Source organism: Sarcophilus harrisii, chromosome 3 (assembly GCF_902635505.1).
Source record: "Sarcophilus harrisii chromosome 3, mSarHar1.11, whole genome shotgun sequence".
Classification (NCBI taxonomy): Eukaryota; Metazoa; Chordata; class Mammalia; order Dasyuromorphia; family Dasyuridae; genus Sarcophilus; species Sarcophilus harrisii.
This window is the reverse complement of record NC_045428.1, coordinates 312,314,917-312,387,005: the sequence shown is the minus strand read 5'-3', so window position 1 is coordinate 312,387,005 and position 72,089 is coordinate 312,314,917. Positions and strand designations below refer to the sequence as shown.

The window sequence follows — 72,089 nt, the reverse complement described above, 5'->3', positions numbered from 1 at the left end:
TTCTTATATTATATTGAAGTCTATCCCTGTCCTAGTCCTGTTTTTTTTTTTTTTTGTAAAAATCACAGAATAAGTCTTTACATGATGGCCTTTCAAATATTTGAATATTCTCCTTGAAGACTTCTTTTATTCTAGGCTAATCATTCCCAATTTATATAAATGTTCCTCAAATGACATCACTTCCAAATTGCTCATTGCTATGATTTCCCTCATTTCTACATCTACATTCAGTAGGATATCAGGGACAGCTTGAATTTGTATTCCAAGCACCTAGCACACAGTGCCTAACTCCTGGTAATGATTTAATGTATGTGTGTGTGTGTGTGTGTGTGTGTGTGTGTGTGTGTGTTTAAAAAGAATGCTCTTGTTTTAATATCATAAAAATCTGGCTAACAACTAAACATTTCAGACATTAACTTCTAATTTTATATCTATAAATTAATAATCATTAGTTAGACCCATACATCAGTCCTATGATAAGAAATGAATTTCCTCAATCTAAGGAGCTTACAGAGTGGTTAGGAAAAAAAAAGATAAGAAATCATGGAAGATTGCATATATAGATATATATATAGATATATATAGATATTTCTATATATCTATATATAATCTATATTGAATTGCTAACCATTTCAGAGGGGGGAAAAGAAAGACAGAAGAATCAAATTTAATACTCAAAATATATATTTTTTAAATATTGACAAATTTTTTTAACATGTAATTTGGGGAAAATAAAATATTATATATTACAAGACATCATGAAAGTGGAGGGAAGGGTTAGTAGGATCCTTACTTAGATCATCTAATCACCCAGATAAGATGAAACCTACCATCTCTAAGAAGAGGAAGGAGCCTCTTTATTCTTTTGTCATGTTACAATGTGTAATAGCTCTTATAAACTCACCCAGTTTCCCATTAGTCCATTAAATCAAAATTAATAGAAGACTTGATGAGGTACGAGAATTGAGGGTAAGAGATCCCCTCTAGTTGATGTTGCAGATCCCTTTTGAAAGAATTTTCAAACCGGAAGTCTGTGTGGTAATAGGGGATTTATTTGCACTAAGAAGAAGGTTTTCTTTGTGGGCAAAGAATCTTGACAGGATAGTTTTGCTAAGAAGACAACTTTCTTAGTGGGCAAGGTCTTGTCAGGACTATTGCAAAGATGGGTTTGTACTGAGAAGAAAATATTTTCACCAGTGGGCAAAATCCTGTTAGGATTTCTGCAAAGATTTGGGGTTCAGGGTTGTCTTTTATTAGCCTTCTGAGGTTTGGGGCTTTAATTCAATTCAAAATTGAATGAGATTATTTATTGAATTGAATGAACCACTCAGAAGGATGTTGACTATGCCCCAAGCTGAGATTTCCAGTTAAATGAGATTACTTATCTTGGGAAGAGTGTTGTCTGGGAAAAGCTGTGCCCTTCCCAGGGTTTAAGACTCAGAAATTTGGGGGATGCAGTTTATATCAGGGCCCCCCAAAGGTTCAAGGGGGACACACTTTACATCATTTTCCCCTCTCAAGCAGTTCCCTCAAATTCATTTGAGACAACAGGATGATGGTCTCATCTTCTGGAGCTGTTTCAAGCTGACAAGGGGTGTATAGCTGGCCCTACTCAATGGGGTCCTGATTGAAGAGGGGACATGAGTGAGTTGTAGGTGGGAGCAGCAGCATCCAGTGCTGAATGTCAGAATCAGATCTCAGGTGATGTCAGGTTGACCAAGTGATTGGAATTTCATGACTCAGAGTCTAGAAGAAGCAACTCTCACAAGTAGATTAAAATGCAATGCCTAAATATGAGTAAAAGAGAAAAAGAATAAACAAAAGTGTAGTTAATACGGAGGTTACTAGGGACAGGAACCAGAAACCCACCCAGAAGAAGGCTGGGGGCGGTGGAGGGTGGGGGGAAATGAGGCTACCATAAATGCCTCTCTCCAAAACAGCTTTCCTAGCATAGATACCAAAGAATGTTTTTCTCAAATTCCTGCTTTTGTTTCCTCAAAGGAATAGATGCAGTGGGTATAACATGTGCCCTTCAACAAGTGTGATCTCTCCCAGCAAAAATCCTAGAGCCTTACAAGGGAAGGTTTTCACCCAATAAGTATAGGTCTTAACAAAACCAAGCAGTTTGAAGTCCCTGCAAGGGGCACATGTGCAGGCCCTTTTCAGAATTTACTTGCCTGGGAGTTATATGAGGGAAGGCAGGAGTCAGGAGTTGGGGAATTAAAGTTGCCATAGTCAGGGGCAAACAATGAGTTACATGGGCAGCTGATCTATAAGCCTGCTTCCCTTCCTTTAAGAAACAGCCTCATGATTATGAATAACTGGGCCCCTAGAATGACATCAAGAAAAGCCAGGAAAGAAAATCTAGGAGCAAAGTTCTCATGGTGAGAAAGAAAGGAAGGAGATTATAGTAAGAAAAAGAAGGACGCAGACTATTTCACCCTTCTTCCCCAGAGTGCTCACAGGAGCACTGTGAAACATCTGAGGAGTAAAAGCTGGACTATCTGTCGCTCCACAAGGAGCTAGGCAGGCTTAGGCCAGTATCATCTTTTAGCAAGCGTCTTGATACCTCCTGAGCCTTCTCAGTCCTGCAGGGAAAAGCTTCTACCCAATTATGAATGATGTCTCCTGACTGTTTTCAAGGAGCAGGGTGGTAGGATTACACCTACCCAGATGCACCTAGAGAGTCAGGTCAGGTAGGAGACCCTGATATCTGTTAAGCCTCCAACCAAGCCACTGATAACTTAATAAGTTAGTTTTGAGCCTCTTCAATTAAAAAGGCCTCAGCAGCCACTGCTCTGAGGCAGGAGGGCCATCCTAGGGAAACTGAGTCCAGGTTCTTTGAGAAATAGGGGTAGGTCTGGGATCGACCAGGGACTGTAGATCAAGATAAAAAATGCAATTAAGCGGCTCCAAAAGTTTGTGCTTAAGAAATTTCTCAATCCTGACTAAGGCTGGAGCAGAGAAATCTATTTTCTCCCAGATTTCAGAGGAAATATGGGAGGGCTTTGGGAGCAGCACAAAAAGACCATCTGGAGGTCTGAAAAGAGAAAATTGGGTCCCCAATTTCACCATTAAATCACGCCTTAATAAGGGAGCAGGAGAGGAGAGAATAATAAGAAACGAGTGTTTAAATGGCAGGTCACCAAACTGGCAAGGCAGAGGAAAAGTCTCCAAACAAGTCTTAAATTCCCCTGCAATCTCCATTCCATGGGGGGAAGAGCAAGTGAGACCAGAATGCCAGAGCAAGGAGGAAGTCCCCATAGCAAAAAGAAATTCATTGGTTTTACCAGCCAAATCTGGGGATAGCCAGGGTTCCACTGTGGTGGTGGAGTGAGAGGGAGCTTGACCAAGCCCCAAACTCCTGCCAGAGGCAGGGGATTGGGGAGGCAGCTTGTCCCCTGTATGCAATCTCTCCTTCAGCACCCCTCAGGGCAAGGACTGGGGAGTTCCCTAGGACAGTTTGCTCGACACCTAGAGCACAAATCTCTATAATTCTCGGAAATGTAGGAACTGTTCTCCATTTCTCACTTTAATTCTGAGGTCTCTCTCCTCTGCTGCAGTTTGATCCCTATCATTGAAGACTCCAACAACTGTTTCAAGCAGCTGAGGGGAAGAAATCTGAGTGCCCCAAACTGGCTTCTGCAGCTTCCTCCGTATATCTGGGGCAGATTGTTTAATATTAACATCTCCTCAGGAAAGATCAGGGAGAACATTGTCCTTGGACCCTTCAAAAAGCTGGGTGGGGTCCTCAGAGTAATGGCCAGGTTTTCCTTAATTTGGGAGAGATTTGACATTGAAAAAGGCACCTCTGCTCTGAGTGTCTCTCACTGAGAGTGCTGCTTCTCCCAGGGGGCAGAGGGCAAAATCAGTATCCTGAGGATAAAAAGGGGTCCCACTCCCTGTATTAGAAGGATTGAGGAGTGGGGGCTGGGAAGTCTCAGGATCTGGTTCAGGTGAGGAGGATAGAGTTGGAGATATTACTGGACATAAGGGTCCTGTTCTGGAAGGGGTTCAGAAGCCTTCTGATAAGGACTATATAGGGATACAAAGGAGGGATTCTGTGTCCCTAGAGGAGTAGGAAGGAGGGAGTTTGATTTCCCTCTAGCAAATTCAAGCAGCATTCTACAGTGCTGTTTAAATCCCCTTTTGTCACACAGACTTCGGATTTTCGAATTCTTTCCCAAAGGATCTGCGACATCAACCAGAGGGAATCTCTTAACTTCAATTCTCGCACCTCATCAGTCTCAGGCACTGACCATAAAGGAACTTTAAACCTAGTTAGAAAGAGCAAACACATAAAAAGGCTTAAAAACAATTAGAAATTAAGCTGCATGATCTTGGGCAAATCACTTTAACATTCTGTGACTCAGTTCTTTCATCTGTAAAACTAAGAGGTTGAATCAGATTGGTGTGGAATATCTTCCCCTGTAAGGAAGAAGTCCATCTGACAATTATCACATATAACCAATTCCCAGACCATCCTATTTGTATAGAGTTTTGTGAGGAAGGAACTCTTTTGTCTATCCCTCTAGCCTCTGTGCTAGGTTAAATAGCCTCTGAGATATTGATTAGCATGTCTTTAGATTGGTCTGGGACCTGTTCTGCCAAGTGCATTCCATCTGGCTCCTTGATCCCTCCCTCCAAGTTCCCTCCTTTACTTCCCTGAGAAAACCCCAACACTGTATTTCCCTTATAAATGGTCTTCTTATGATGAAGATCTTTGCTAAATCCTTTTCAGGACTAAGCCCACTACACAGTTACTCTCTCTCTTCCCCTCATTGTGTCTTCCCTCTACTGATGTCTTTTTCTCACTCTAACTAACTCTGGTTAGTCTAACCTAGTAGTTCTCAAAGTATGGTCTAGAGAATCCTGGACATCTCTGAAACCCTTTTAGAAGGTCTACAAATTCAAAAAATAGTTTTTATTTCCAATATGGTAAATGTCTATAAACATAATCCAGATAAACAAAAAGGCTTTGGAGAGATCCTCAATAATTTTTAATAGGATAAAGATACTAAAAACAAAAGTTTGAGAATCACTGGAATCTAACCTGACAGTAACTGGCATACCCAGGCATCTTGAAGTATTTCCTTTCTACTGGCTAATTGTGAGTGCCACCAAGGATTTATTTGTCTTTCATATGTTCTCCTGTTCTATTTCATATTTGCCATTCCTGGTTTCTATTGTATCCCTTCATTTTGTCTGTAATCTATTTCCCTAAATAAATCTACCTTTTGCCAAAGAGAATGGCCATTGTGAATTTGTTGCATGTTTATTTCAGACTAGAAATTGCTTTCCTGACCTCATCAAGATGATTTCTGATGTCCTTTTCTATTGTTCTTTGACTTGAATAATAAGGGGGTCCTGAAGGATGTGCCAGTGCTATGCACTGAGAATACAAATACAGTGTAAGCAGAAAGATAGCCTGTCCCTGACTTCAAAGAGCTTGAATTCTGATGGAAGAAGACAACACATAAAAGGGTGTTAATAGAAGTGAGAAACAAGACAGCATTATAAAGCCCACTAAGAGAGGACAGTGCATCTTAAAGAGGAAAAAATTTTTCATTCAATCAAGAAATATTGACTGAGCACCTAATACCTAATTAGTAGAGTGCTAAGTTCTACTGGGGATTCCAAAGAAGTATAAAATACATCTCTCTTCATAAGGGATTTGCAATCTAGTTGGAGACATAATAAAAATATGAATGGAATTGATAATACAAGAACAGTGGGATACAATGGGAAGGGCAATACAATGGCCTCTGAGACAGGAGACTGGGATTCTAGTCCCAGTTTTTCCCCTAGGTTTTGTGGTACCCTTCAGTAAGTAACTTCCACTCAGAATCTCAACGTCCTTATATGAAATGAGGGCATTGTAATATTTAAGTAATTTGATTCTATAATATGTCATAAAGCAATATTTGACTGCTTTACTCTATAAGGAGTATTGCATGTTCAAAAAGATAATGAATTTAGTATATGCTCAGAAGGTATCCTGGAGAAAATGGACTTTGAGCTAAGAAAATTGAAGAATAAGTGGGTTTCAGATAGACTAAGGAAAACCTCCTACTATGGGGAAATGATTATGAACAGAAGTATATATATATATATATATATATATATATATATATATATATATGTATATGTACCATTCAAGAAGTAGAAAACTACACAAAGAATTATGTAAAAATTGTCCTATGAATGGTACAAACAAATAAGGGCTTTAGGTTTTCAGAGGACTATTCACAATCCCCCAATCTAGTGCAGTGTGATTGGTGTTAATAGTCAAAATTCAGGCTTGTAAGAAAATACTGGGTACTGACTTACTACCCAAAAGGACAATGAGTGCACAAACACACAAATCACTTGAGGTAAAGAACATTCTATTTTATAGATAGATGTCCTGAGGCAATGTATCTCAAACCAACAAATGGCTGGTTTTTCAATGGGACAAGCTGACAGCACCTAAAATCTCCTCTTTGGGACTTGGCAGTCTCTCAAGAAGACGAAGACAAGCTTCTGAACATTCAGAGATGTTCAGTAAAGAAGAATTTAGGATTGATTTCTGAAGGGAACAGGATCCAAAAGAAAAAGAGCAAAAACACACTAGCCTACATCCCATCCACATAACTTTGAATACAGGAAGATTAGGGAATCATAGAATACCTGACTCAAAATGTCCAAAATATAAACACCAAAGAGGGAACAGAATTACATTTATGTTAGTAGTTCAGACAGTTGGAAGAAGGCTGTGTTTGTCCCTATAGGAGAGATGGACGCTGATGAGCCAGTTCCCTCATTCTGCCCAACAGAACCATGGGACAAATTGATACATGGTTAGGACTGTGACAGTCAGGTTTATCTGTGGATATAAATGCAGCCTAAGAAAGCAGTCTCATGTCTTTAAACTGATGAGAAGTGATCAATTAAGATGACATGGTTTCATTTGATTAGGGGAAGAAATGTGTGTGATTAAAAGGTTAAAGAAAATAAATTGAAAAATGGAGCAGATACTGAAGAAATACTAGGGTTAAGTTCCTTTCTGTCTCTGTAAATAATATCTATCCTTCATGATATATAGGGATAGACTCGTAGATTTAGAGCTGAAAGGGATATTCATTTAGTCCATCTCCCTTATTTAACAAGAAACTGAGATCAAGATTAGTCCCTAATTATTGACAGTGCCAAGATAAAAAGTCAGGTCCTCAAGTTCCATATCCAGCACTTTTTTCCATTAAGTTGTGTAGATGTCACAAACCTTCTTTGACTTCAGTTTAACAATTCTTATATATTGTCCTATATTGTTCTATAGCTATATGAGGCTATTATCTTCCTAGTATACATCCCTAGAGTAGAGACTTGAACAAAAGAAATCCTTGAAACTCAAGAAATTCTTGAGGAATCATATTTTTTTAACTTTTTTTAAATCATGTAAACTGACTCTATTTCTTTAATATGATTTTTCCATTAAAGAAAGTCAATAATGAATGTTTGCTCTACTTTGGCCATTGAAGGGAAGGGCTAAATTCAGATGGATTGATTGGTCCTTTCATGATGCTTGACTGACAAGAAAATTATTAAACATTTCTCTTTATTTAATATTCCACGCATACATTGTACCCACATTGTGCCCACATATGGATTAAATAAGAATATGGTTGTACAGGATGACCAGTAGAATGATGATTGGTTCCAACCTTTAAGTGAACTGAAACAGATAATTGTTCTTGTTAGAAATCCTCAGTATGTCCAGAAAAATGGTACAGATACAATTTAGAAGTTTGTACATACAATACTTTATTTGAATGTTTGAGTATTAATGAGCTAACAGAAGAAGGAAGACTTGTTCAAATTTCTCTCCCAACTTTTCTGACCTTTCCATGTGAGCTTTTACTTCAGAGCACGATTAAACAAACAACACTAGCTTTGCTGTAACAGCTGTCTGTTTCCTCATGAAATTAAGTTTGCTGAAGATGCCATGAATTACTCGGGGATTAAAGCAGTGTTATTTTTCAGAACATAATTTCAGGCATGTATCTGATCACACAAAAAGAGAAATGTCACTAGTTTTGTAAGGTTACAAATTAAAATGACCCTCTGAGATACAGACTTACTGTGTCAGAGTCAATATAATCAAATAAAAGTATAAGCAAATAGGAGAAAATTAAGTGAAAGCTGATTGGACTTTTCTTTTTGTTAGATCTTTCTGGCTTCTAAATAGTTTCTCGTGTCTACTTATTCCACTAAATTAAAGAAGCCTTAAAGAGCAAAGCTAGAACTGCAATTTAGTCTTGGTTTCCTACATCTATAAAATGGATGTGATAATATCTGCTCTACTATTTCATGAGGTAATTTTGAGAAAGACACTTATAAAATATAAATTATATAACTGTACATACATACATGGATATCTGATATGCTTATATGTATTATAATGATATGGTTATAAACTTCCATGTGGCAATTATGTATGTAAGAATAAACTCCTCTATGCTTGGAGTATCAGCTCACTTATATTATCACATTAGTAAATATTCAGCCAAGGGGGTCAAATTAACAAAATCTAAATTACCTCCAAGGCAATGCTTTACCTGAGCTACCAGGTAAGACCTCTTTCAATTAATCCTTACATTTACCAAGACAGATTCTACCTTCCTGGATCCCTGCAAATGTGCACTGTGATCTCTCATGCTCTCCTGTCCCAGAAGGGGCAGTTTGACCTATTGCTTTCCTAGATCTCAATTTAAAGGATGAAATGAAATATTAAATCACAAAATGTAATTATATTTTAGTCATATTCCTCAATCCTTTGGGATAATTGACATTCAGAGATCTTGTACCTCAACACATATTTAGTATGTGATTCCCCCAGTTTATTGCACACAAAATAAAATAAAAAGGGAAATAGACAAAATATTTTTCTATCCTACTGAAGACAGTTATCTGTGTGTGTGAGAGACGGAGAGAGAGAGAGAGAGAGAGACAGAGAGAGAGAGAGACAGAGAGAGAGAGAGAGAGAGAGAGAGAGAGAGAGAGAGAGAGAGAGAGAAAGAGACAGAGAAAGAGACAGAGAGACAGAGAGAAAGAGAGACAGAGACAGAGACAGAGAGAGAGACAGAGAGAGACAGAGAGAAAGACAAAGAGAGAGAGAGAGACAGAGAGCGAGAGACAGAGAGAGACAGAGAGAGAGAGAAGAGAGAGAGAGAGAGAGAGAGAGAGAGAGAGAGAGAGAGAGAGAGACACAGAGACAGAGAGATCTGGGTTTCTCATAAGCTCCAGTACAGAAAAGAAAATCTTCTTGAGCACAAATAACTGCTGCTTGTTTTACCTAAAAAAATAAATAAAGATTGGGGGAAAAGTGTGTGTTCATTCATTTGACTCAGACTCATGAATTAATGAAAATTAGGGAAGATAATGTATTCTCCTAACTCACCAGTCTGCTCAAAGTCAAGATTTATAGTAAGTAATTCACTGCATGAATTATTATGGTTATTCTCATCTCTCAAGCAGAAATCTTGAGGAAAAGTAGAACATTAAAAAATGGTTCTCCTGTTCTAAGAAGAGATTAGCATGACCTCAAGGCAATCCAATTTCCAGTGTCCCTTCTCTCAGAGAAGTTACCAGTCAGCTCTCAGGAAGAGTGTCTCTGAAGTTGTTTTACTAAGTCTAGTCTGAATTATTAGAGGCCCAAAGACATAGCAGAATAAAGTAGAATTCTCAAAGATATTGGTAATAATGGTCTATAGTTTTAACTTTTTTCCCTCTTTGATTTGACTATTTATACCATATTTGCCTAAAAAATATACGTCTCTATTTTTAAAACAATTTATGTAATATCAGTTATTTATTCCTAAAATTTGATATAAATTAACAAATAAAAATTGATTTTATATAAATCTATATGAATCACTGTTGGTTTTTATTTTCATGTGGGGGTTTATATCACATTCATTATGACTTTCTGTGATCATACTGTTTAAGGTTATTTATTCTTTATTTTGTTAATTTATGTATTTAATTTTATTGTAAATATTCATTCATTTTATGTAAGTTTTCTGTTTTGTAAACATATAATTGGATACAGTTTCCGGGATTTTCCCTTATTTTCTCTCTATTTGTAATGAATTTCTTTTCATTTTTAACTGGCATTTTTTTTTCTTTTTCAGTCAAATTTTTAAATCTGTCAGTTATTTCAAAACAATTCTTTGTTTTGCTTAGCTTAGTAGTCTTTTTGTTTCCAATTTTGCATATCTGATTTTCAAAATTTCTACTTTTGTGCCTAAGGAAATTATTTATTAATTAACTAATTTGTTTTTTTTTTTAGTGATATATTTAATTCATTTTTGTTTCTTCTGCGAAGAAGAAACAATAAACCTTCTGTGAAGGTTTCTTGTGTGTGTGTGTGTGTGTGTGTGTGTGTGTGTGTGTGTGTGATGGTATATATATATTTTTTTTTCTCAAAAGTTTTCTTTAACTGCATCCCTAAGTTTCAGCATGTTGTCTTGTTATCATTTATGATAACAAATTATTAATTCCATAATTTCCTCATTAACTCATTATTTAAAATAACATTATTTAGCATCTAAATCCATTTTGTTTGTTCATATTTTCTTGTTGGTTGTAATTTTTATTGAATTATAGTCTATAAAAAGTACATTTAGTCTTTCTGCATCAATGTTAAAGGGGCTATATGAGATGGAAAAGCCAGTATGTTTCTTAAAATTATTTTTGATAATTTTCAGAGAACAGCTAATTGATCTATATTCTGTTCTGCTCATTAGTTTCTTTCTTATTTGTCTATCTATATATTTGCCTAAGTCTGAAAGAAGAACATTGAAATCTCTGATGATTATTCTTTGTCTGCATAGGTCTTTTTTGAACCTCAAAGAACATTTATATATTTCATTTGGTGTTCATATTTAATAATTGAGTTTTTTTATTCCTATTACCTATGGAGATGTTAAAAGTAGACCTAATTCCAATACTCTCTTAGCTCAGGTTCAGTGTTCAGATAAGACACTTTTGAGCAATTAACAAAAAGTGTTTTACTGTGTCCTAACATAAGAGGGAAACAAAAAATCATTTTGAAACAACTGACAGAGATTTTAAAATTTGACTGAAAAAGAGAGAAAAAAAATTGCCAGTTAAAAATGAGAAGAAATTCATTACAAATGGAGAAGAAATAAGGGAAAATCCCAGAAATTGCATCCAATTATATGTTTATAAAACAGATAATTTATATAAAATGAATGAATATTTACAATAAAATTAAATACAAAAATTAAAAAAAAAAAACAAGGAATAAAGAACCTTAATGTCCTAACATAATAAGGATACAGGAACATTTAGCTTCTCTAGACTCAACCTTCCTCCTTGTCTTATGAAAAGGGATCTTCATGCAAAGATATAGTGACTTGACTTTCACAGTCTTTAGGAGTTCACCAAATAAGAGGTGATAATTAGTAGGAATAATGTTTTATTGTTGTTGTTGGTTTGTTTGTTTGTTTTTCCTTTCTTTGTTCAATTCAGATAAGAACATCCATTTCTATTTTTATATGACCTTCAACCATAGGGCTCAACTTCAAGAAATATATCCTTTCCTATTCTCTGCCCCCCCCCCCCACCTTTTTTTAGAGTATTTTATTGATATCTAAGTCCAGAGTTTGTTTTTCTTCCTTGTTCCCAAATGATGCTTTTTAAAAAGGTGGGTCCCAAGGAACAAGTAGTCTTGTTTTGGCTTTCAGTATATAAACACTAGATCCACAACCTAGCTTTTTAGGATTTGTTTGCCTTTCTTAAGTTACTTTTGTTCATTGTATTTGTATTTTGAGGATTCTGCTATGATATCTGGTTTTCTCAATAGATAAAAGTGCATCCCTCGATTCTCTTTTATTCTTTCCTCCACATACACATAATTATATTCAACTTTAAAAAATAATTTGTTCTTGGATAAAACATTTTTATCTCTACTTTTAGATATAGTATATTCCAGCCTTTTCTTTAATTTTTGTTCATAAAGAGTAGTCCTGCAGTATTTGGTCTGGAGTTCCCGTACCTGTATATAATTTGTTTCTTCTAAAGAATTTTTGGTCCTTAAAATACTTTCTCTTTGACTTAAAAGCTTGGGCTATTAGGTAACTATATCTGTTAAGATAAACCTTGAATTACTCCTTTGTTCAGGTTTATGCATTTTTTTTATTTTTCTCTTTGAATCTAATAATTCCAAGTAGGCTTTTTAAATTATTTCATAAAATATGACATTCAGAGTTTTTATTGTTATTTCATTGTCTTTTTCTTAGATGCTAATGATTCTTATATTGTGCCCCAATTCCTTTGAATTTTGACATCCAGTTCAATTGTCTTTCTAGAGATTTTTCACACTTCCAGTTTTGCTGCCTTTTGAGTTTTCACTATTAATAATTTTTTATTTTTGTAAATTTATACATAAATATATTATTCATATGCATTTTAAATGAATAAGTTTTAGTTTTCATTTTCTTTTTCAGGATGTCTACTGCTTCTGTAGGGCTAATTTTATCTCCCACTATGACTAGTTAATGATCTATAATATAGGTTCAAAGCACCACCACCACCATCATCATCACTTCAATTTATGTTGTGCTTTAAGGTTTGCAAAATACTTGACAATTATTATCTTCTTTTATCCTTCCGTGCACTCTATGTGTAGAGTACTGAACAAAAGCCCTGAGGGAATGTTAATCCTTCACTGAATCTATTATATGCTTTAAAGTCTGGAGGCTGTCTCAGGAGAATAAAAACTTATGTCAGAAATTTAGGTCATGAACTACTTAATGGCTTTTTAAAAAAAATTAATTTTCAAATATTGCATTTCTTGAGCTTTGAAGGCCCTTATCCAATGAACTATATAGTTTTCTCGATGAAGAGGTAAGTCTTGGCTTCTTGGAATTTCATAGATAATTATTTTTCAGTTAATGAAATCCATGAGAACAGGAACAGTAAATATATAAAGTTAGCCATGGGGTAAGTCAAATTATCTAATTCACTTTTCTTTTCCCCCCTCTTTTGGGGGAATCATCATGCTCAAATATCCCAACCATGTATATCTGGGAGCAGAAGTAAAAGATAATATCTCATTTCTTCACTAAGAACAACTCTAAGAAGTAAGCAGTGGAAACTGGTGAAGTATCACTGGCACCTTTTTTGTAATTTTTAAAAAACTTAAATACAAAATGAGAAAAAAAAATTTCTATGCACAAAACAGACCATAAGAGAGGACTCAATATAAAACAATAAATTTCCATTTCAAGAAAAAAAAATATATGTGTGTATACAAACACACACACACACATATAAAATTCTACACATTGTTTTCAAAGCTCTCCTGTCTTGTTGGTTTTCTTTTATTCTCTGCTATTCACTTTTTACTTTATCTCTCATACCCCAAGGGTACAATCAAGCATGAACATACACACACACAGGCACATATACATATACGTATTTGTGCATATATACATGTATGTGTATACAAATATACGCACATGTATATATGTGTAAATATATACATGGTTGGTTGTCTGTTCTCAAAGGGGACTAAAATTTTCTCCCTATGTTAAAATCATATTAGTGTGGCTGATCAAAGCAATATGAGCTCAGAATCATATTCTGTCACAGGCTGGGCACAAATAATACACATGAACATTTGGAGTAAGTTCTCTAACTTGTGTTTCTCCAGAGAGCTAATTCAATTCTGTTCTGCTCATAGAATACATTCTCTGATAAGGATGTACCACGCTGTGCAGTCCTGTACTAGTTTCTCCCAGGTTCTTAAGAGACTTTGAGAACGTGTATCACTTTTTCTAACCACCTTGTGAGTGCTTGCCCTTTGTGAGTTCTCCATACATTTGGTGTTTGAACAATGTGGCCAGCCCAATGGAATTGCAATCTCCAATGCAATTTGAACTCTGTAGTAGAGTTCAAATGCTTGGTAGTTTAATTTGAGAAAGAAATCAGTGTCTGATACCTTATCCTGCCAGGCAATCTTCAGAATTTTCTTATGATAATTCAAATCAAATAATTCCGTTTCCTGATGGCATTGGTACTATCCAGGTTTTGAAGGCATACGATTTACCATCAGTGTGATAGTTGACTTTGATGCCATGCTTGTCCTCATTATGTCCTCATTAACAATATGACTGAAAACATCATGCTAAAAAGCATAGGAGCAAACACACAATTTTGTTTCACTCATTGGTGACTGAGAAAGCTAGAGAGCATCATTGGTTGTTCAGAACCCAGGCAAGTATGTCATCATGAAATTGATGTATTATACTAATGGACTTCTCTGGGCAACCAAATTTTGACTTCATTTTCCATAAGTTCTCTTGTCTGAGAATGTCAAAGACCTTGATCAGTTCTTCAAATATTGTATACACACCTCTCTTCTGCTCCTGGCATTTTTCCTGGAATTGTCATGCAGCAAACAACATGTCAACTTCTGAAGCCACACTGGCTCTTAAATAGATGATCTTCTTCCAGGCGTAAGATCAGTCTGTTAAGGAGGATTCTGACACTCCATTCTGGGGAGTTGTCGTTTTTCATTTAGCAGCTTCTGAATTTCCCCATCATTTTCATCAAACCAGTCTTAATGTTTGTAAGTGTCCTGATCCAGAAGAACAAATATAGTGCTCCATAGCATATTTATAAAAGCTGCCCACTTCTTTTGCTAACTGTATGTTGGCTTAATTTACCCTCCAAATCATCTACAGATTGTTCTCTTTCAGAGAAGAACTTTAATCTGTTGACATTAATTCCTCTGGTAATCTTTTAAAGGTAAACCTTTAAAATTCCTGACCTATTGTTATTCCAAATGAATTTTGATATTATTTTTTCTAACTCATTAAAATAATTTTTTAGTAATTTAATTAAGATGAAATTGAATAAATAGATATTAGGTTAAATGGCATTAAAATTATATTATCTTTACCTATTCATAAACAATAAAAATTACTTCAACTATAAAAAGTGTTTTATTTTTGTTCATATAGTTCCTGTGTCTGTTTTAACAGGTATAAACTCAAGTATTTTAAACTGTCTAGGTATTTTAAATGTTTTAAAATGTATCGAATAATATTGCTAATACAGTGTATTTTCTTTATTTTGCACTTTTTTATTATATCTATTTTAACTTTAACTTTGTCTGAGATCATGATTATAATCCCTGCTTTCTTTTTTAATATATGAAACTCTCTTACCCTTTATTTTATCTTTATGTGTATCTCTTGTGTTTATGTTTCCTGAAAGCAACATATTGTTGAATTCAAGTTTTTAATCTGCTATCTATTTTGATTTTATGGGAAAATTCATCCCATTCACATTCTAAGCTACAATTATTTGTGTATTTCCCTTCTTCCTATTTTTCCTAAATATCCTTCTCTCCATATTTACCTTATCTCTCCTTACTCCTCTGTTTTACTTCTACCTACTACCTTGTTTCCCCCCTCCCCCCAGTTCTTTAACTTACTTCTCCCTCTAAGAGTCCCTCCCTTATTCTCTCCCCCAACCCTATCCCTTTATCCTGTTATTTCTTTCTGAATCTAGAAGACTTAGATATATATGTTGTTTAGATATATGTATTGTTCTTTTTTAACTCATTCCTGATGAGAGTAAAATTTCAGCACTGTCCACCCTTCCCTCTACTAGCTTCTTCTGTATCAGTTTCTCCTTTTATGCTTCATTACCCAAGGTATGGGAAAAGATGTCCCAAGCCTCAAGTCCTTCTTACTTTTATTTTCTGAGGTCTATCTTAGCATTCCAACCTTGGGCTCTCTTTTCCACTCCTAAGACACAATTAGGGTATCCTACCTTACTGTCCCAAATGATCTTGCACCCTATGGTCCCTCTGGTGGCTGCAAACTGCCTGAGTCCTCCTCTCTGCCGGAGAACTGAAACTAAGAACTCTGGTCTGCAAGTGCCTACAGACAATGGGGTCCCTGCCCCACACTACTGCACTCACCACATGTGTGCTAGCTCCTTCTCTCCACAGCCACAACTGAAAATGTATCTAGTCAGCAGAACTGTACTTCATATCCCTCAGAAGTGGAAAGTCCTTCAGTCTTTTCTTGGACGGAAATTAGATCCCCAAGTAGTCTGGCAAATGAAAGTTTCTAAGGCTGAGGCTGACTCAACTGAACTGTTCCCAGGGCTTGTTGTTTGGTGATTCTGCAGACTCAGTCCTGGAGGTGTTTATATTTCACTCAGGCTGCTGGGTGCTACTATATTTCCTTTCCTTCTCAAATCATTTTAGGAGGACAACTAACTGCTTTGCCTTTTGTTTATTTCTACAGAGATATTCTATCTTTTTTTGTGTAGGAAATTTGAAGAACCGAAAGTTTTCTGATCTACGCTACCATTTTCCCAGAATCCTCTCAACAAATCTTTTCTTACATAAAATGGGAAAGTTGAGAATCCATATTTGGTTGTACACCCCCCATTGGCTTACATTTCTGTGAAGATTCAGAGCTTCCTCCATACTCAAGCTGCCTCCATTGGCCTCCATTACTTGATTATAAAGAATACACTCCAATAAATAAATTAAAATATGGAAGTTTTGTGCTTGAATTATTTCTTATTATTATATTATTATACTTCATTATTAATTAATTAATGAAGTAATGGCAAAAACATACAGGTAGGAGATGAAATGATGTATACAAGGAATAGCAAGTCAGGTGATTTGACTAAAATGTAAAGTGTGTGAAAGGGGGTAACATATAATTAGCCCAGAAAAGTAGGCTGAAGTTAGATTGTAAAGGACTTTAAATGTCAAACAAAGAGGTTTGTATTTTATCCTCAAGAAATAGAAAATTATAGGAGATTTTTTCCTCCTGTGAGGGAGAACATGGTCTGACCTGTGTTTTTAAGAATATTAATTTGGCAATTATGTGACATTTGATTGGGAGAGGGGAAATATTAGCAAAAGGAAGCTCCATTGGTCCTCTATTACAGTATTGTAGGAGAGGAAATAGGGTCCTGAAGTAGTATGATGGGCATGTCAATGGAAAGCAGAGGATGGATGGAACAGATGATGTGGAGGTAATATTAAGAACCCTTAGCAACAGATTATATGAGAAGGTTGAAGGAGAGGGAAGATTTGAAGATGAATCTTGAGTTTGCAGACTTGGTTGACATGAGCCTTGGCCTCTTAGCCCATGCAAAGGAGTAACAATGGGGAAGGATTTAAATCCCAGGCAGGCAAGCTAGGATGGAGGCTTACTTCTCTTTAAGCTTGGCACATATTTCCCTTTCAGGACACTCTGAGTGGACAACTTATTTCATCTGGCTACTAATGGCTATTAAGTCTGGGAAAAAATTATGGGTGCCCTTGTTGGGGCTCAACATATGGTCAGTATTTCAGCTTCACTGGACAAGAAGAGATAGCTTGAACCAAAGAGACCTACTATACTGGCTCAGATCATTAGAACAGGTCTTAGCAGAAGATATAAGGGGTCAAATAAGTTAAGCAATTGGAATTAAGCTGATCTATCAGTGGATAGCAGGTAGGACATAGCATCTAGAACCAAACATGAAGGAATCAGGTGGAAAAGCAGCAGGCAACAAGAATTTAGCCACATGGTTCAATGTTCAAACTAAAGCCTCTGAGAGAATAAATGTGGAAAGGGTTATGCCAGACTGATAAAAATTAAAGCAGAGACTCAGGCATGGATAAATGAGATTCCAATAGATTTGCAATGATTGTTTTTAATTTGTAGAATAATTTCTAGAATCAGTTGGTACATACATGAAAAGAAATGATAGTAGTAATCAACATTTATGTCATACTTCAATATTTCTAAAGTGCTTTATGAATATCTTATTTGGTCTTCAACACAAACCTGTGAGGCAGATATTGTTAGTATTACCATTTTACAAATGAGGAAATTAAGGCAAAAATTTATTAAATAACTTGACCAAACTTACCCAGCTAAAAAGCAGGTCTCTAACTCATGACTCCAGGACCAGACCCTCTATGTGCTATACCAAACTTTTCCCCATAGTTATAGGAAAGAACCAGCAGAGAAGCCAATTTGTTATTGAGCTCTACTATCTATAGTTCCACATAAGTCTTATAGGATTCATCTTGGGTCATGTCCAATTTGCATCATAAACATCAACATTATTAATATATGATTATAAATGTTAAGTATTCATTACTTCTTTAGTGTGCTAAATTCTCCTGACACAGATTATAACCCCTCTTTGATTTAATCTGAACTCTGTAAGGATTTCTATGACCAGCATAGTCCAACACCCCCTGTGGCCAATCTGGTGATAAGTCTCATTGCTTTGCTAGTCTGGTCCTTAAGCAATAGATATACATTGAATAGCCAAACTGTAATGCAATCCTTTCCAGCTTGGTTGGTGTCATCATAGTTTTGTGATCTACTGTCATTACCTCTGAGAACCCAGGGTCACCTATGCACCATAATGAAAAATGTATGATTTTGAATCAATACAATCAATGATTTTGAAGATAATTTCTATTTATGAAGACTCTTCTAGTTTGCAAAACACTTTTTTTGATTTGTTTTACAAACAACCTTGAAATCGAGAGGAGGAATTTGCTTTCTTTTATCCTCACTGCTTAGGACAGTGCTTCATATAGAATAAGTGCTTAATAAATGCTTGCTGATTTGAGGAAACTGGTTTGGAGATGTTAAATCACTTGGCCTGATTATGTTGCTAGTCAGGGACAGATCTTTGGGTTTCAAGTTATGTTCTTTCTAGTACACTATGGCATTTTAATTGATAAACACTTATTAAGCACTTACTATGTCACACACTGTGCTATGGAGATGGGAGGGAGAGAGAGAGGCAAGGAGGAGAGAAAGAAAGGAGGAGAAGGAGGGAAAGAGAGGGAAGGAAAGACAAAAGAGTGGGCCTGTGAGAAGCATGTCATTGAATGAGAGAGATAACAAGCAAACAGATATACAAATAAACTACGTATAGGATGAATAAAAATTAATGAATGAAGTTAAGGCATGAAAATTAAGAAGGGTTAGAAAGGCATCCTATAGAAGATAGGATTTTAGTTAAGACTTAAAGAAATTAGAGGGAAAGATAAGGAGTAGGAGAGCATTCCAGGCATGAGGGATAATCAGAGAAAATGCCTGCAGATAAGAGATGGAATGTTTTATCCATGAAACAAGCAGTCTGGAGGCCACTAGATAGATCAGAAAGTACATGTTGGGGACTAAGGTGTAAGAAGACTGGAAAAGTAGAAGGGGCCTACGTTATGAAGGGCTTTGAATGACAAGCAGAACATCATCCTCACCAACCTTTTGCTAATGTTATTCCCTCACTTAGAATACCCATTCCTCTTGCATACACTCCCCTCCCTGGAACTCCCTTTATTATCAAATAATGGAAGTGGACTAAACTCTCCCTGATTTTCTTTTTAGCCCTGACAGTCTATCATTTTAAAGATAAAGATAGAAGAAAGAAGAGGAGAAATCTGAAAAGACAGGAAGAGGAGAGAGAGAAGTGCCACTAAATTGTGCTTTGGAGCTGAAAGCCTTATAAATGAGATAGTTGGCCTTTAATGAAAAAGAAAATCAACTCATATCAACATTGCTATTTCTCTGGTAGCAGACAGATATTGTAAAGTATCCCAGAGACAGGGTTAATGGAGCTATAAACCTCAGAGTGGATGGAGAGGCCGGATGTATATGTGTCTGTGCAGGCTCACATGAACTGTGAAGTCAGCAAAGTCAGCCTTCGCGGATGTTCTGTCTCTGAGTCTTCCCCTTTGCCTTGCCCTGGAGCTGCTCACCCTCTAAATTCTTCTAACTCAAGCCTGCCAGAGTGCCTACACCCACACCAAGCGGTTAGCAAAAATTGTCCCTACTTGATCTTCTCTTCCTCCCAGCAGACTTTGGAGTGGGAAAGTTGAAAGTAAGAGTTCATATTCAGGTTTGAGGAAGCAGCAAGGTTTAGGGGAAAAGATGCTGAATTTGCATTTCAAAGCACCTGAGTTCAAACTCATGGCTCATCTATGACAGCTCAAGTATGACAGCTCATCTATGACACTTCACAAGTCCAGTCCTGAGTCAACGGTAAAATGCAAGTGTCAGGCTACATGACCTCGATCATTTGTCGATAATAGATTGTTCTGTCCAGACTCTGGTTAAATGCCTTAATCCACAGGAATGAAGCTCTTTTGGTGGTATTTCAAGATAGGGAAGGATCTCGGTTTTTTGTTTTTTTTTCAGATCACACCACGTAGATTACTCTGCTTCACTCTTCGCAGCAAGATCTTGTCTACCAGCTCACCATAAGAAAAGACTTAAAATTCTCCTCTTATCTGACAAAAAAATGACTAGCAACCTACAGCCAACCTCTATTACTGAGTCTCACAAAAGGCTGCGAATTGCCTCTTTCTCTAATAACAAAGATTTCCCCTCCCCCTTTTCTTCCAACCAATCAATGGATGGGTTTTTCTGAAAGCCCTAGTATTATGATTTAAGAATAGTCTAAAAAGCACTGGAAATTATATGAATCATTCAACACCAACTGTATCTACAGTTTTTACTGGATCTGGGTTTTTCCAGCTAGAACTAATAAAAGACCCTTTTTACATTCTACTTCTTTCTTGGCCTCGGCGCCCCGCCCCCTTCCCTTTTTTTTCTTTACTGGGAAATGTAATTGAAGCAAGCCACACTGAGGTTGCCAAAGCACCCCTGGGCAAATTGGGCCGGGCATCTCGATCCCCTTCTCCGCCCCTTCCCCTATTAAGGAGGGAGGAGCAACTCCATTAAAAAGGTTGGTGGCTAACCAGTGACTGATCTTCTCTCTTTGTGTGGGAGGTTTAAATCAAGCTGTCGTCTCATTAAAAAGCCAAAGGAGACCGCTTTGTTAGGGGATTAAATGGTAGCATTTGAGCAGTAATCGGATTAGAGGAACTTGCAACTCGAGTGCAGGCCCTTGGAGACCTGATAAAAGCTAGGCTGAGCCGCGTCCCGCCTGCCACATCCCAGAGAAACCAAGCTGCGGGGAACAAACCCTTTCTGATCTTAGGCATCTGCAGTTTGCTGACACCTGAAATGCCGGCCGATTTCAATGGTTACTGGAAAATGCTGAGCAATGAGAATTTCGAGGAGTATCTGAAAGCCTTGGGTAAGATAGTTCGCCTGCTATTTTGTTAATAATCAAAGAGCCACTTAGGGTGAATCTGCGCGGAATTGTCGGGCGAGCTCGCAACAGTGTATTGGCCCGAAACACAATCTTTTGTTGAACAGAACACAGTCCGGTGGAAAAAAAGTAACTCGTAAGTCTGCTGCTCGAGATGATACAGCAGCATTTTTAAAGTTTGCTTCTCCCTGGGTTAGAACACAAGGGAGCCCGGGAACTGAGATTTGCAAAGACAGCAGAAACCAAATTTGCAGCAAGGTCTTGGGGTTAGGTCTTTTGTGCTGCAGATTTGAAGAGAAATTAAATTTTATTGGGGTTAATTAGTGATAAATATTTGAATGCATGCCCGAGGAGATTGGTAATTTCATTAGGAAAAGTGAGTCCGAATTTTTTGTTTGTTTGTAAACTTTGTTAATGCTCTTAGGAAATATTGCTGTTGTAACTTTTGGAGGTAGTTTAAAAATGAAAAACAAAACAAAACAAAACAAAACACCTTAAATTATCCAATACCCATGAGGAACTCTCAGTGCGCTTTCACTTTATGTTAGTTCACCTCTGGGCTTCCAGGAAAGCTTATTGAAAGTGTTCTTTTAAACTCTTCCTCTCCCCTTCTGTTCTCCTCTTGCCACCCCCGTTGTAGATGTCAATGTGGCTATTAGAAAAATCGCCACCTTACTCAAACCGGACAAAGAGATCGTCCAGAATGGCGACCATATGATCATACGTACTCTGAGCACTTTCAGGAACTACATCATGGAATTCGACGTGGGGCAGGAGTTTGAGGAGGATCTGTCTGGCGTGGACGACCGAAAGTGCATGGTGAGAAGGAGACTTTCTCGGATCCAGGATCCAATTGTTTGCCTCAGATTGCTTTGAATTGCAAGGGCTTGGATTTGAGTTCAGAGTCGGTGGGAGGGAGTGTTTACTGAGATGCTCTCTTCCTGCTCTGCTTTGAAAAGGGCACCCTCCCAGGCCTCTTCTCCCATCCCTATATTCTTGCTTGTATTTTCTTTCAAAATCTACCGATTTAACACCAAACCCCGCTACAATTGCTAGAACTTTTTGTTTTTAATAGCCTTCAGTTAAAATTAAGTCACTCTTTTGAATTTGCTTTCAGTATAAAATAAACCACATTAATTTAGGCGAAGGAAAAACAAAAGATACCGTCAAAAAATCTTTTCAGAAATAAGCCTCAATACAGTAATGATCCTCACTTCAACCCCTACCGATTCCGAGCCCTCCTTGTTTTTGTGGCTCCTTGCCTTACCCCCTCCGCCTACTAGGGAAGGAGGGGGGAGGCGTGTGGGAGGGCTGGCGGTGAACTCCTACCCCGAGGCACCCTTCCCCATAAACCCTCAAAGCCACTAAACATTCTTGACTTTGGTGCCAAACAAACTCCTCCTTCCCTCCCTCTCTCCACTGGCTGTCTGGAAATCAGTGACCATTAGGACACCAATTAGTGGCGGTAACAGAGACCAGAAGGCCACATTCAGAGTTCAAGGCTGGATGCTGACTGTTTCCCGCGGTCATTCAGGGGTCAGAATGCTTTCCTCCCATTAACTCCCACGACCTCTGGAAACCAGTCTGTTAATTCTTGTGAACCCCAGCCTGGGCAGCCTGTAGACTAGGAGGATAAGAGTCCAAGGCCAGCATCTTTTCACTGTTGGCTTCTAAAATAAACAGGAAGTGTAAGGTCCCTTCTGGCCAAAAAGACATTAATATGTATTAAGTACTGTGAAGATTTTTCTCTAAATAACTTTGAGGTGCCCTAAAAAGTATGCTGGATTTGAAGTTGGGTTCAAATCCTAGCTCTATCATTTACTGCTTATATAACCTTCAAAAAGTGAATTAAGTTTTTTTGGGCCTCAGCTCTCTCATTTAAAAAATGAAAGGATTAGACAATATGATTTCTAACTTCCAGCTATGGTCTTTTTCTAAAGCTGCCTCTTCAGTTGGGACACATGATAGGAGGAAAACTATTGTTGAGAACAAGCAAAATTTCAGTGCTCTTTTGATCTCCTGTGAGAGCAGTAATAATGGAAAAGAAGCTGGGGGCTTTGTATCTTTATATTTGCCATAAAATCTGCCATTTTAATTAGAAAGTGGACTAATACTGTTTTTATTCCTTTCTCTTTTTCTCTCTCTTTCCCCTCAAAACTGTAACAATATTTTACTCCATATTTTGATGTTCTCATCACTTTGTCTACTAAGTTATCCTGTGCCCTTCCATGTATCATATGGAGATCCACTCAGTGCTTTAGAAGCCTTTTTCTATATCTCTTCATATTTCATAAATACACACTCAGGCTGTTCATTTGTTAGCCTTGACTAGTTATGTCTGTCCTTGCTGTCTTTTTATCTACTTCTTGCATGTTAATGTACACAGTCCTATTGACATCCAGTGGATTTTTCACCATTATCTATTGAGTTACCTTAAATCGATTCTCAAAAGATCATGATGTTCCATGATTCTTAATTTCATCAAGTCACCAAAAGAATATTGATGTTGAAAATAAGGACTTTCAATCAAGGAGTCCATGGAATTATTACAGCACTGTATAATTTCCCAAATCCCTTTGCTTCTGGACCCAGCTCATTCTTTGTGTGCAGTGTCTGTCCAAGATATATGTCCTGATAGACTAAGTCATGGGCTGCCCATTTGATTGCAAGCTATAATCTGGAAAATACATGTATTCTCTGTTCAGTGACTTTCTCCACCTTGATTGTTCTGCTGTGGAGATTTCTTTTGAATAGCTATGAATGTCAGATGAAACTCATTAGGACTGAGAGACTTGATTCGATGAGAACAATGCTTTTCCTTAAAAAAAAAAAAAAAAAAAAAAAAAACAATGTCAGTCAATCAGTCAAACACTTAAGTGTTCTCTAGGTCAGGCACTATGCTAAATTCTGGGGATACAAATAAATTTAAAAGCCAATTTATGCTTTCAAGGAATTGACAATCTAATGTATGAGGCAATCTGGAAATGAGGAATTTGCTATGTGCAAAGCAAGCTACATATAGGAAAAACTGGAAATAATGGACAGAGGGAAGACACCAGAATTAAGAGAGATTAGAAGATGTTTTTGATGAATGCAAAGATTTTAATTTAAACTTGAAGAAAGTCTGGGAAGCCAGAATATAGAAGTTCTTTGAAACAAAGAATGATAGCACTACTGAGTATTTTATTAACTCTCTATTTAATAGGTGACAGAGGTATATAGAAGATGATCTTCCTTAAAGGAGTTCCCAAACTAATTGAGGATTTTTGAAATGATTTTATATATTTTTATATATTTGAAATGATTACAAAATAATACCAGACATATTTATGTAATTAAGAGCTTAATTGTGCACCGTAGACATTTAGAGAAGAGGACAACAATTAGGGCTAGCATAATTGAGGCAAGACTTCAGGGAGCATGTAGTATCTGATCTGGCCTAGAAAGATCTTAGAGAAGGGGTTTTAGGGCTGTCCAGACAGTTATATTGTGATGAGGAAATAAAATGGAAAGCTACATTTGGAACATTGTAGAGATAAGGTTAAGTTATTCTGGATTTCTTGGAAAGTTAAACAGAGTAAAGAGCTCTTCCTTGAGGCAAAGAGAGTTTTAGGCCACTCTACTATAGTCTAATATGTTTACCTTATTTTAGGAAGGATGTTAAACTGAAAGAGTACCCAGAAGAAGGCAACCCAAACTTTGAGGAATCTTGAACTTATCTGATAGAAAAATTGCTTGAAGAAACTAAAGGTATTTTTTTAGCTTGGATGAGAAAACACTTAGTGGGAACATTATAGCTGACTTCCATACAACAAACACTCTTAAGCACTTGCTCTTTGCAATGTACCATATGGAACAAGGATTTGATTTGTTTTTTCTTGGCCCCAAAGGGAAGAACTAGTCCCAATAGATAGAAGATAATTTCAGTACCACACAAGGAAAAGCTACCTAACAATGGGAGCTGTCCAGAAGTGGAACTGGGATGCCACTGGAGGGTTACATTCAGTAGTGCTCTTCAAGTAAAGATTTCATTCTCATTGACTAGGGATGTTATAGAGGCAAGTGCTGTTACTGGCATGGGTTGAATTGCACAGGTGACTTCCTGAAACTCTTCCCACTTTTGTCCTGTGAGGCAGAAATGAGAGTTTGTCTTGATGAATGGAGGAGCAATGGGAATAAAGAGGAAGAGGAAAGATAGAATGTTACTATCTTTAAATAAACAATAGTGAATATTAATCCATTAGCATCTTTTTTATAGCTTTTTTTTTTATTTTATCTCCCAACCAGATGTATAAATTTTTCTAGAACACTTTTGGTGCAAAGGTTACTTAATATAAATTTTAAAAGTGACAATTACCCAAGGGCCATTCCCATTTTTTCATTAATTTGTTAAGTGTCTATACCATATACACAAGGCATACTGCTAGGCATTGGACATGTAAATATAAAAATGACACAATATAGTTCTGGCCTTCAAGGAGCTTATTTCCTACTAGATTTGGGAATATGATAAGGAAAAGATGCTATACAGACATGAGTTAAGTATGATATCAGCAATACAGATATCATACTTAACTCATGTCTTAAGAAAATCTGAAGACAGAACATTGTATTACAAATGATTTGCAAAATTTTAATTAGATTTTAAAAAACAAGAACTTATGACTCTAATGTCCCAGACTGTTATCCACTTAGGTCTGTATAGCTATTAAATACTCAACAAACACTTGAAGTTGAATAAAAGGATGCTATGAGAAATTTTATGATTGTATTTATTGTGGCCTCAAGAATCTCCTGTTTGCCCATAATTTGACAAATAGGAAAAGATCAACCTGGCTGCTTTTTGCTCAGGGCTTGTCTAGGTAAAAATTACAATGGATGCAAAAGGAGCAGGCTGAGGAAGAACAGACTAAGAGCTTAAATCTAGGCTCTACAAATGAGATGATCCTGAAAACCACCAGAAGGAGGAATTTGCATGAAAACTGAATAGGGATCAGAATGTGAACATAGGCTTGAGATTATGAGGAGGTCTGGACAAGCAAGTGCTCTGAATGAATTGGACTTGCCTCTGATACAGATTTTAGCTTTGTATCTGATTTTCCCTTTTCACATGTCTGTGGATGGGGCAGACCTAAAAGAGCCAAAGTCAGAGACACTTAACTTAGAGGATTACTTTATAGCACCTTGGGGATGAATGATTTCTCTTAAGAAGGTAAACTTATAAGAGAAAGGAACCAATGCACCTACTCATCCACTGAACTCTGGCACTGTGGGATTAGGGAAGGAACATCAGTGCCTGTCGTGGGGTTAACATTGATTGATTCAGAAGCAAAATTTTGGAATTTTGTCCTATCCTTAATTTAGACTTGTTGATATTAAGAGAATAATCTCTGAGCTCTTGACAGGATGTCTATAGCTACCCCTTTGAATATAATTTCATATCCACCTGCTTAAATTGCCCTAGCTTTGAGTGGAAAGAGTATTATTCTGTTAGAAGTAGTAAATTTAGAATCTGGGTCCAGATCTTGGTGGTAGTCTATATTACCTGTGTATTTTCTGATAAATGACTTCCCTAGTCTTAGATGATTTCATGGGTCTCTTCTAGCTCCACATCCAATTAATTCCCTTAGCAATATTTTGTATCAATTAGAAAGTGGGCTTCTCTCAGTTAATGCCTCTTGGCTATATATAAAATATTGGAAGGAAGGTATCCACATAGAAGTATGCTAGAGGCAGCTAGTTAAATTAAATTGCCATAGTTAAATTTTTAGTGTGAGTATTTATACCTTGGAAATCAGCAAACACCACAAAGTAGGGTCTGATTTACTTTATTGTTGATTGTCCAGACCAGAGGTGTCAAATAAGCAACTAGTAACATTCTGAACCAGATTAAAATATAATTGGGAACTTAATGAAATAAATAAGACCAGAACACAGATTTTGTTAACATATGGTTTTCTAAGTCAATGTGCTGCTGAAAGGACCTTTATGTACAATTTAATGGCCCAGTTTCTGTTTGAAACTCTATATTTAAGGAAAGGGAGAAAATATTAATAATGTAGGTTAAATTTAAAAGTGTATCTATCTAATACACATCCCCTCCCCTCTCCTGATAGTTAAGTATTTACTGCTATGTTACTTAGGTTCATGTCTCTCGTGCTGGAGAAACGCTTTTTCAAAAGATGTCTCCCTCCTTTCAATACTTTGGAGTCAAAGAATATTTGGTCTTGGATCTCACTTTGATTCTTATCAATTGAATGAACAGGGGGAAGTCACTCAATTTCTGAGCCTCAGTTTGTTCAAGGCCCAAACACTGGCTTTGGTGTCAGAGGAGCTGTATGAAAATTCAGTATTTTTGTTTGATAACTATGTGACTTTAAGCAAGCTATTAAAATTTCTTGAATCTCAGTGTCTTTATCTGTGAACATCCGGGTCTCTTAAACTCTAGATCTACAATCTGATGACCTAAATCAAACAAAAATGTCTTTAAAATACTAGAGAGTTCTTAAGAAAGAGTAGTGGGCTCCTTTGTTGTGCAATTATTTCAGTCACTTCAGAGTCTTCATAACCCCATTTGGGATTTTCTTGGCAGAGATGCTGAGGTGGTTTGCCATTCCTTCTCCAACTCATTTTACAGATGGGCAAACTGAGGCAAACAGGGCTAAGTGACTTACCTCCTACAGATTTGAACTTCAGGAAGGTGACTCTGACTCCAGCCTTGGTATGCTCTCCACTGTGCCACCTAGTGGACTCTTCTTCCTCAATTATTGCCCAAGAAGAGAGTTGTTTCTCCCTATGATAATATGAATCACTTTACCAGCTTTGCATCAATCTACTTAATGTCTTGGGCATCTTCATTGTGATACTTGAAGTAAAAAAGAGAGAGAAGATGGCCTATTAGTTGGTGTTTATTGATGGAAATATGTGTTTTAAAAAACTGTCATATTTGACTTTCTTTTTTGGACTAAATCTCTAAGGAAGAGGCATCTAACAACATGCAGCCAACAACATTCTGCAGAGCTGCCATACAAAGTTAAAATGGAATTGGTAACTATTTAACAAAATAAGTATAAATATAATAAAACACAATAATACTAATAAATGGTTTTCTAAGTCAATATACAGCCCACAGGGATTCATATATACAATTTAGTAGCCCCCATTTCTATCTGAGTTTGACATTACTGTTCTATGTCCCTCCTGACTCTAAAATCATAATGCTAAATTCCTTCTTAAGGCTTTGATTCTAACATTAGAGGATTATCATTCTTAGGAACAATTTAAGCTTTCATGAGTAATTGATACCTTCCTAGGGTTTTGAAAGGGGGAAGAGAAAAAAGGGGATTGGATAAGTGGGTGAGGCCATAGATTTCTTAAAAATCTGCCTAAGTGTGTTTATTGAATACCCCGCTCATGCCTCAGGGAATCCCTGTCTTCTTTCAAGACTCAGCTCAATTTCTACATGAATCCTTCTCTGTCTTCCCTCTCAAGAGACCTTCCATTCAACTACTCTGTATTTATTTGCATTTATTCTTTTGATATTTATTCTATCTCTCCTTACATATGTATTTGTTGTCTCTACTATTAAAATGTAAGCTTGTAAGCTCCTGGTGAAAAAGGATTATCTCATTCATTGTATTTATGTCTTTAGTTTCTAGCTCAGTGCCTTGGCACATGATAGGTTCTTAAGAAATCCTTGTTTATTGATTGAGATAATACCAACTTGACAGGTTCTGTTAAACTGGAAAGACTTCAGGTACAGAATCAGGAATGGGCATTGAGTGTCTGTCAAAAGAGGACTAATCTGGCTAACTTCAGAACGATATATCACCAAAGGTTGGCCAACAAGTGACAAACTTTTGTGGCCACAGAAACTCCCTATGACCATATATTAAGGAATGATGCCTCTTACTAAATGGGATGTCCACACTTGTAATGACCATGAATTTGCTGATCAAAGGATAGAAGAAATGTGTCAGAGATATTGGAAGAAGTGTGAGGGGTGGGATGGGGGTGGGGGTGGTAGGAGGTGGGTATGTGTGTATATAATAAAGCTGAAATAGCATAGACAGCTGTATGAGGATTCTTTTCCTTTGTTCTATATTTTAGGTGTTTTCCAACCTGGAAAACTCCTATAAATGTTGTAGTGTAGAACTATGTGTTATAATCTAGGCTCTGGGGCAAGAATATTCCATCATATTCATATACCATAATTTATTTAGTCATTTCCCAAATGATGAAAACTTCTTACTTTTAGTAAAAGGTTTCACTATAGCTATTTTTTCTAATACACGTGGTTTTTTTCCTTGTATTTTCAATCTCTGGAGTATTGAGCTCATACTGCTAGCATAAGGTCAGTATAATGATATTTTGAATATAATTCCAAATTGCTTTCTAGACTAATGATTGAATGACTTTACAATTCTACCAGTAATACACTATTGTTTGCTTTCCATCAGTATTTCCAACAATTGTAATTTCCCCTTTTGTTCATCATAACCAATCTGATAGGTGTGAAGTAGAACCTTAGTGTTGTTTTAATTTTAATTTTTTTAATCATTAATGAGCTGGAGCAGTTTTTCATAGTATTGTAGCTTGTGTTTTCTTTTCAGGATCCTGTTTAGATCCTTTAACCTTTTATCTATTGGGGAATGGCTATTAGTTTTACATTTGTATAAATTCCCTACATATTTCGGGCATCAGATTTTTGTCAGAAAATTTTGCTGTAAGAATTTTTTTCCCCAATGAACTTTCCTATCAAATTATCCTATCCACATCATTGGTCTTATTTGTGGGAAGACTTTTTAATTGTATTATAATTGAAATACTTCATTTTAATTCTTGTGATCCTCTGAATTTCTTCACTCTTGAAATTGTAATTGGGAAGAGCATCTCCTTCCCTGTTCCTCGAACTTGGTATAAATATTAATAGCTAAATCATAGCTTATTTTAGTGTACAGTGTGAAGATATGGGTATATGCCTAAATTCTCCTAGACTGCTTTTCAATTTTTGAAAACAGTTTTTATAAAATGTGAGGAGGAAAGAAAGGTACACATTCAGATGCATAGTGACAAAATCTAGAGAGTGAATCATGACCCTTATAAACCCTTCCTAAAAATAGAGGTTCTGGGAAGAACTTGTGTGGTACAGCAAATCCAGAGATATCTCAAATGAAGAATAGAAATATTTATTCTTAGCAATTTGCAAGAAGAGAACATCTCCAGACTGGACTCCAGACCAATCTAGAGAGGTTAATTTCCACAGAGATATGAGTTATATAGTCATGACCACAAGAACAATGCTTGAATGTAACATGAACTTGTTAAATTTTGACTTGATTTTTATGATGGTCAGTTTTACAACTGTTTACCCTATTTCACTTCCCAGATAAATTAAATCTAAATCCACCTTAGTTAATGATTTTATAAGAAACCATATAATCTCCTCACAAAGAGATTTGTTTAGAGGTAAGTAATCCATTAAACTAGGATAACCAAGGAGACTCGGTTTACCTCAGGCTTCCTCAAGAAATAGAGATTACCCAGTTTACAGATTCTTTAGAATGTCTCCAATTCATTAATTAGTTAGCTTCTTCTAAAAATTTAAGTAGAGGTCCAGGAGATCAAATATTTCTACTAGAGGAGCATATCTTTGTTCTCCTTTCCAGAGTCTTAATGATTAACAGACCCTTGAAATTGAGTCTGGAATTATCAAGTGAGAGGTTTAAGTTTTGGGGTTCTTTTCAAAATGGCTTTCTTGGGAAGTCCTCAGTTTCCCATTACACTCAAACTTATTAATGGAAAAGAGTGACTACAGGACAGAAAGAGAAGCCGACTGAAGCATGGTAACAGTCATAAGCATCATATTATCTGCAAAAAAGTGATCTTTTTTCTTCTCTTCTGTCTGTGCTTATTCCTCAGTTTCTTTTCCTTGATTTATTGCTATAGCCAGCATTTCTAGAACTATGTCAAATAATGAAGATGACAATTGATATCCTTGCTTTGCTCCTCACATTATTAGATAGACTTCTAGTGTTCTTTTGTATGTAGTACTGGTTCTAGGTCTTAAAGTAGCACATTAACAAAGAGTCCATTTACTCCTATATTTTCTAGTGCTTTCATTATAAATGATGCTATTCGTTGATATAATTATGTTATTTTCTTTGTTACTAATATGACCTAATGAGTTTTCCTCATATTAAATGAACCCTAGTACAAATCCAACCTGATTATAGTGCATAATATTTTAACATATTGCTACACATTCTTTGCTAATATGATATTTTATATTTTATATCAATATGCCATTCTTTTTTAGATGAAGACATAAGTGTTAATTCTAGAATGGTAAAATTTGGCCCTTCTTGGTGCCTTTTCAGAAAGGTTGAACAATTTCACAGTCCAAAAGGGAGGGGAAGGGATTATGTTGCCTTCTGATCACTCTTTCCTGTTTGGATTTTTCTTCAATCAGATATTGAATAGTGGTTTGAGAGTTGCAGTGACCTTCATTTACATGGAAATAGAGAAAGGCCATGTTTGTGTTAAATAGATGCAGGAATATTTTCTGGTCACAAATATCTTCTTCTGATTTGCAATTTAAAAAATTAAAATGCTGCATTGTTTTAAATTACCATCTAATGTCAATGTTCTGTTTCCATTTAACTGCTAACAAAAACAATAGCTTTTTTGTTTGTTTTGTTTTGAGTTTTTTTAGTGTTAGGAAGAAATTCTTTCAAATCTTATTAATCACTTTTCTTCCCTAAGCTCCTCATGGTTTTTAGCCTATTGCTGAGTGATTTTTCTGTGGGAGGAGAATGAGCCCAAGCCAGAAATTACAGAAATGAAAACAAGAGTTTGTGTCTTGTGGCAGTACCCAAATGCATTTTTCATTTCAATAATAATATTGACTGAGATTCCTGCAATGAACCTTTCTTCCAGCAGACAGTGTTACCGTTTCATCTAATGCTTCATTCATGTGACCTCGTCTGCTTCAGCCTTGTCCTCATACTGACTCTTGTATAGTATTTCATTTGATTTAAAATCCTGTTTACATCATTGTCTTCAGATGCAAACATTCATTTAAGTTTTTCTTTTTTTGTTGTCTTAACAACAACAACAACTTAATTGTTGAATTAACACCTTCTAATGCATATTCTGACTAACTGGATAATTCCCTCACACAGAATGACTCTCTACAATGTTGATTCAGTGACATTAAAAAAAAAAAAAAAAACTACATAAAGAATAATGAAAAAGTGATGAAAATAAAACTCACAATGAGGAAATAAAAATATCTGCTTGGACTATGCTTTCCATAGGGATGTATAGTATAAGTAGAGAGTAGACTGAAATTCATGGGAACTGAGTTTTAACCCAGATTGTCAATAGCTCTGTGTGTTTTGGGGCAAGACATCTCACTTCTCAGGGACTCAGTTTCCTTATCTATAAAAATCAAAGAGTTGAGGGGGAGTTTGGTGCTGTAGTGGATAGAGGACCAGTCCTTGAGTCAGAAATACCTGAGTTTAAATCCAGCCTCAGACACTTGACTCTTACTATCTGTGTGGAGATAGCCTCACTTGAAAAAAGAAAAGAAAAGAAAAGAAAAAAAGAATTGGGCAAGATGAAGTCTCACAATTATAAGATCATAAACTTTAGAAGTGGGAGGGACATTCAAAAGTCACCTAGTCTAACTTTCTCATTTGACAAATGATGATGATGATAACTGGCATTTAATAGTACATTAAAGTTAACAAAGCACTTCCTGTACATCATCTTATTTTATCATTGCAACAGTCCTGTGAGGTCAGTACTATAAGTACATCCATTTTTTTTATTATAGCTTTTTATTTACAAGTTAAATGCATGGGTAATTTTACAGCATTGACAATTGCCAAACCTTTTGTTCCAATTTTTAACCTCCTTCTCCCCACCCTCTCCCCCAGATGGCAGGTTGACCAATACATGTTAAATATGTTAAAGTATAAATTAAATACAATATAAGTATACATGTCCAAATGGTTATTTTGCTGTACAAAAAGAATCAGACTTTGAAATGGTGTTAGATACATCCATTTTGCAGATAAGGTATGAGCAGCTCAAATCAATGAGGTGACTTGTTGATGTAATAATGAAGTGATTTGATGATGATGTTATATAGCATCTTATTTCTATACAGCACAATAAACTTTCAAAGTATTTCACATCTTCTTTCATTTGATCTTATTGATAATTATTAAGTATCAATTGGGTGGTTTAATTTCAATGTCTCATTCCAAATTTGGTGGTTTTCTCGTGATTGAATGAGTACTGTTAGTTTTGTATGGTATTTCCACACCTGACCTTATTTGAGCCTCACAACAATCATCCCTAAAGGAAATGAAAACAGACTCTGCCATCCCCATTTTTAAGATGAGGAAAGATCTAGGTTTGTTTCTGTGCCTTTCCCAAGATTTCATAGCTACTTAAAGGCATTGCTGGTCAAAAACCTTTCTCTTGGCTCTCAGTTTTGTGTTTCTTTTAGAAATATGCATGGAAAAAAATTGACTGAAAGCTGATGGTGGTGTGATTGTGAAGAGAGTAGAGATGTAGCATAGAATTATAGAATGATAGAGCTGGGAGGAGCCTGAGACAGAGAGAAATAACTTGCCCAGTGATAATTGAAAGAGAAACCAGGTGACTTTATTCCCAAGTAGTCTAGTTCTTTGCAATGAACCACAAACATAATATTTGAATATTTGTATAGGGAATAAGTTACACAGAAATGAAAGAACAAAGAGCTAAGAGCAGCATTTTTGAAAATTTTGTATTTTTTTTTTAAACCAGACCACTATCACCACTACCAACAACCTCAAGGAACTAGGATGATTTATTAAATGACCCATTCAAATCTATGTGGAAAAGGGATGACCTCTGCCCTTTCCATTTTTATCCTTTCCATCTCAAATAACACATAGGGAAAGGAAAAGAAAACCAGCATTTATTAAATATCAAATATCTTATTTGGAAGGGAATAAGCAATTATAGAGTACCTACTGTATACCAGGCTTTACAAATATTATTTCATGTAATCATCACAACAATCTTAGGAATGAGGTGATATTATTATCCCTATTTTATAATACTTTTTCCACACAGATTTGATTGGGTCATTTAATAAATTTCTTTGTTCTCTCATTTCTGTGTAACTTATTCCCTATCCAAATGCTGAAGGTTGAGAGAAGGTGTAGACACATAACTAATGGAGAATGTGATTCTTTAGTGTCAAAAATTTGTCTTCTCTTGTTTTTACAAAATAAGAATTAACTTCTTAATTTTATCACAGGCAGGGCAGTTGAAAAGTTGAGTAAGATTTCAGATACGAAGGCTGTGGGGAATTTTTTTTTTTCTTTCTCTAGTCTAGAATTATAGGTCCAGTGTTAGTAGATGAAGATTCATTCACACCTGAAATATGTAAGAAATTCATCGAGTATCTCTTGGCAGTAGAGGTGTGGCCTGCTACTGAATTGGGCACTGTTTGTAATCATTTCGAGGCCAGGGACCATGCCTGCTAGGGACCCCAACCGTAAAATAAAAAATACTTCAGAGAGAGAGATTCATGTATCCAGTCTGACCTCTTATTGAGAAGAGGGTAAATGATTTAGCTAAAGTACCTTGTGTTTAAGATGACCTTCCATCTTTCAATAAAACTTAGAACTGGAAGCCAGGCTTGCCTACCAGGTTTGGTCTTGGCAAAAGCACTTCCTTCCCTCCCCACGATCAATTTATTTATATTGAAAATTCTGCCATAGGAGATTCAATGACTCAAGAAGCTTTTTTTTAAAAAAAGGCAAATATTCCTGCAAGAGATAACACATTAAGCCTTATATTTATTTGTAATTCATTATGAATAAAATTATCAGATCTTTTCCTGAAAATAGCATTTATTGGGGGGAGGGAGGGAAGGAGTATCTATTATGAATGTCTATTAACAAGCATTTATTAATTCATATTATATGCTAGCTGTTGGATATACAAAGACAAAAATGATGGTTTCTGCCCTTAAGGAGCATATCTTCCACTGAGAGAGATAGACATAAAATAAATGCAAGGTTATTATTTAGACTGTGCAATAGTAGTGGGTGAATCAGGAAAGACTTCATTTAGAAGATGGTATTTGAGCTGAACTTTGGGGGTGACTAAGGATGTAGTAGTGAGGAGTAAGTATGTTCAGGAATAAGGGTACAGCCAAAGCATGGAAATAGGAGATGGAAATAGATGAGAGGCAGAAAGAGAACCAGTTGTTCTTAACTTGTAATAAAGAATTCACAAGATGGAGTAATTATAATAAATTTGGAAAAGTGGGTTAAGACCAGGTTGGTCTTTGGGAATTTTACTTTGGCAGCTGTGTGAAGGACAGATTGGAGACAGAAGGAACTGGAGATAAGGGGGCCAATTAATAGTTTATTGAAGTAGTCTAGGACAGGGTTTCTTAAACTTTTTCCACTCATGACCTCTTTTTACTGGAGAAATTTTTATGTGACCCTAGGGTATATAAAGGCTATTTATTTGCTTAATTTATATGTGTAAGTTATATGCTTGTTTATACAGGTATTTATTATATATGCTTATTTATATAAGTATATAAATCAAACATTTATTAATAATAAATCATAATTTTGGCTCCTCCACATTCAGTTATGTGACTATATGGAGATGCAACCCATAGTTTCCAAGGTTTTGGTCTAGATGAAGGGGACCTGATTTTGGATGGTGGCTAATGACTGCTGCTTGTTTGTTTTGGGGTTTTTGGCAAGGCAGTTAGGGTTAAATGACTTGTCCTGGTGACATAGCTAGTAAATATCAAATATCTGTAACTTAACTTGAACTCCGGTCCTAGCTGACTCCAGGGTGAGTGCTTGATCCATTGTGCTGCCCCTAATGACTATTTTATATTTAAGGGCCTTCACAACCTAGTCCTAATCTATTTTTCAAACTACTACCCTTATACATTGTTACAATTTACCAATCTTTCTGTTCCCTGTAGAAAGTATCCATCTCTCATCATTGTTTGCATAGAATTTCCCTCATACTTGGATTATACACTCCTTACCAACACTTCTTAGCTCCTTCAGGTGTCCTTCAAGGAGACTGATTTGAGATAGCAAGATGTCACTAAATGGAGAGACTTAATATCAAAAGAATAGGGACTCTGCAAATCCCAAAGTGCTATATAAAAATGGAACTATCAATAATGAACTATAAAGCACTAAGTATAATGTAAGCTGTTGTTTTTCATGTTGAAGTTACATCTTATATTAGACAGCTGAGGTGTTCTCAGTTGGTGTCAGAGAAGAGGCAGTTCAGTTAATGAAAGGCACAAGGAACTAGGTGACTAAAAACATCTCTTGGAGTCATAAAATCCCTAGCAGGAAAGAACTTCAGAGGGTGTCTGTTCTGACTCATGACACTTTCATGTATTTTCTCACATATCATATTACTATGTAAATTGTTGTCCTAATTCTGTTCATTTCATTCTACATCAGTTCATATAATTCCTCCCAGGTATTTCTGAAATTTTTCTTTCATTATTTCTTATCAGCACAATATCATTAATTACATTCATATACTATAATTTGTTCAGATATTTCTTCATTTGATAGATAAACCCTTAGTTTCCAGGTCTTTGCCACTACAGAAAGAATAGCTATAAATATTATTGTAAATTTGGGCCCTTTTCAATCTTCTTTGACTCTTTGAGGTAGAGGCCTAGTAATGGTATTGCTGGCACAATTTAGTCCCTTTGGTGCACAATTCCAAATCCCTTTAATCCATTTTATTGTCAATTGCCTGTTTTAGAATAAACATTTTCATTGTGTAACCATCTTGCTTCGACTAAACACACTTGATAATAGATATCACTAGTTTCAGGTTCAGTGCCTAAACTCATCCATCTGCCAAACATTTTAATGGACACTTAATAACATCCTTAATTGTATGATATACTCAGTCCCCTAGCATACCCACAGGATGCCATTTATTGTATGCAGGAGGCAATAATGGCCTCTGGAAGGAATCTCTCTTTGGCAGCAGAGGTGAATGGCACTGAGTCTTGGTGGGTTTTTTTTTCTTCTGAAACACTGTGCCAGCTCAGCTTCTCTAGAGGAAGCTTTTTATTGCTTTATTTATTTTTTTCACTTGGCAAAAGGAAAAAAAAATCTAAGACTTCATTGGAAGAAAACTTTTTCTGAGGAAACAGTCCATTTGAGGTACAGTTTTCCAAGGCTTACTTCATTTTCCTCTGCTTTTGGTTGTCCTGGGCTTCTCCTGGCTGCTCAATCACCCTCTCATACTCCTAATTCAGGGTGGCCTTGATGTGTTTCACTTCCACTTATTTCAGGTGTTTTCCTCCACTCTCAATCATTGATCTCTGCACATTGATCATGTCTGTCTTTTTCTTCACCCTTTGAGCACAGATTTCAGAAGTAATTGATTTCAAATGTTGAAGATTGACCCTGTACGATAGCAGCTCACCTCTATTACCCAGGTCTGAACTTTCTGTTGCAAAATGCTTGCCTGGCAAGAGGCCTGATGACCACTGTGGCAGTAGCAAAGCCTTCTGCTAGGTGGGAAATGTGTCCTCTACCTTTCACAATCCACATCAAAAGTGAATCAATTAATCTGAACTGAGAAGCACTGGGAAAGAAGAATGGTCACTGACTGAACCATTGGAACTTGGCTTATAGCTGTAAAGCTTGCTAATGGGTCTCCCTTTCTCCCCAGAAAGAGCATTTGACCAAGTCCCTTTAGGAACTTATTTGTGCTATGAGATCCGGTAACAATTCTGCTGTGAATAATAATGATGATGATGTAAATAAATAAACTAACAATAATAAACATTAATATAATACTTTAAGATTTGCAATGTGTTTTATAAACATTATTTTATTCTCACAACAATACTAGAAAACTATTATTATTCCCATTTTTATAGATGAGGAAGAGTCAGGTCAGGAAAGAAAGGGAGCTACCATTTATTAAGCACCTACTAAATATTTTTGTGTCATTTATCTCAACATATGAACATTCCTTGGAGAATTTCTATTTTGACAGAAATCAAAGCCCACAGACAAAGAGGATCAACCTCCATCTTTGGAATTTCACAAACCAATTGGCTTCCAGGAAGAAGTTATAGTGGTGATAGTGGTCATGGATGTAATGATAGAAATGATATAGCAGGAGAAGGAATACAGTGATAATCACTACACTGAGCATACCTGAAGAGACTGATTTGAGGAGATAAAACACACCCTTCTCTAATGGGCTGTAAGACCATTAGATCCAGTAAAGAACACTGGTGGAAACAAGTATACAGAGGCTGCCAGCCAGAAATCATCTCTCCTTCTCCCATCTCTTTTATGTATTTCTCATGTCACTGTAACATACTTATGTTTATACTTAACTTTTTTTTCTTTCTCCCCTTCCTGCAGACTAGATGTAAAGTTCTTTGAGGAGGGGAACTGTGACCATTAATAGATAATGAATGAATTGAATGGATTAGAATCAAAGGAGGAGGAACCCCTGACAACTCATTTACATTTCAAATACCCTTTAGATAGTAGAATTAAAACTTCATCCATTACATTAATTTGTTGTCAGGAACTAATATGGAATTTTGTTAAATGCAAGATTTTTTCAGCTGTTGAGTAGAAGAAATTGAAATGATACTTGCATATGTGTATGTATGTATAGTATATATGTTTTATATATCTAAGAGTGTGTTTATATGTGTTTATATATGAATGTATTTATATTCACATTTACACACCACGTTCTGTCAGGTCCTCTCAAACTAAGAAATGATTCAGATACAGACCTGGTAAGATTTCTCCATCATCTGAGAATGTCAAGCAAAATTTAGTCCATAAAATCAGATTTAGATCTGAAACAGACCTTAGATGTCATCTAGTCCAGCCATCATTTTACAGATAAGGAAACTGAGGCCCAGAGAGATTAAAAACATTAGCCTAAAGTCATTATTACTGTATGGTATATATTTAAAAAGTGATTATTGTCTGAGTAACGTCTAAGCTAAGGTATATTGCCAGATGTGGACCATTAGGTGATGTGTGTGTGTGTGTTTTGACACAATAAGTTCTTAGTTTGCCACTATTTTTTTTTCTTTCTTCCAGAAATCATGAAAATTATTTCCTAATGTATGGAGGGGCTGACTCTGTCTTGATTGAGAGAATACTAATAGATGAAATTATGGATCTTTTTGAACTATTCGACATGAGAATGTTTGAAATATGTGTACCAGAGCAGATTCTGTAGACTTTTCTATTAGACCCAAGGCTCAATCATTTCAGGAGTTGAAACCAAAGGCAGCATGAGAAATTACAGTTTGAGGGAATTGTCTGTCACTTCTCATAATTGACTGTCACTTCTCACACAATTGTACTGTCTGAATAAAGTATCCCCAGAGATGGACTTCCTGCATCTGGGTTACAGAGGGCCAGATTTTCTGTGTCACTGGGTTCCCACTGCTTTAAAGTGAGGAGGGTAGCAGCATGATGGCTTTTAAGGTGATGCGTCATTCATCCAACCAAAACAAATCTGTCTTCTCTGGGCTGTCATTGCCTTTCTTCCTGGAAAAGTTGCTAGGAAAGCAAAAGTATGTGGCATATTTGAGGTTCTTTTAATAGTTTTAAAAGAAAAGTTAGATTGGCTTTACTTTTTCTCTTTCTCACTTGTCCTCTGAGTGAACCACAGAGAGATGGATTGCTCTGTGGGTTGGGGACTAGCACTTCATTTTCTGGGGAAGGTAAGGAGAAAGAGGAAGAGAAAGAAGGTGCTCCAGCTTGGTCTCTAGGCATCCCAGCCTCAAGTTGTCATCTTGTTCTTGGTCCTGTGATATCGATGCTTCTGGGATCTGGACTTCCAGTGTAATTCTAGTGCTTGTACTTAGGAACATTAACTTCTGTTTTCTTTATTACTAAGAGCTACTTGTACTTTTCTTAGTCATCTTTATAGCTACAAAGGAATTAGACAATCACATGGTATGTAGGACTATTTATCTCCCTGTCCAAAATTATCTCCTCTTTTAGCATATTATAATGCCTGAAATAATTATATATATTTTTGTTTTGTTTTTTGCTGAGGCAATTGGGGTTAAGTGACTTGCTCAAGGTCACACAGGTAGAAAGTGTCTGAGATTACATTTGAACTCAGGTCCTTCCGATTTCAGGGCTGATTACCCATTGCGCCACCTAGCTGCCCCTCTGAGAAACTATTTTTAATTTTAAAAATTTTAACAGTTTTTGAAATTTTGAGTTTCAAATTCTCTCCTTCCCTCCAACCCCTGTACTCACCCATAGAGAAGATAAACATTATACACCTGAAATTTTATTATTAGAAAGCCTATATTTTGGTCTTTTTTCCTCCTCCCAATTCCTTTTTAAATTATAGCACTGCCCTCCCTGGGCATAATGTAATATGAATGAGAGGAGAAACACCAAGTAAAGGAAAAAAGGGATTAGATTGTAGAGACAGGGGTGAGGAGGGACCCAAGACAGCCTTTTGTCAACTTTATGCCAAGGACTGATCAGTTCCCTTTTCTACCATCTAGGCAGCCTTGCATTTGGTTTCTAAGATTAGCAAATAAAATAAAATAAATGATTCACTAATATGGGGAACTTCCTTCATCCTTCGCTAAGTCATTGAGTGAATCTAAGGCTCCTGTTTTTTTTGTTTTTTTTCTTTTTGTTTCCTCCTAAGAGCAAGGACCACTGCGGTCTCGTCTAGGGCTCCACTGAGGTGAAGGTTATTGTGATTGATTATTGTACAATGGTGATAAATAAATGATGGATCAACTGGTATAAAGATCCATTTCACACAAACACAAAGCCCTCTTTAACTATTTCCATCATAAAAAGCCATCAGCATTAGGAGAGATAGAAGTTGTTGATCATAGTTTGAAGGAAGAAAATGAAATGTTCTTTTTTTTTTAAAGTGAAGAAACCAATTGAAATCCATAGCTATAGAATGGGATATACAATAAATAAAATTCCAGCATAGCAGTGTGAATGATAAATGTTGGATCGTTCAAGTTTGGCACTGGTATCAACAAAATATTACAGTTACTAGACAACTAGTACTTCAAGAATTTACAGGGGAAATGAACAGGAATTATACAGAGAAGACTTGCAATATGCAGAAGTATGGGGACTATCTTTATCAATGAGGCTGCATACCCATCAAAGAACTCTTAAATTTTTCTAGTCACAATCTCCTATCATTCTCTTTATGCCTTACTAGTCCCCAAATTTTTTATCCTTACCATGACCTGCATTCTCTCTACCTTCAATAACTTTGCAAGACTGTTGTCCCTACTCTGCTCATGCTCTACATCCTTACCAAATAAGAACCCTTAATGAATCCACAAACCACTTTATTTTCAAATTATTTGATCTCTTGTCCTTATACTACTCATACTTTCTAAGCCCCAACTTTGGTGGAGTGCTCTTACAATCCACTTTCTTTCCCCTCTTCATATGAAGCTAAACAAAGCTTTAGGAAAATCACACAACTACGCTGACTATATATCTGACTATCTCAACTGGGCCCTCACTATATCAAGGAATCCTTTTTACTTCTCCATGAATGATTGTCTGTTCTATGTACCACAACCTTTCCAAACTTTCTCAAGACTTAAAGCATTGCTTCTTTTTACCCTTTAGCTAAGGTCTTCACTTAATACTTTATGGGGGAAAAGTTGGAGCCATTCATTAAGACCTCCCCCTTATCCCTTCTACATTTCATAGACTTTTGACATCATCAAAACCCATATCTTCCTTTCTTACTTTCTGAAGAGATAGGGCTTCTACTTGCCAAGACCCATCCTTCCACATACATTTTTGCTCTTATATTCTCATATATTCTCTAGCACATTACCCCACTATCATCCCCTCATCTATCTGACCTTGCTTTTCTCTATTTACTAGTTCTTTTATACTTCTTAAAACTATACTCAAAACTCTTCAGTTTAAGGCCAATATATTTTTTTCCTTTTCTCAGCCAATCATATTACACTCAATACCTGTATTTCCTTTCTTCCTACTCTATGTCTAATCTTATAAAATCTAGCTTCCAACCCCATCACTCAGCTGAAACTGCCCTCTTCAAAGATGTCAATGGGTCTTTTAACTCTCAAATCTAATAATCCCTTCTTTCTTATTTCTATATATTTTTAAAATTCTGAACTTAAAAACCAAAAAAGGGCACATTTCCACATACACTTATGCTCCACATAGAACACACAGAAAAGGATTATCCTTAAAATAATGAATTTGCATTTCATACTTCTTGCTTTAAAAATATATATAATAAATTCAAATGTTAATTTCAAAACTGGCTTATTGATAGATACTTCCTTCCATTTTCTTTTGTTCATTTAAAAGTGTTTAAATGGCTCTCTTTTTGTTGGAATTACTATTACTAGCTCTTCTCCCATGTCCTAATCAACCCTCTATTAAAAACTGAGAAGGAAAAAACCCTTTGTAACAAACATAATTAAGCAAAATATATGAATGCAGAGTCCAAAAATGCATGTCTCTCCACATTGTGTACATCACCTCACTTTCAGGGATTGGATATCACGCAATCAGCAAGATTCTGCCTTTTCTTTTTTTCGTCCTACCTCCTATTCCTAAGAATGAAAGAAAAACAAAATCCCTATTACAAATATGTATCATTAAATGAAACCAATGTCCAAAGTGGCCATGTTCGAAAGGAAATATACACATATCTATATATGTTCAAATATATACATAAACACACACAAATATATATATATATATATATATATATATATATATATATATATATATACATACATATAGACACACCCATTCTGTCCTCTTAATCTTTCACTTTTCTATCAAGAGATGGATAGCAGGTTTTATCATTAGTCCTGGAATCTTGGTTGATCTTTATACTCATTAGAGTTCTTAAATTTTTCAAAGTTGATTATCTTTATAATATTGTTGTCATTGTATTAATTATTCTCTCAATTATGTTCACTTTACTCTGCATCAGTTCAGAATAGTCTTCTCAAGTTTCTCTGAAATTCTTTCTTACACCACAATAGTATTCTATTACATTTTTACTTTATACTACAGTTAATTCAACCATTTTCCAACTGATAGGTACCCTCTCAGATTCTCATTTTTGGCCATTTTAACATCACCATCACCACCAACAAAAAAACCTTATAAATATTTTTATATATTTCTCCACCTCTAGTCTTTCCCCCTCAAATCAACCCTCCTAAGAGCTGCATAAATCTATTACCTCTAGGATCAATATAGCATTTAAAGATCCTTCCCACTGGAGTGTTTCTGTCTTAGTCATTTTACATATTAATTCTGTCCACCCATTCTGTGATTTCCTCTCATACTGGCTTATTGCTGTTACACATAATTCACTCCATCTCCTATCTCTGTAATATTACTCTGCTGTTCCTAGAATGAACTTTCTCTCTCTCCTTACTTCCATTTCTCACTTTCACATGCTAGAAACCTTAATTTCCCTGAAGAGTCATGTTAAATGTCACCTTCTCACATGAACCATTTCCTGATTTCCTATGTCAACACCCCCAGTTGCTAGTGAATTCCTTCCCCATACAATCTTGTAGTCATTTTGTATCTGTTATATATGTACATAAACATATATACATATGTATATAAATATGTACATATATCTACTTGTATCTCTACATTTTGTATCCATTGTTAGAATGTAAGCTTTTTGAAGAAAGGAACTATTTTTCTTTTTGGTCTTGTAACACCAGAACTTGATACAGTGCCTGGCACCTAGTAGGTATTTAATAAATGCTTATGGATTGAATATTTGCAAACATAGCATTACTCACCATCGGGCAACTGGAGCACCTCTTTAATTACAAACATCTTGTATAAAGTCTTCCTCTTCACTGAGGAAGTAGTCAGAAAGCCTCTGTTCTAGTTCTTATCTGGGACAGGAAACATGGTAAAGACTAGAGTTGGGAGTCAGAAACTCTGGATTCTGAAGGGATTTGACCAAATGAGTCTTAATAACCCTTCTAGCTTCAAAATTCTTGCCAACAAATGTAAATTATCCTTAATTTGATGATAGGGCCAGAGAACTCATGTAAGGCAAATTTGGAGGGTCGTGCATTCATGCCTCAGAGAACATCTGGCTTTCCATTCAAGTAATCCGATATGTGTCAGTTTAGACTTGTTTCTCTGAATGAGACAAACTGTAGTGAGCATGAGACAACTGAGACTTTAATCCAGAGCACCAAGATGTAGAGTGGAACATTTTCCTTCCAGTAAATGGTTGTATTCCACAAAGACTAAACCAATCTCTCCTCATCCTTTAAGAGTCTCATCATCATCATGCTGGTATCACTATACCTAATCAAGGCCAATTGCTCTGGACCTAGAGGATTTATGATACATAGGATGTCCAGGACCTAGGCCCATTATACACTGACTTTCCTAGCAATTGAAACAGAGTTTTCTGTCTTTCTCCCCTTTTTCTTATGCATTTCAATTAAATTTGCCTCAGGCATTGCAATTCCTAGTTACACCTCTGCCCCCCAAGTGAGCCCACTAAAGAATATTGTTCCCAATAGGATGTTAAAACTAATGACCTAGGGATAATCTGTCATCTCTAAATTCAAGGAGAGAGAACATATTGATTTAGAGATATTTTACCTATATGAAGACAGGTCATTGGACCTAATGACGACTTCTCCTCCTCCTCCTCCTCCTCCTCCTCCTCCTCCTCCTCCTCCTCCTCCTCCTCCTCCTCCTCTTCTTCCTCCTCCTCCTCTCCTCCTCCTCCTCCTCCTTCTCCTCCTCCTCCTCCTCAGGCAATTGCCCAGGATCACACAGCTAGGAAGTGTTAAGTGTCTGAAGCCAGATTTGACTCAGGCCCCTAGTGACTTCTTAAAGATCCTTCTAGCTCTAGGATGCCATGACATTAACTTATATAATTAAAAGCTCTAAAATTAAAAAAAAAAAAGACTTTTTATTCCTCTCTTGGTTTTCTATATTTGGTAGAGGTGACCCTTTGTATATTAAATGTGTTCAATGTCTCTAAGATTTGAAGGACATGTGGAAACTTTATGATGTATTTTAGCAGTTGGAGAAGGAGAAGAATCTTATTACTGGTTGTTACAAAGTTCTCTTCCTACATCTCAGAACTATAGTTCTTTTTATTTGAACACAAGAAATTCCCTCTTTCCTGGTTCAAGATGAAACCTGATGTTCCTTTAAACTTGGCCCTGCTCTCCCAAGAGAATAAAAGGCTTTAAAAATCTTCTCCTCTACTAAAATCAAATATGGAACAATGCCTGGAGGTAGTAAGCCAGCTAAGCTAAATTACATTGTAAGATTAATAGTAGCTATCTGTTGGGAGCCTCTAAACAAATATTCTAGTTAAACAAAGACTAATTAAGTTTCTCATGGAAGGCAAAGTTTCAGTGATCTCTGTCTCAAGGCTTGGTAGACTCTGTGCAGAGTCCCTTTCTGAATCTCTAAAATTTAAGAAAAAAAGGGCCTATGGTCATATTGGAATTTCCCTCCAGCCTTGATAAGTAAGTTCAGTCAGATTCCCCTCCTCCCAAAAAAGGGAGAACAGAAGACACTTCACATTCTTAAATGAGATTGTACCAGTGAAACTGCATATTCATTTTATCTCATTTTGCCTTTCAATCCTATAGGACCAGAGTGCAACATAATCAACTCAAAAATATTTCTGAAGTATTATCTCCTTAGTTCATTAAATGCCATATGGTATGAAAATAGCACTAGAAATGTAGGAAGGGGAACCTAGGTTTAGATCTTGTCTCTATTATTTTTTATCTTTGTGACTTTAAGAAGATTAAGTTACCTCTCTTGGCCTCCTTAGTCCATAGGTTTCCTTCCCACTCAGACTCTATGATTTGTCTAGAGTCCTAGACCTTGTTACTATTCCTGTAGCTTACTCTTTCTCTCTCCTTACATTGCCACTGCTCTGGTTGAGTCCCTCATTATCCCTTTCCTGGAGAATAGTAATAGGCTCCTAATTGGTCTTCTTGCCTCCAGTCTGCTCTCCATTCATCATCCACACAACTACCATAATGATATTCCTCAGTCTGACCTTTTCACTCCTCTACTCAAAAGCCTTCAGTAGCTCCTTATGGCTTCTGGAACAAAAGACAGATTTCTTCCTTGGCATTCAGGATCCTTGATGATCTAACAGCAATCTGTCTTTGCAAACTTATTTCACATTATGTAAATCCCTATACACACTCTGTTCCAGTCAAAATTGGGATACTAACTGCTTCCCCGACTCACTATTCTTACTCCTGCCTTTATGCATTTGTATATTTTCTGCCATATCTAGCATCCCCTCCTTTTCTTTCTTTATTTCTCACAATCCTTATCTTCAAGGCTTAGCTCTAGCATCACTCCTGGGAAGACTTCCTGACTTACTCTTCTAAGCACCTTTTGTTTTCATAGTCATTTACTTGTCATACCTAACCTCATGTAATATATAAGCTCTTTGAAGGCGAGTACTATTTCACTTTCATTTTTGTATCTGTAAACCCTAGCATTCTACTTTGCAGAGCAGTTTAAGTATTTGTTCAATTAAGCCTCGTTGAATATGGAGCCAAGATATTGTGTCCCCAAAAGACTTCCAGGAGGAATAGTACCTAATAAGAATTGTAATCCTCTCTGTTATTAAAACCTCTCTCTTTAGTCATTGCTATGAGAGGTACCTAATTCTGTTGCCTTCTAAGATTTTTTTGATGGTGTAATCTCATATATTCAGGTCATATATCTATTTTGTTCTTGTAATATATGTCTGTACATGTGTTCTATATGTGTTAACAAAGAACAAAGCCCTGGGAGAATGTAATATGAAGCAATTAGATTGCAGTAAGAGGAAGAGTAGGCAAAAAGTGGTGGAGAAATTTGGAAAGGAGAGGATTGCAGTTGGATAGAGTACCACAGTATGGAGATTCTACTCACTCAGGATAGTTGATCGAATGATGAAGTGGAGGTCAGAGAAGGGAGAAAGGAGGACCTAAAAGGAGAGCTCTTTGGGTGATCACAGGGTCTTTTAGCAACTAGCCTTATCCTTCTCACTGACCTAATCCTTACATATAGCCCCACCTAGGACAGAAGAAATGGAAGCCATTTCTTTTTCTCTGCCTATTTTCATTATAGAGAATGTTTTCTTTTTGCCCCCCTATTTCCTCTCAGGTTCTCTAGCTTCCAGCTCCTTCTTATGTTTTTTTTTCCTCAATCCTTTATAAAGATTATTTTTACTAATGCATTGGTTACTGCTTATTTTTTTTAATGTCATAATCATGTATCTACTTCACTTAAAATAAAAAGCCAATTAAGTTAAAAATTGCTAACAAAACAAATGTACCCGCTATTTATTATATACTTCATCCATAATCTTGCTCCTTTCTATAAAGAATATGAGGAGCATTTTTCCCATTTCCCCTTATTCCCTTCCTAAAGGCGGTGTTATCATTCACCTTGATATTTTAAAAGGGGGATTACAAAGCATCACATGATAAATTTTACAAACTATGAAGTTCTTACAGGTAATATAATACTACAAAACAACTAAAAAGTACCGAGTCTTGCTGTTTCTGAGCAACCTATTGCATTCCCATCTTGGATTTTAGACCTTGCTCTTTTTCTGAGGCCATATTAATGCTTTGGATGTTCTTCATGCTATCCTTCTATCCTCTCTATTTATTCTTGGTTGGTTCCTCTAAAGAAAATTCCCATATTTGAATTACAATGGTTAACTCTGCAATTGGTGGTAAAATTATTTGTTCTACTCATTATTCTAGAATAACATTAAGGCATGCCATGAGTGTAAACCTTAATGATGCCTCTAGTTTGGCCTCCTAATGTGGTTACCATAATAGACTCTCCCACACTCCCAATCTGATGTTGTAATGGCCCATTTCTAATTCTTTTCTGAGCTAAGCTGACCAATAGACTTTGAAGTCAATGGATATTGATCACTTGATCTTGTTTTCATATATGATTTCTAATCACTTCCTTGCCTTAAGATACTGCAGTTTGCTTGTGTTTTGATTCCTCCCCATAAAGCCAGATTCTTCACACTACATTATTTTTTAAATGTGTGTTGTATGCATCAATTACATCACTTATTTCCTTCCCTCATAATCTTACAGGATCCATGTCCTCGTAGAATCTTAAAGATTGTGTAGTCCATACTTCTCTATGATTCTCTTGTTTCTACCTGTAATAGTAGGAAGAGCACTCACTGGGTTAAGTCAGAAGCTTTAAGTTAGGGTCTAAACTCTGCCACTTGCTAGATTTCAATCTGTATGAGCCCACGTTTCATCATCTATAAGACGAAAGGTAATCTAGATCAAAGCTTCTTAAACTGTGGATTGGGATCCCATACTGGGTCATATAACTGAATGTGGGGGTTGTGGAAAATTTGGCAAAGTAAAAGGTTTCTAAAAGCAGTGACCCAAAATCAATTGAAAATCAAATGAATAATAAATCTGAGGTGTTTCTGGCAGCGCTTGCCTGTGTTGAATTCCACTTCACTGGGGCTTTAGCTCTGAACATACAACATGTGTACTTTGTACCATATATGCATGAATGCTGCCAGAAAAGCTTTGGCCCAGAGGTGAGATGGGGTCATATAAAAATTCCTTGGGCTTTTTAAAAGAGGTCAGTGGAAAACATTTAATTAGCCCTAATCTAGATGAACTCTCATATTCATTTTTGCTCTAATAATCTGAGAAAATGTGTATAGGAATATATCTTTGTTGAAATAAGAGTAATCACTTAGCAAATACATACTGCTAATATTTTGATTTCCAAAATTGAGTATTTATATAAAAAATTTGATTCTGGCCATTGATAAATGAAAGTATTTGTATTCTTATAAGCAAGGTTCATGTAGTTCAATAAATATGCACGTGTTGAAAGTGATATCAAGGCAAGATATCTTAATTTATAAAATTAGTCCATAGAATAAAAGTATAAGCATAAGAGCAGTTCATGAATTAGCTGATTGTTCTTCTTAAGTCTTTAGTCTTTCTTTGTCCCTTCCAAATTTAATGTGTTTTCTTCCTTACAAAATGATTCAGTTTAGCCACTGTTACTACTTCTTTTTTCAACTCAATTTAATTCAACAAACATTGGTTAAGCATATACTATATGCAGATCACCTACCAATCACTGAACTAGGCATTGAAGAAAGTAGAAAATTTGCTAAGACATATCTAGCCCTCAAAACTTAATCTGGTACAAAGAGAAAATGCAAAGCCAGATAACAATACTCTACAGTATTACTTGATAAATACCAAAAGAAAATGCTACATGAAGTCCAAATGGAAAGATCATCATCAACTAGGGCAATCAGGAAGGCTTTGGGAAAGACATAGTGTTTAAAATGTGGGTGGTTGTTGTTAATTTGATTTTGTTTTTGTTTTTTAGTAGTAGAAAAATAAGAGAGAATCATTAATACTTTTTTGCTCACTTCTTTGATAAATATTGCACATTTGTAAGGTGTCTTGGATGAACCTTAAAGAATTCTTCCATGATTGAGAATCATGGTGAGAAGACAAACTAGACAATTCATAGACCAAAACAAAATCCTCCTTAGCATTTTCTAGTCAGTGAAAAATCTGCTCATACCATGGTCTGTATTTCTGTATGCTTTAATCCAGTCAGTAGAGGGCAGTAGTTGATCCAAAGATCCAACACTTCTTTGGACCAAAGTTCTAAATCATGGATAAGTCATTAAAAAAAAAAAAAAAGAGGGAATATTATATTGATAGATTACTGAATAGATGTAAAATTTTATCATAAAATGTCAGAATTGAATAGGGCTAGAGATCACCAAGTCCAATCCTCTTATTTTACAAATGAGAAAATTAAGAGTCAAGGAATGAAAATGATTTGGCTTTCCTAGGAAGGAAGGAAGGAAGGAAGGAAGGAAGGAAGGAAGGAAGGAAGGAAGGAAGAGAAAAAAAGGAGAGGTGATAAAGGGAAAAAAGGGAAGGAAGGAGAGCAGAAGAGAAGGAAGGACAAGGAAGAAAAAAGGGAGAAAAGACAGGAAGAGAAAGAAAGAAAAACAGTGAAAGGAGGGAGGTGAAAAGAAAGGGAGAAATCTAGAAAAAAAAGTTTTGAAGGGAGCAAAAAGGAGAGAAGGAAGAAGGGAGAAAAGAGAAGGAGGAAAGGAGAATGTTCATAGAACTTAGTACCTGAACTGACCTTTGAGGGAAGCTGGGGACTTTAAAAGGTGGAGATGAGGAATTTCCAAAGTGAGAGACATTTTGTAAGATGGCACAGACATGACAGATGGGAATGAAAATTTGGAGAATGGCTATAGTAAGTTGTTTTGGCTGAAGCATATAATGCATGAAGGGGAGTGATGTCAAATAAGTCAGAAAAGCTAAGCTTAAACCAGTTTGTGGAGGGCTTTAAATGTCAGGCTGAGGAGTTTATATTTTATTGTAGAAGCCATAGAAAATCATTAAAGATTTTAAGTTTAAGATTAATGTCATATCTCTATTTTTGGAAGATATAATTTTGGCAGCTGCATGAAAGAATTATTGGAGAAGAAAGAAAACTGGATGCAGGGATAACAATGATGAGACTATCAGCCAGGCAAGAAGTGTTGAGGGCCTGATCTATGACTGTCTACAAAAGAAATAATGTAGGGATAAAGTGGCAGAGTTAGGACTATAATCCAGGTCCTTTGATTTCAAACTCAGTGCTCTTTTATTTTATCATACTTGATGGTCTAAATGTAGCGAGGGTTCAGGTAGACAATGAACTCCAGATATCTATTTTTCAAATTTTTCTCTTTCTTATAAATGAAAGATAGCATGGCATGGTAAAAAGAATGCTGGTTTTGATATCAAAGGATATGGGTTCAAATCTCATCTCTCCCACTTAGAAATTCACTTCCCTTGCCTGAGTCTTACCTTTCTCATCTATAAAATGAAGGGACTCTTGTAGAAGTCTGCTCTTGTTCCTTCCTGAGCTTAGTCATATGATCCTCTAGAACAAGGGTTCCTAATCTGGGGACCATGAGCTTGTTTGTGTGTGTGTGTGTGTCCATGTTATGTGTGTGTGTTTGTGTGTGTGTGTGTAAATATAAACAGGCAGGTGGTGCAGTAGATTGAACTTTGGACTTGAAATCAAGAAGACTTTTCCTCCTGAGTTCAAATCTGACCTCAAACACTTACTAGCAGTATAACTCTATTCAAGTCACTTAATCTTGTCTGCCTCAGTTTCCTTATCTGCAAAATGAACTGGAGAAGGAAATGGCAAAACAATCCAGTATTTTTGCCAAGAAAACCCTCAAATGAGGTCACAAAGAATCTGATTGACATAACTGAACAATATATGTAAACTATATATACATTATTCCCCTTCATGTAATAAATACATGTATGTACATATATACATGTATACACATATTTTAAAAACTATATTTCTTTGTAATTGGTTTCTTTTATAGTCTCCTATGTTCTTTTCTTATGCATTAAAAACATTATCTGAACAGGGATCCATAGGTTTCATCAGATTGCTCAAGGGGTCCATAACACAAAAAATTCCTTTCCTAGAAAGTCTGTTGCTAAGCTGACTCAAACTTGAACTCTATTCAGTCCACAGGTATTTATTAAGCACCCAAAACAGATTCAAGGCAGGCAAATGGGGAGTAGGAAGAAAAAACTAGTTATGGGGCATAGGGGAAGATTGGGAAGTAGGGAATGAGGGGATATAATAATCACATATCAGAATTGGAAAGAACCTTAGAGAGCCCCTCATTTTACAAATGAGATGTGACTTTTGAAACATTATCAAGCTAATTCTTCATTGATAAGGCCAATGATTAGAATCCAATTTCCTGACTCCCATTTTGATACCCTTTCTATTCTGTCTCACCCTACTGTTGCCTCTTAAAGAGTTAATGACCAGGGGCTTCTTCAGGCCTCAGATTCACCGCCTGTTCACCTAATTTTTTTTCCCCTGGTGTATATCTAAGGCTCAAAGTTATTCCCATATTACTAAGGAACTTGGGTAACATAAGATGTTACCTGAAAATGAGAATGACTGGTAATGTCTCTCTTAACTCTTTCAGGGATATTTATGAGCTCAGACTAATTTTGAACTAGAATAATTTTGGTCGGTGTGGAACAAGGCCCCACACAGGGGCCACACTTGGCCCAAGTTGTCACTGTAGAATTAAGGAACCTTCCCTTAAATTATATATGTGAGTCATTGTATTCTATGTAAGGCTAACTAGAAAAGAAAAGATTTTCTTTGTGACAGAGAGAAAGGATTAAGGAGAGAAAGAAAAAAAAAGAACTTTTTCCCCTGAAACTTCTTCCCTAATCAAACTACTTTTTAAGGAATGACATTAGCTGCTATTCTTTTTGTACAGCCTCTACCCCATTATAACCAATTTCTTTTCTAAAGCACCCATCCTCTAGGAAAACTTGTGCTGCCCCTTCTGACATTCACGATCTGATTTTCAACTACTTCTACCTCACAGAAATGAGCCACAATTTAGGGTCTCTGGATTCTAATATCTTCCCTGTCCTGATTCCTAAAACCTAGTAGCAGGTGTACCTGCTAGCCTTTCATGTCAACAAGCATTTGTTAAGCAATTACTATGTGCCAGGCACTCTGCTAAACACTAGGAAGGCAAACACAAGCCAAAAGTAACTCAGTACCTGCCCTCAAAGAGCTTACATTCTAACAGAAGGGAGGAAATGAAGGTAGCTCATGGAACATGAGAAAGTCAGGAAAGTCCAGCATGGAGAGGAACTGTAACATCTAAACTGCTTAAAAAAAAATTAAAGGGCTTGGGTTTCTTCCAACTTGGGGGATCTAGGAATGTTTTTAGACTACTCAGAACATCTTCTTCTATGTAATTTTTTTTCCTTCTCCCCAACATTTCCCCAAATAAAAGCAGAATTGCTTGATGTAGAAAATAGGACACTGGACTTAGAATCAGCAAAATGTGAGTTCAAATGCCATTTCACATACATACTATTTGTGTGAGCCTGGGCAAGTCAGTTAATTTCTCTTTGTTTCAGTTTCCTCATATGTAAAATGGAATGATTGAACTCTATGCCTTCTAGATCCCTTACACCTCTAAATCCATGATCCTCTGACTTGAGGTTTGAGGTTGACTCAAATGTACGAGTCATTTGAATTCAGGCCATTTCTCTTGCTCAACACTTATCCCTAATTACCTAATTTATGACTATTACTATTAATTACTATTACTATTACTAAAACTTTATAAGATTAAACTCCTGTGTAAATTTTACTTGATTACAATACTGCATTCTACCTGTTTCTGCTTATTTAACCAATCTGTTCCTATGTAGCATGGATATCTCATTAAGAACTTTTTAAAGTTAGAGGCAATATGGACAAATTTAGTGATCTGATTACTATTAAGGACTAGATGAAGAATGTATTAATCACTTAATAATAATTAACTAGCATTTTCATAATGTTTACCCCATTTGTCAATAGCAATCTTTAACAGTGGTTCAAGAGATAGAACACTGGGCTTGGAATCAAAAAGATTCATCCTCATAAATTAAAATCTAGCTTCAGAAACTTACTAGCTGTGTGACCCTAGGCAGGTCACTTAACCCTGCTTGTCTCAGTTTCTTCATCTGAAAAATGAATTGGAGAAGGAAATGGAAAACCATACCAGTATCTTTACCAAGAAAACCCCAAACTGGGCCAAAAAGGGATGAACATGACTGAAAAACAACACAACAAAAATTAGAGGAAATAGGATAGTATTTTTACTATCTTTGCTGTTTTGTCCAAGGTTAAAAATTAGGAAGCAGAAAAAATTTTTTTTAAATAATTTATTTAATTTTGAACTTAAATATCATATAAGATTAGTATTCCCATATATATATATATATATATATATATATATATATATATATATATATTAGAACACAAAAACAGGATTATATGTGAAACAGTAACTATTATGTAGAGCTTGCTTTTTTCCTAAGTATATAATAAGTTCAATATTTACTTTCCAAAAATGTCCTATTCATTCTTTTAGACTTCTTTTTTTTTCTGTTCAGTGTATTTAAAACTGGTTCAATAACCTCTGGTTTGGGTTTTTGGGGGGAGGGTAAGAGTGGGTGAAAGTTTAAAGTTCTTCCTAGCCCTGTTTTTACCCTAAGCCATCAGAAAAATGCAAAAGAATATCCCCGTTCAAATATTCTCATATTAAATATGCATAATCAAGCAAAATAAATTCTCACACTGAACAAGTCCAAAAATTTTATACAATATTTTATAATTGGAAAGGAATTCTCTAGCTATTTACTCCAATATACCCCAAAGGATTATCTTCTACAATGAATCCTATCTTACTTAAAGGGGAATCTACCTCTTTCCAAAACAGCAGATTTCTTCCCTCCCTTCCTTCTTGTGCTTTAATCAGAGCCAAGGTACCACACACACACCCACATATCCCAGTCTCTTCAGGAGATCTGATAAGTCGCATCCACTGATGCCCTTAGGAGTTTAGACCTGTCCATATGCCCTTCCAGTGAACTTTCTTTTATGTGCTGTCTTTCCCAATTAGAGTATGAATCCTTGAGAATATAACAGAAACTACCTGGCTTTTTCTACTTGTATCCCAAGCTCTATACCACTTGGCATATAGTAAATGCTTCATGAATGTTTATTCAGTCATTCAGTTTGACACTGAACCATTAACTACTCTTGAGTTCAGCTGTTCAAACAGTTCCAAATCCATCTAACTGTAGTATTTCATTCTTGTCTAGCTCACATCAGTCGATCAATTCACGAGAACAGTATAAAATACTTTATTAAAAGCTTTTCTGAAATCTAAACAAACTGTATCTGGAGCACTTCCATAAGTTATCATGTTAGCAGTCCCATTTAAAAAAAATGGGATGGTGATGGTGGTAGATGAGACTCTTAGGGGAAAATGTGAAGATTCTCTGCTGCTCAAACATTGCTCAAATTTATCTCTTTTTTACTTCTGTTGTTGCTGTTGTCTAGTCATGTACAGCTCTTCATGAACCTTTGTGGAGTTTTCTTTTCAAATATACTGGAGTGATTTGCCATTTCCTTCTCCTGCTCATTTTACAGATGAGAAAACTTTGACAAACAGGATCATACAGCTAGGAGATATCAGAGGTCAGATTTGAACTCACTAAAATGAGTCTTCCTGGTTCCAGGCACAGCTTTCTATCCATTACACCTCTTACTTCCATTACATCCCTCTAATCAAAGTGGACTTTTCACCATTTCCTGAATGTACCTTTTATTTTGTAGCCATTTCAGTAGACAGTGAAATACCCATCCCTCTCTTTTCCACTTATCAAAATCCTGTCCTTCCTTCAGGTCCCAGCTACAATGCCCCCTTCTCCATGAAGTCTTCTCTGTTCCTTAAACTGGAAGTGATCTTCTTTTACTCTAAATTATCATGGTATTTTATTGTTACTTCCTATTATGTCATTTATTAAATGAGTTGTTTCCTTGTTGCTCTTTAGTCTTCATTCCTTAAAGGTATTTATAAACATATATTAGCTTCTTTCTTTGACTGGAAGTAACTTAAGCATTTGCCCTTCTTGAGTCTGAATCCCCATTGACCTTTGGTGTCCAAAACAGTGTCTTACACTTAGGTACTAAATGAATGCTAAACAAAGCAACTAAAGGTGAACTCTGGCAACCATGCAGGAAAAATATAAATAGCCTTAACACTAATTGGCTGTTTATTCACACATACACATCCTCCTGCTAATGCTAATACTAAAGTTTGGAAATTCTTCTCTGACCTCTGTGATACTTCCATTTCCTCAGCTTTTGCATATCATCAGGTGGTCAACCTCCAGCAGCAAGAACTTGTTTTGGGGTTTTTTTTTCGTATTGCTAATACTAATTTTTTTAAATGAAATTTTTAGAGCACTTCCTTTTTTTTTTTTTTTTTTGGTGATTTAGACTTTTTAATTAGGAAGGGCAATTAGAGTGGCCACTGTGTTCTTGCTATAGAATCCTTTAATGAAGTTGACTTTAGTTGTAGATAAAAGGGACACTTGAACCATAGTATAGCTCTGTCCTCTATTCACCCCCATTTACTCATTGTGTTTGTTTGGCAGACCAAGGTGAGCTGGGAAGGTGACAAACTCCAGTGTGTGCAGAAAGGTGAGAAGGAAGGCCGAGGGTGGACACAGTGGATCGAAGGCAATGAACTGCATCTGGTATGTTCCTGAAGCCAGGCTAAGTACCTGCCCTTTGTTCTGTTTTGTTTTTTCTTCCCACAATAGCAGTTGTCACAAGGTATATGGCCAGGATGAAATGGGGAGAAATCAAGCATTTTGTCTTTAAAGTAGGGAACCCAGGCAGGCAATAGATAAATTACATTAACTCTACTTTCAACTTCATTATGTTCTCTTTATGTATTCTGAAATACATAAACTTGTGTTCTATAATGGAATTTTAGTTAATCCAAGTGTGTTCAGTGTCAGAGGCCAGGTTGTATGGCTCCCTAGCTGACATATTAATGATTACTGGGTAATGCAAACTAAAATTAGCACAGCTTGAGTTTCAGAGGGCAAAGAGCTGAGATTGCATCAGGTAGAGAAAAAAGCTTTTTTCTCCTTGTTTTCTAAGGTTTACCTCACTAGGCATATAACACAAGGCCCACAAAGTTGTGGATTCTTTGTTTGTTTGTTTAAAAAAAATAATGTGAAAAAGCACTGGTCTTGGAAGTGGAAATCTCAATTTAATTACTTAATTACATAAAACTGAAAGCATGTCACTTCATTTCCTGAGCCTCAGTTGTAAAATGGGAACAATAACAATAATGGCATTTATGCATCATATTTGCTTTCCAGGAAATGAGAGTACAAGGTGTCATATGCAAGCAAGTCTTCAAGAAGGTACAGTGAACTTTGCATCCAGAAGAAGGGCAGAACTGAAATGTCCACCTAACCCCCATCACTTCCTACTGTTAGAAGGCCAGGAGTTTCTGACCACTTAGAGAGCCTAACCATCCTAATGCACCCGTCATCAGAGTCTATCCCTTGATCTTTTTCATATTTTCTTTATTAAAAAAGAAATCATTACAATTAAACATTATCACTGCCAAATATTTACATGAAAAAGTGAACACTCTCTTGTATGTGGCTTTTTCTTTGTCTTTCAGTCGGTCAATGAACACTATGTTATCTATTATGCACCATACTCTGCTAAATTGTAGAGATACATATCAAGGCAAAAGCAATCCCTGGACATGAGGAGCTCACAATCAAATGAGGGGTGGGGGGACAGCATGCAAACAGTTACCTGCATACAAGTGTTATACATGTATGTGTGTATGTATGTATACGGATATGTATTGTCAACTTTTTTCCAGAGTTAAGTCTAAAAAAGAGTTAGGTTGTATCTGTGGGCTTATTCCTCCTAAAAAAGCAGACATGTACACATGGAATCACTGTTAGCACTGGGTTTGGGGGTGGGCCTAGGCAGCAGGGGTTATAAAGATCACAAGGGGGGGGGGGGGTGGTACTTGCATAGTGATCTGATCAGGTTATCAAGATAAAAATCACAGACTAGGGAATGGAGGTAATCACATATCAGGTTATTTCTGGACTAGGCTATTTTTCAGAAGGCAGATTTTGGCTTTATCAGGTTTGGTCACTGGGCTGGGGGGTCAACATGAGCCAGTCTGAGTTGTTTCTGGTAGTAGCAGGGGGAGTTCCAGATTCACCATGTGAATACTGCAAGGAATTTCTGATGTGCCCAGCTTAAGGAATGGAGCCTGCTTGGCTGATTCTAATTTCCCAGGTCAGTCCGGCCTCCTCTGGATAGTAGGGGAGATCTAGTAAGTTAAGGTGCTTAGTAAAAATCATTAACTGTCAGTTTCAGAATATATATGCATAAATGGTAAACTGGATATAATTTCAGCAGCGAAGGGATCTATGAAAGGTCTTCTGCAGAAGGGAGGGTTTAATTGAATCTTTACAGAAGCCAGGGAAGCCAGAAAGAAGATTTGAAGAGGAAGAGTATTCTAAGCATGGGAAAGGCAGATTTGAGCAGTTGAGTGTCATGTTCTAAAAACAACATTAAGATCAGTATTGATAGATCATAGAGGAACTCAAAGTATAAGTAATTTGAGAAGGAAGGAAAGAAGGGGCAAGATCATTAAAGGCTTTAAAATGTGGAGATTTTGTAGTTGTTATGAAGGTGAGAGGGAGCCACTAAAGTTTGTTGAGTAGAGAGTAACACAGACAGACCCTGGATGGTGGAAGATTGCTTTGGGGAGGATAGGCTGGAATGGGACAGGCAGATCACCAGCAGGATATAGTCTAGGAGTGAGGTGAGGAGGGCCTGCTTCAGGCTGTGTGAGTGGAGAGAATTCATTCATAGAAGGCTCAATGGGACTTGGCAACAGATTGGAGATGGTAAGTGTGAGTGAAGAATCAAGGAATCACAGAGTTTGCAAACTAATGGGAAGTTTGGAAGAGAGAAGAGTTCAAGAAAGTTACCCAATTGGAGATGGTATATCTCTCTCTAGAGCAAGACTGCTTAAACTCTTTCTACTCATGACCCCCTTTTTGCTGAGAAATTTTTTTCATGACCTTGGGTATATAATTATGAAAATCAAACATTTACTAACAATAAATCATGACTTAATTACCCCTACTTTCAGTTATAAATCCTTGTATGAGGTTGTAAGCCACAGTTTAAGAAGCTGGGCCTAGAGCTAGAAAGGACTTTAAAAATCATTTCGCCCAATCCCCTTATTTTATTGAGGTGGGGACTAAAGCCCAAACTAGTTAAGACACTTTTTCAAGATCATAAAAGTACTGAAAATAGGATTTGAATTCAGGTTCTTTAAATCTAAATCTACTATTTTTTTTTCATCACATCACACCGTTCTTCAAGGAATACTTTTGACTGAACAAAAACTTAAACCAGGGATCTTCACTTTACAAGTTAGTGGTGCAGAAGAAACACTAAATACTTTTGAAGTTTAAATTAACACGAACTGGGAAGATTTCATAAGTATGAAATAATTTCATTGTAAAAAGATTCTGACCAAATCTCAGGCAAGACTAGCCTTAAAAGGCTATAGAGAGAGAGAGGGAATATGGGCAGCTGCCTACTTGATCCTTTTTTCCTTCTATTTTTGTAGCTGCTTTTTAGCTGTTCTTTACATTATAGTCATTTCCCCATACACCCACCCACATTGTACATTCCCTTGTAACAAAGAAAAAAGATAAGCAAAACTAACTGATAACTTATTGAATGTCACAATACATGCAATATTTCATAATTCTACTAAAATTAGGGATATTTCATCCTCTGTTCTCTCAAATCAAGATGGTTTATTGCAATTAATTGAAACATATAAAGATAATTTTCAGCATTCATTTCTGTAAAATTTTGTGTTTCAAAATTTTCTCCCTCTCCCCCTTGCCTCTCTCTCCCGAAGACAGCAAGCCATCTGATATATGTTAAATACATGTTCTCCTTTTAAACATATTTCCATATTTGTCATGTTATGCAAGAAAAATCAGACCAAAAGGAAAAAATGAAAATGACAAATACAAACAAAAAAGATTAAAATCTTATTCTTTGATCCAAATTTAAATATAAATAAAGTCTTTATAGTTTTCTTTCTGGATGTTGATGGCATTTTCCAGGAATTGTCTTAGATCATTGCATTGCTGAGAAGAGGTACGTACCATAGGTGATCATTACATAATCTTGCTATTACTGTGTGCAGTGTTTTTCTGGTTCTGCATGTTTCACTCAGCATCAGTTCATATAAGTCTTTCCAAGCTTTTCTGAAATCTGACTGCTCATCTTCCCTAGCTGATGAACATCCACTCAGTTTCCAGTTCCTTGCCACTACAAAAAGGGCTGCTACAAACATTTTCACGTGTGGGTCCATTTCCCTTTTCTATGATCTCTTTGGGATACAGACGTAGTAGTGTATGCTCTCTTTCCTTAAGCTAGAATTATATTCTATTGAATTCATTTCCCACAATTTTCCCAAACCATGGACACTCACCTTGTTCTAGTAGTTGTAACTATGAATATTTTGTTATATAGAAGAACTTTCTCCCACAATCTCTTGGGATATAGAACTGCATCAAAAGGTAGAAACAGTTAAGTGATTTTTGTTACATGATTCAAAGTTGTTTTTCAGAACCACTAACCCAATTTAGAGATATAACAACAATGTATTCATGTGCCTAACTTCTCACTTTCCTGCAACACTGTTTCTGTTCGTTGTTTTTGACAATTTGAGGGGTGTAAGGCAAAAACTCAAAATCGTTTCCATGTGGTTTGTTTTCAACAGCACTAAAAATGTTTCTTATTCTTTCATCCAACAAAACAAAACAAAAATTCCTTATCCTTATGCCTGAAAGTATTTTAATGAGGTCTCATAAAATTAGATTCTGTGTAAGTAGTAACACCCCATGGAAGAGATATCACGATGATTTAAATTTATCAGTGAGTGATAACAGATCTGAAGAAGTATCATGCAAGACAGACATTCACCTTAAAATCAGAAAACCTGAATTCAGTTCCCATTTCATATTTCTAATCTTTGGGTGACTTTGGGCATTTCCCTGCACTTCAATTTCTCCAACTATAAAATGGGGAGGGAGTGGAGGATGAGGGTTAGTTTTACATGGCTTCTGAGATCTCTAGATCTTATGGTTTAGATCTCTTTCTGAGACCAGGTTTTGTTGAGGAAATTGGGAAAGAGAAGAGGCCACAAGTAAATTGTGGCACATGAAGGAGGAAAAAGTAGAAGATATAATCATACAGGGAAGAATAAGTATAGAGAAAGGAGGTTCACAGTGACAAGGGATTATGGAGCTGGAGAGTATGGTGGTTACAGGGCTAAAGAAGGACTTCAGTGACAGCTATCCCAGTTCATGTAAGTTAAATGGGGGAAACTGAAATGGCCTAAGGTCTAAAGAGAGGCAAATGGAGCCATGGAACTGAAGAGTGTACACAAATAAATATACAACAAAGTAAAGTGAAGTTGGGAAGAATAGAAAATAGAATCTTGAGCCCTGACTTGAACATACCAGATTTCTGTGCCTTAATTTATTCATCGGCAAAATGAAAGAGATTGGACTGGATGACGTTTTAGGCCCTTTCTAGTTCTAAATTCTTAGGAGATCTAAAATGCTCTAAGAAAAGTTGAAAAGTCTTTTATCTGGAAAGATCAAGGTAGACTTCAAGAGTGGTGGGCATCTAGCATTTAAGTTGACAGAAATGTCCTTAAGGACAGGAAAGATAAAAATAGGAAAAGATCTTTACACAGTGATATCTAGAGAGACAACCTGGGTAAAGGTACAGAAGCCAGAGATAAGAGATAGGGCTTCAGTTTTCTTATCTTTAAAATAGGAGGGGTATAGTGGACAGATTAGATGTGCCTCTAATATAGTGACCCTCAAATTTTTTGATCTCAGGACCCCTTTACACTCTCAAAAAGTTATTGAGGACCCTCAAGATATGGGTTATATCTATTCATAGTTGCAGTATTAGAAATTTAAATATCAGCATTATTATGAAAATAGCTATAACCTAACAGACCTTGGGAAAGTTTAAAGTATCCTCAGAGGTTTCTGCATCACACTGGAAGAACTGAACAATTGATGATCTCTAAGATTCTATCTATAGCATTGTGTGATTCTGTGATTTTGTTGTTGTTCTACCACGAACCTGAATTTTGGGGAATTACTCCCATGGTTACATGAATCTTCTTTTTCCTTCTCAATTATAGTAGAATAGATAGAAGATCTTGGAGAACATTTTGATTATTCATTGATCCCAAGGTGTAGCACATCTTAGCTTTGCCAAAGAACAAAGAACACAGATTAAATCAGGAGAGCTTCATAGGCTAGAACAGGAAAAGATTCCCTTTCAACATAGAGAGTACCTCAAAGAAAACCAATACTCTCTCACCTAGTTGGTTTGTCTTAGGTAAAACTCACTAACCAGATATAAGGATTAGATCTCCCTTCATTCAGATGGTAGAAAGAACATTGAATTTAGGTTTAAATATCAATTTTATTACTTGTGACCTTGTGATCTTGAGTAAATCACTTCTGCTACATGAGTAGGTATTTAATTTAGGGAGTTCTTCTTCTGGGAAGAACTTATTCCCACTTCATTCTGAGAGTGGGATGTTGGTATGATTGATGATGATGTAGAGGTGGGATATTCCTTTTTTTTTTAATTAATTAATTTTTTTTTTAAATAACTTTTTATTGACAGAACCTATGCCAGGGTAGTTTTTTACAACATTATCCCTTGCACTCACTTCTGTTCCAATTTTTCCCCTCCCTACCTCTGCCCTCTCCCCAAAGATGGCAAGCAGTCCTATACATGTTAAATAGATTGCAGTGGATCTTGGATATAATATATGTGTGCAGAACTGAACAGTTTTCTTGTTGCTCAAGGAGAATTGGATTTAGAAGGTATAAATAACCTGGGAAGAAGAACAAAAATGGAAGCAGTTTACATTCATTTCCTAGTGTTCTTTCTTTGGGTGTAGCTACTTCTGTCCATCCTTGATCAATTGAAACTCAGTTAGATCTTGTCTTTGTTGAAGAAATCCACTTCCATCAGAATACATCCTCATACAGTATCGCTGTTGAGGTATATAATGATTTCTTGGTTCTGCTCATTTCGCTCAGCATCAGTTCATGTAAGTCTTGCCAGTCCTCTCTGTATTCGTCCTGTTGGTCATTTCTTACAGAACAATAATATTCCATAACATTCATATACCACAATTTACTCAACCATTCTCCAACTGATGGGCATCCATTCATTTTCCAGCTTCTAGCCACTACAAACAGGGCTGCCACAAAAATTTTGGCACATACAGGTCCCTTTCCCTTTCTTAGTATCTCTTTGGGGTAAGCCCAGTAGAGACACTGCTGGATCAAAGGGTATGCACAGTTTGATAACTTTTTGGGCATAGTTCCAAATTGCTCTCCAGAATGGCTGGATGTATTCACAATTGAGGTGGGATATTCCTTAAGTACCTACAGAGCTTTTGGTAGCTGGGTAAAGATAGCTCACTAACTATTCTAGGACACAAAAGGAGAGTTTGGGTCTTGTAACCTCTCCCCACCCTATCCCACAGGAAGGGATAAAGTGGAATAGTGGAATTGTATTGAAGACAGGTCCAATGATTATAATAGGAAGCATGGGAAGAGAACCATCTTCTGACTCTACAAGTGATGGCTCACCTTTTGGGGTCATTCCATAGGCCCTCCCAGGAGGACTGGGTCCTCACTTTGCAACTCATTGTCCTAGAATCCAGGGCATGGTAAAATACCGCCCCCCCCCACACACACACACATACACATACCCTTAAATGTATAGAAAATCTAAACAGAACAAGAGACATCATGAAGTCCCTGACAGAAAACCTCCTTGGAGTCAGGATGGCTGGTCTCAAGTCTCATTTCTAACATATATATTGGCAAGTCACTAACTTCTTAGTGGTCAGACAATTCTCTAAGGCGCTATGGTATCTTGTTAGAAATTTCCTCACCAGGAATTCTCAAAATAAATCACAGATTTGTTAAGAAAAAAAAATTAACAGGACATTCTTGTGATCAGGGAAAAGGCAGAGTCATGTCCCATAGAATGATTGGATCTGAGTAGAAAAGGATTTGGTAAAACACATGGAAAGTTAATATCAATTCAAGAGATTCCACAAAGCAGTATAATACACAGAATCATAGATTTTGAACTAGAGGGAGAGCATAGTAACATTTAATTCAAATTCATTATTTTACAGAGGAATAAACTGAGGATCAGAAAAGTTGAGCTAGTTTTCCAAAATCTTAAGTGACTCATTTATTTGCAATTTAAATCCACATTCTCTGATTTAAATCCTATGTAATTTCCACCACTTGACTCCAACGATCAGTTGTGGTTGTTCCCTCCTTCATTCTTAAAGAGTTCTGTGACAATCAGGACTCTGATACTGTGACATGCAAATGAATTGGATTTAAGTGGGGGAGGGCTGTGCAAAGTCACTGGCCTCACTTTCTCCTCCAGAACCTTGTGGGTCCAGTGACAAGATGCAGATCAGGACAACTGGAGATGGTTTTAAATGCAGTAGGCTACCTTGGCCTTTTTAAGCTAAGGTCCTTAACAGGTCTCAGTTTGACTAAGGCTACACCTAATCAGTGATTAAAACTGGGTAAGAAATGAAACAGAGAATGATTTTTTTTTAACCTGGAAAAAAAAAGAAAAGAAAATATGTGTGTCTCTCTGTGTGTGTATACACATACATACAAACATATATATATATATATATGGGGGCAGAGTTGCTCATCAAAACAAAAACAATTTCTATTTACCGTCACTCTGAGGCAATTAAGGACCCAAACAATGACCAAATGTTTGAGCAATAAATATCTGGAAGAAGATTGTAGAAAATTCAATCCCTTCTCTTACACGGATTTTATTTCTCCTGAAGTCACTCAAAATAGCTTTCTGAAATAGTAACCAACAAAAATCAAAATAGTATTTGAAAAAGACAATGGATCATTGTTTCTGAGTGTAGGATGCTTTGGGAGAAAAAGTAGGTTGAAAGGCATTCAGGTAGGAAGTTATTAGGGTGGAGACCAAGTGGGTGAGGTCTCTTTAGGGGAAGGTGTAGTTTAAGAACACTTCTTATGAAATTCTTCAAATCTAATTTCCACCTAGTGTTCTAAAATGAAGCCAACTTATTCTTATGATCTCAAGTACTCTATCTACTTTCTGGCTGCTATCTACTTTTCATCTGTAGATGAAAAACTTAGGCTCAAGGACAAAGCAGAGGAGGAAGAAAAGAAGGCATTGTGAAAGAAGGAAGATTTAGAAGTTGTGAGAACCAGAGAGTGATTTAAAGAAGAAAAAAATTGGAAAAACTTGCATGATGATTCAAAGAAGGTTGGCTATGGAATCAGATGGCCTTCGTTCAAATAAAGACTTTACTACTTTATGACCTTGAGTTATAATGCTACTAAAGAAATTTTTCTTTAGAAAATTTTAATGGTTCTTTGAATAGGATAATAACATGAACCACTCAAAAGTGTTGTAATATTTGTAAGAGCTCAAAAAACCCCACTTTATTTTTAAGTAGTTGTGGTAATAGCATATTCTAAATTTTTAGTAAAATTACACAATTTTTCTAGGTCTCAATTTTCTTAGCTATAAAACGAGGGCATGGAGCAGCTAGGGGGTGCTGTAGTACACAGAGCATTGGGCTGGGTGTCAGTAAGATTTCCCGAGTTCAAATCTGGCTTCAGACACTAGCTGTGTGATTCTGGCCAAGTCACTTAGCCATATTTGTCTCAGTTTCTTCATCTGCAAAATGAGCTGCAAAATCAGCATCTTTGCCAAGAAAAATCCAAATGGGATCACAAAAAGTCAGACACATCTAAAAAGAACTGAACAACAATAACAAAATGAGGGCAGAATAAAGAATCTTTAATTCTTTATTATTCTTTTAATCTAATCTAGTCTCTCCTAGAGAAGGATTCTTGTTGTAGGAGACAGGGGACTAAAAGTGAAGATAAGATCATAATGAAGGACAAGGAGAAGGATTTGCAGAATAGGACTTAAACAGAAGGAAGGGGGAAATGAAGGGAAGGGCACAAACTGAAACAAGATCATAGAATTATAGATCTAGACCTAAACAGGACTCAAAGCAGAAAGAATGAGAAGCAAATTAGTTAAAAAAAAAAAAAAAGAAAGAAAATAAGAAAATCAATTGATGGGACAAGGTAAAAAGCTAGCAAGATAAATAATGGGAAGTCAATTAAGGTTGACATGATGAAGAGAATAGCAACCTCAGAGCTGAAGACCACCCCCCAAAAATATTTTTAAAGCAATTTTCCCCTGAAGCTACTAGAAGATTCACAAGTGGCTTGGGAATCTCACTTCCAGCAAGTATAAAAAAAGGGGATTGCTCTGTGTGAGCCAAGTGACTGCTAGTTATACTCAAAACAAAGATAGGTCTTTTTACTACAAGAGAAGGCTAAAGAGCTCAAAGAAAGCCTTTCTACTCTCTAAGCTATTGAGGAAATACAAGAACAATCTATGAAAACAAAGAAGAAAAAGCATTTAAAGAGTCAGGGTGGAATCTAAACCTTCCTAGGAGAATAGAAAGTTGAAGAATTTGACAGGGAGAAGAAAAAACTAAGAGCTAAGCAGTAGCATGTTAGAACTGATTCCAACTACTTACTAGAATCAATTATTAAATTTTCAATGTGAGCACTTATACCTCAGAAATAGCAAATGATATAAATCAAGGCTTGATTTATTGTTTTATAGATTGCCTAGGTTTAGGAAGGGCAGGTAGGTGGCACAATTGATAGAGAACCAGGTCTGCAGTCAGCAAGAATCATTTTCTTCTACTCTCCATGCCTCCATGAAAACCTTTGAAACAAGGTCATATAATGACTTTTCTCAGTCCTTATTCTTCTTGACCTCTTTGTATTATTTGACACTGCTAGCCACTTTTTCCTTCTGGATATTTTCTACTCTTTGGCTTTTCATGAAACTGTTCTCATTGTTTTTTTCATATAATTCTCATTTTCCTTGCTGGTTCTTTAACCATATCATGCTAACTACTGTGGGCATCTGTCAAGTCTCTGTCTTGGTATCTCATATCTTTTGATTCTATACTATTCCATTTGGTCAGCTCACCCATGGATTCAATTTTCTCTTTATAGGTGATTCCTAGATAGAAAGAAAAAAGATAGATAGACAGATAGATAGATAGATGGATAGATAGATAGATGTTAGGATTCTTACAAGGTACTAAGTCAGTTATCTAATTTAGCATGGTACTTAACAGTTCTCTAGCTCACTAATGTACTTAGTACTTATTAGAGTTCTACAAGATTCACGCCTTTAAGAGAGCATATATAAGCTAGGAGGCTCAACCAGGATTTACTCTGGGAGATTCACAAGTCAGAGAGGACAAGCCCATTCTTGGAGGTGGAGACAGATTCATTCTATCTTCCACCTTTGTGCTGGCGGGAGGCTGAAGCTGGCAGAGGCAAAGGACTAGCAGCAGGAGCTCTTGGAACCAAGGAGAGAGATAGGCCTCTAAGGAAGCTAATAGGGCCCAAGGAAGGAAACAATAACAGGTGTTAAAGTCCAAATCCTTTATTATCTTCTTCACAATCTGGTTTTCTTGCCTGGAGCCCTGGCCAGCTTTCTAGAGAGCCTTTCAGACCAGCCTTGGTCTCAGTGCGGGATGTGCAGGAGACCAGCCACCACAGTGGTATGAGATCTGGCTCTGAGTCTGAGGGATTGTGCTTCAGCCTCCAGCCACTACAAAGGTGGACAATGGGATGAATCTGTCTCTCAGTCCCCCTTGACTGAGTCTGGCTCTATTATAATTACATTATCATAGGTGTGAATCTTGTGGAACTATATTAAGTACTAAGTACATGTACTGAACTATGGAATTATTAATCACCATGCTAAACTAGATAACCATTGTCTTTTCAATTCCACTGACTTAGCACCTTGTGTAAGAATCCTTGTTTCAGAGTTCTGGCCCATAACAGATAGAGCCCCAGTTTTTCTCCTGAGCTACAGTATCATGATAATAAACTGTACTCTAGACATTTCCACTTCTATGTCATGTGGGTAACCAATCTCAATATGTCCAAAAGAGAATTTGTTTTCCTTCTTCCCATCTTCCTATTACTGTTAAGGATACCATCATCCTTTGGCTAAGATGACAGGAAAAGATAATTATAAATGTTAAAGAGGATGTGGGAAAACTGGAACACTAATGTATTATTGGTGAAGTTGTAAAGTGTTTCCAACATTCTGAAAAGCAATTTGAAATTTTGCCCAAAGGGCTACAAAATTATGCATACCCTTTGATCCAGCAGTGTCTCTTCTGGGTCTATAACCCAAAGAAATTATAAAAAGGGGGAAAGAACCCACATGTACAAAAATGTTTGTAGTATCCCTTTTTGTAGTGGCAAGGACCTGGAAACTGAGTGAATGCCCACCAGTTGGGGAATGGTTGAATAAGTTATGGTATATGAATGTAAGAATATTATTGTTCCATAAAAAGTGATAAACAGATTGATTTCAGAAAGGCCTGGAATGACCTACACAAACTGATGTTAAGTAAAGTGGGCAGAACCAGAAGAACACTGTACACAACAATAAAAAGATTATGTGATGATCAATTATGATGGATTTGACTCTTTGCAACAATGAGGTAATACAAGGCAATTCCATCCAATTGGGATGAAAAGTGCTACTCTCATTCAGAGACAGAAGTATGAAGACTTGTGACAACCACGCTAGCACCCCAGACAACCCAGAATCAGCTAGAGTCAGGATAAGCAAAAGTCCTTAGTTTTTATTCTTGGTCTTTAGACGCAGGATTGAACAGGATGGAAGCAGAATCTCCACAACTGCCTTCTCCCTCTTCTACCGCAAAAAGTGACCCTGGCTCATCTTACTCCACTCCCTAGTCCCTCCTACAATCCTTTGTATGCACCAATCATTGAGCTAGCACAGGATAGTGGGAAGGACCATTTTTCAAGCATATAACCATAAAATATTGTCCAATCAGTAATTAGCCCTAAGTGATTGAAACGACCTCAGTGCAATGACTCAAGAGTTTCAGTTCTCTACAGAGACTAAATGTGGCTCAAAGCATAGTATTTTTACCTTTTTGTTGTTATTGTTTTCTTACTTGTCTTTTTTTTTCTTTCTCATGCTTTCTTTCTCTTTTGATCTGATTTTTGTGTGTGTGTGTGTGTGCAGCATGATACATATGGAAATATGTTTAGAAAGACTGCATCTAGATGTTTAACTTATATTGGATTTTGTGCCATCTTGGGGAAGGGCAAGGTAATGGAGGGAGGAAGAAAAATTTGGAAGACAAGGTTTTGCAAAAGTGAATGTTGAAAACTCTCTTTATATGTATTTGAAAAAATAAAATACACCATTGGGGAGGAAAAGATACTATCATCTTCCAATCACTCAGGCTTGCAACTTTGGGGTCATTCTTTACTCTTCATTCTCTTGTTAATCCTACCTATGCTAAATCATGTTTTCTGGATTCACTTCTTTCATATATATCCCATACTCTTCTCTCACACAGCCACACACTAGTTCAGACTCTTATCACTTATTATCTGAATTTATTACAATAGTCTTCTAATTAGTCTCTCTTCCTCAAGTCTATCCTCACTTCAATCCATTCTTCATTCAGTTATGAAATTGTTTTTCTCAAGTGTCAGTCATTTTTCACTCCTTGTCTCAATAAATTCCAGTGTCTTCTTATTATCTCCTGGATCAAATATAAAATCTGGTTTGGCACTTAAAGATCTTTCCTCATTGATTGATAGATAATCTGTCCCTTTCATACTTTTTAGTCTTCTTTTACTTCCCTCCCTTTTACAGGTCAAGGCGTTACAGCCCTGCTCCCACAAGTCTATTTGTTATCCCTCAAACATGATGTTCCATCTTCCATTTCTGTATTTTCATATTGACTATTCCCTATTTCTAGAATACTTTCCTCCTCTTTGCCTCTACTTCTTAGCTTCACTAATTTATCTTCTGACAGCTCAAATTCTACCTCCTATAGAAAGACTTTTCTAGTACCTTTGACAGTTAATACTTTCTTTTCTGAGATTACATTCAATTTTCTCTGTCTATGTTTTGTACATAACTATTTACACATTATTTCCACCATTGAAAAGTAAGTTCCTTCAGAGCAGGCATTATTTTGCCTTTAAATCCTTTCACTTAACATAATGACTGCCATAATAGTAATACTGTTTAAGTTGCTTATTGATGACTCATCTCATTTCCTTTTTTGGCAGTTACCAGACTGACAGATGATCTGACAAAATCTCTAATATTGTTATTAGGCAAAAAAATGGAAAATTGTAAGCTAAGTGATGGAGGTGGGTTAGAAACTGGCTAATGGAGTAGCCATTAAAGATATGATATAATTTGGACCTTGGTTTCTAATGAAGAGCTTCAAATAACTTGGCCTTGTGTAGTTTAACACTGTTAACAGTGACTTGTATCAAAGCATAGATGGCATCTTTCTCAAATTTCCAGATGAAAGAAACAAAGCTAAAAGTCATCATTAAGATTTTTGTTGACAAAGTCAAGATCTAAAATATCTTGGCTGGCTGGGACAATAGGCCTAATCTAATAAGATGAATTTTGATAAAGCTAAATGTAAGTTCTCATATAAGGTTTCAAAAAAAAATCACCTTTGCAAGGATAATATAGAGAAGGAATTGTGAGAAAGTAGTTACTTAGAAAACCACATTGTGAATTTACTGGGTTGCAAAATCAGTATAAGCTAACAATACATATGTGACCACTACTGGGCTGTATTAAAAGAAATTTGATAGTATGTTAAAATAGAGAACTAATTTGGAAGCAAACAAGACCCAGTTTCAAATCCTGCCTCTTATAGAATTCTATACATGTGATCTTGGGCAAGTCCTTTAATCTCTCAATGTTCCAGAGAATTCCCTAAGATTAAAAAGTGTGTAGAAAGTGCTGACCTACATGAGGGAGAGAATTTCCTCCAATAGGAGCTCCTTATATCAATAAAACCATGGGTCCAGTCCCTATCCCTTACTCTAAGGTAAGTATAGTGTCTAGGATTTGAGAGGAGAAGGAAAGACCAACACTGTCCTGGTCAGTCCATAGTTGTGGTTTCATGTGGTAAAGAACTTCATGTTTAGGACACATGAAGAGAAGATGAAGAAACTTGGGAGCTTTTGTTTTTAAAGAAAATTGGGTTAAGGATTGAGGGAAGCACTTCTTATTTGAAGACCTGCTATGTGAAAAAGGTATTAGTTATTTTATTGGTTCTGAGAAGTTAGAAACAGAAACAGTGGGACAAGAGATAGATTTAAGTTTGAAGTGAGGAAAAATTTCAAACAATTAGAGATATTCAACAATAGAATGAGCTTTTTTATGTAGTTCCCTCTTATCAGAGGTCTTCCTAAAAAGACTGGAAGACCATTAATTATAGAAGGAATTCTTATTTAGGGGTGGATTAGATTAAGTAGATTCTAGGATCTCTTTTTTATATTTGAGTTTCTGTGAAATAAGATGTTAGAGCTTCAAGGGATCATGAGATCATATAGTCCAGCCCCTTGATTTTACATATGAAGCTCCTGGGGATAAGGGGTAAGAAGCTTATTCAAGATCGGGCGGAGCCAAGATGGCGGAAGAAATACATTGTTTCTAAGCTCTTCTTTACCCTTTTATTAATAAATGTTTCAAAAATAGTCTTGACTTTGAAAATTCGTAAAGATAAGAAGAAGAATCACCAAATTAAAAATCTGCAGTCTCCCAAAAAGGTTGGTTCCCTTAGGGGAGATCGGCGAGACTGAGAGAAATTAGTTCCGAGGAGAGTCTCAAACCGGGGTGAAGGCAAGATCTCAGCAACGCGCGCCCCAACCTGCAGGGCTTTTCCTGGGAGTTGAGATCCTGCACCAGGAGGACGAGTCCGGTTAGCTCAATCGCGAGGGGAGCCCGGCTTGGGGCCAAGAGCTTTTCAGGGCCGATTGCATCAGGCAGAGACGCAAGCAGAGTTTCGGCTTGTCTCTTTTGCAGTCAGTTAAAACAGTCCCACAAGAGGGCTCCGCCCGGGCAGTGACATTTCCCATTAGGTCTCCCAGCCGAGGGCAACGAAATCCACCAGCCACTAGCAGTTTGATAGTCATTGCTGAATCCACCCTCCTGTTGGGAAGGGAAACTCCTGCACAGAGCACCCCATACCTTTGGAGCCGGAAATCGGTTTACATT

The 72,089-nt window shown here is 36.4% G+C and overlaps 1 protein-coding gene across 1 annotated transcript; it reads left to right on the top strand.

Annotated features, from left to right (window-relative positions):
- Positions 1-20,708: 20,708 nt before the first annotated feature.
- Positions 20,709-57,393, top strand: RBP1 (retinol binding protein 1). The gene is made up of 4 exons (XM_031959822.1): positions 20,709-21,156; positions 21,812-21,990; positions 56,381-56,482; positions 57,119-57,393. Exons 1-4 carry the CDS (start codon positions 21,084-21,086, stop codon positions 57,170-57,172), a joined length of 408 nt encoding a protein of 135 aa, XP_031815682.1. The 5' UTR covers positions 20,709-21,083; the 3' UTR covers positions 57,173-57,393.
- Positions 57,394-72,089: the final 14,696 nt, after the last annotated feature.

Excerpts from the sequence above, each read along its gene's own strand:
- RBP1 (XM_031959822.1), top strand. The coding sequence starts at position 21,084 with ATGCCGGCCGATTTCAATGGTTACTGGAAAATGCTGAGCAATGAGAAT. Across the intron at positions 21,157-21,811 it reads GGAGTATCTGAAAGCCTTGG|ATGTCAATGTGGCTATTAGA; the intron begins GTAAGATAGTTC and ends CCCCCGTTGTAG. Across the intron at positions 56,483-57,118 it reads AAGGCAATGAACTGCATCTG|GAAATGAGAGTACAAGGTGT; the intron begins GTATGTTCCTGA and ends TTTGCTTTCCAG.